Raw genomic sequence first — 65,224 nt, 5'->3', positions numbered from 1 at the left:
AGTCAGTCTCAGGTGACTTAGATGTCAAGCACCTTAGGGTCATTTGGTCAACGCCCTTCTCTTTCAAAACACAAGGGAGAGAGGCCCAGGGGAAGGGGCGTGGTCAAGGCTGTGGGCTGATGAGGTCTGTGGCCAATCTAAGACTTTGTTCTCTTGATGGCATTAAGAATTTCATTTCCGGGGACTTCCCTGGTGGCGCAGTGATTAAGAATCCGCTTGCCAATGCAGGGGACACGGGTTCGAGCTCTGGTCCGGGAAGATCCCACATGCCACGGAGCAGCTAAGCCCGTGCGTCACAACTATTGAGCCTGCGCTCTAGAGCCCAGGAGCCACAACTACTGAGCCCACGTGCTGCACCTACTGAAGCCCATGAGCTTAGAGCCCGTGCTCCTCAATAAGAGAAGCCACCGCAATGAGAAGCCCGCGCACTGCATCGAAGAGTACCTCCTGCTCGCCGCAAGTAGAGAAAGCCCACGCGAAGCAATGAAGACCCGACACAGCCGAAAAAAAAATTAAAAAATAAAGAATTTCGGCGCTGGAGTCTGGAATGAATACTGGCTCTACGGCTTTTTAGCTGTGAGCCAGTGTGCAAGTTACTAACTTCTCCATGCTATGATTTCCCATTTGCGACATGTAATTGTAAAAGACCCTGCTTCGTAGACCGTGAGGATTAGAGGAGAATGCACCTGCAAAGCCCTGAATGCCCCCCACACACTCAGGTCGCTTCTGTCCATTGTTACTGTCTTTGTTGTTGATAGGGCTCTCTGCCTTACGCTTTCTGTACTGCACAAAAATCTTCTTTGTTATGTATGGAGAACATATCGGCTGGCTTCAGATTCTGATGGACTTTGCCATGCTCCCCTTGTCCCAGGATAGACAGTTACATACCTGGTAATATTCTAGTCCTTCTTCTGAAGCTCAACACAAATCCACTTTCCTAGGTCTCCTTCTGAATTCATGTCTCGTGGCACATTGTCTGCAATTTCATTGTAATGCTTATATCTGCCTTATGTCGGCCACACTTCCATCTATGGGGTCAGACAGTAAGCTCGACTCACCCCTTTAGCCCAGCACCTTGCATAGTGCCTGGCCCCCCAGGAAGAGTTTAATGAGTATTTGTTGAGTTAAATGGACTCTTGTCCCTAGCAACCTATTCTCTAAGTTTATACTGGTGCTACTGATCGAAAAGAGAGATGTGTTCCACTTTGGAAAGAGGAACCTGCGATTAGGAGCTGCAAACATCTCACCGAGTTTCCTGGAAACTGGATACTGAAGCGATAGTGGGCTTCAGGCCCCCTCATCCCCACTGTGTACCACGTGCAGCCTCGGACAGAAGCAGCTGTTTAGGGGCAAATGAATCATCACTGGCATTGCCTATTTACTTGTCATCTTCCCTTCAAAGAGGAATTTGATTTGAGACTCACGAAGGCTTTCAATTTCATTGGATGGTCTCTTGCACCTGCCCCAGTATACATCAGCGCTCTCCTGCAGTTCTAATGTTCCCAGCTGCCCCAGATCTCTGTCTTAGGTTGTACAAACTTCCCGGATGATCACGCTGTTAAAAAACAACAACAACAAAAACCACACAGCTTATCTTTAGACTTAATATTGGATTCTCCTTGGACCTGCTCTGAAGTCTGGGCACGCACTCCCTGTTAATGTGCCCAGCTGGGCATCCCTGAGGCTTGGAGCTGGCAGGACCCTTAGAAATGACCTCATTCTCTCACGTTACATATGAGGAATGACCCAAGGCCCCAGATCTCAGCAGAGCCCAGTGGGACCATTCTCCTGGCTTCCTGGAAGCTTCTTTTTATAAAGTGTCTTCACCCTTATCATAATGTGAAACTCACAACATAATGTTCTACTGAAATGAAACTTGGCTTCTCTGAATTCCACTTCTCTCCTGTGCAAAGGTCTTGACTTACCAGTTTTTCCTTCTTCTCCAGATGACGATAAAATAACCAGCCAGGCAGATCTCATGGGGGCAGCCCCTAGCCAGCCAATGGGGACAGGCCCTCTTTGTTTCCCAAGAGCAGTAGTTTTTCCTGCCATCGACAGGATGGCAGCTCTAATCTCCAGCTTATCCCAGGGTTTTGAGGGGAAGGTGCAGGCTGGATGACTGACCAGTCTGCAGAGAAAGCTTGAAATTTTGTGCAGGCAGGGGATGGTGCAAGAGGTTCTCCCATTTGGATATATCAAATAGTATGTTTCCTTTGAGAGATCAGTGAGGTGTGGAATGGGGTAGAACACCGGGAAAAGAGGCTCAAGTGTGTTCCCAGGACATATATACCATTGGCAAGGTTTTGGCTCCAGGCTGAGCTGAAAGGGTAGGTGGGACTTCGAGACAATAACATGCAGCCTGCAGAAAGGAGCTGGTAAAAGCTTCCAGAATGGCTGTAGGCACCTGCATTCCAAGAAAGGAGCACTCAAGGACCAGGAGGACCAGGGAGCTGATGCTTACTGAGCCCCTGCCAGCAACCAGGTGCTTTACTTCACTGATAACATAATATTTGACTCTCAGTCAATTCTTGGAGGTAGGTACTTTTATTATTTCTTTTTTACAAATGGAGAAGTGGAGGCTCAGAAGGGTTACACGAGCTCTGGCCACATAGCTGGTGAAAAGCAGATCTAGGGCTCCAGCCTACATCTTGTGCACTTGATGGTCAAAGTTCTCATCGATGCATCCCATTTCTTCATGGTCATGGCACAAAAAATTAGGAGTAAGACTTCTGGACTGGCAGTGCAAGGAGCTCGGGGGACACTCTCCCTACAAACCAACTATTTAACTGGAGGAAATTAAAAGTATCAATTATTTCGAATCTCTGGAAATTGTCCTAAGGGCATGTAGCAAACAGAGAAAAATTCATTCAAGAAAATCTACTAAATCTTGGTGAGAACAGGGAGGGTATATGGCACTTGAACCACTACCCCTTCCCTTATTCCCTCTCAGCTCTATCTCTTGGAAATTATTCCAGGCACTCCACTCTGGGCAGGGATGGCTAATAACATGGGGGTTCCCTCCACCTCTAGCATTCACTTTGCATTACAGTTTTGCCCCAAGCATTTGACAAATCGAATAACCTTTCGTGATAGGATCACTCAACAATGTGGAAATAGAAAGAAACTTCCTCAGCCTTATGAGGACATCTACAAAAGCCTAGGTATCATCATATTCAATGGTGAAAGAATGCTTTCCCCAAGAATCAGGAACAAGATAAGGATATCTGCTCTTGTTCTATTCACTGTTGTACTGGTGGTGGTAGCTAGGGAAATCAGGCAAGAAAGAGAAATAAAAGGCTTCAAAGGACTCTATCAAGAAAGTGAAGAGGCAACTTATAGAATGGGAGAAAATATTTGCAAATAATGTAACTGGTAAAAGTCTAGTATCCAGAATATGTTAAAAACCCTTACAATTCAAAATAAAAGGGCAAATAAACCAATTTTTTTTAAGGGGCAAAGCATTTGAATGGACATTTCTCAAAGAAGATATATAAATGGTCAATAATTACATGAAAGGTTGCCCCAAACCATTAGTCATTAGGGAAATGCATATCAAAACCATAATTAATGAATGACTATAATAAAAAAGTCAGACAATAACAAATGTTGGTGAAGATGTGAAGAAATCAGAACCCTCATACACTGTTGATGGTAAATGGTGCAGCCCCTTCAGAAAACTGGTGGTTTCTCAAGAAGTTAAACACCGATTTACCACTTAACCGGGCAATTCAACCCCTAAGTATATATCAAGGAAATGACTATATATGTCCACCCAGAAACTTGTACATGAAAATGTTCATAGCAGCATTATTCATAATAGGCACAAAATGGAAACAACCCAAACATCCATCAACTGATGAATGGATAAACACAAGTAGTATAACCATATAATTGACTATTATACAACCATGAAAAGGAATAAAATAAAGATACATGTTACAACATGGGTGAGCCTTGAGAACTTTATGCTAAGTGAATAAAGCAAGTCACAAAAGACCACATATTACAATACAGGATTCGAATGACATGAAATGTCCAGAATAGGAAAATCTATAAAGACAGAAAGTAGCTTAGTGTTTGCTTAGGACAGGAGTGGATTGGAGTGGAGAATAATTGCTAACGGGTAACAGGCTTTTCTTAGGGGCGATGAAAATGTTGTGATCTTAGATTGTGGTGATCTCGATCATGAATATAATAAAGGACATTCAATTATACACTTTGGTGAATTTTATGGTACTTGAATTATATCTCAACCAAGTTATTTTAAAAACGAAAAAGATACTTTCAGACTGGTGGGAGAGAGATTGGAACACTGGGTGACCCCCCAGGGCGTGGCTCCTCGTGACTGGCGGTCCACTATGGCTCTCTAAGCTGGAGGGTGGCATCTACACCCTTTCCAGGCTCAAGCCCTGGAATCTGGATTTGAGACCTGCATTGGCCTTGCCCTGGAGATAAGCCTTGGTGATGTTTTCTGTTTCCTTACTTTGGGGTTTCCTCACTGAGAGGTCTCCACGGCAATAGGAACATGCACTCACACCGACTTGGGTGATTTGTAATCTGAAAAGCACTTTCCCCATCTTTCTTGGAGGACTCATTGCACCCATCCTGAGAGAAGTGCTGTTATTCCCACTTACTAGGGGAGCCTGAAACCAGAGAAGTGAAGGGGCTTGGCCCAGGTCAATCAACGTGTTAAGGGCAGATTTAACGATCCCCAGCCCAGGGTTCTACTTCCAATAGCTCTGTTCTACGTCTGCGCAACGTCTGCTCTGCCTTCTGCTGACAAAGGAAGGCGGGCTACAACAAGCTCAGCCCTTCTAGTCTGTTTCTCAGCAAGGACGGGTGTCATTACACATTTGCAGGGATAGCAGTAGCTAAGGATGTGGTTGTAGCATCTTGGGCTGAGAATCAAATGGAGACACGTGGTAGTCGCCTGCTTTTGAGGAAGGTGCCACTTTCTTGCCTGGTCCACTGACAGAGATGAGGGCTCTGGTCTCTTGAATGATCTCACCCAGACCCTTTTTTGGGGGGAGGGGGTGGGGTCAGCGATAAGAGTGTGGAAGAGCTTTACTTTGTTAACCTAGGTAAGCTCATAATCGCCTCAGCCTCTAATGCAGCATACCCAGCAGACTCCCTTAACTGATGGCAGCCACCAGGAAGCCTAGATGTGTCAGAATCACACGCATATCACCCAGAACTCCCAATGCCCGCCTCACCTCTAAGGCACATCCCAAACGCGGCTATAGCAGAGGTGTTTATTAAATGGGGTCTGAAAGCTCAGACATTATGCTTCCCAGTTTGCTTCCTGCAGCCTACTCACCTATCCAGCTCTGCTGACTCGGGCTGAGAATGGGGCAGGACCGTCGGGTTTCCCAGAGGCCTGTGCCACGAGGGTATCCTCCTCTCCACGTGACAGGTGGGGACCCTGGCTCCTCCCCACTTGGGACTCCTTCTGTGCACAGCAGGCCAGCCTGGGACACCTGGCCCATTCGGAATCAGGTGCCATCCCCGCCTACCCAGACCCATGTTCCATATTACTCATTCTCCCCCAGCTGTGACTCTCAGACCCTGAACTTCCTCCTCGGCGGCAGCTAAAGAAACAACGCCATTGCTTCCACCTCTGAAGGCTTGTGAGAACGTCTTTTCTCACTTGGTTTTTTTTTTTTTTTTTTTTTTTTAACATCTTTATTGGGGTATAATTGCTTTACAATGGTGTGTTAGTTTCTGCTTTATAACAAAGTGAATCAGCTATACATATACATATGCTCCCATGTGTCTTCCCTCTTGCGTCTCCCTCCCTCCCCCTCTCCCCATCCCACCCCTCCAGGCTGTCCCAAAGCCCCGAGCTAATATCCCTGTGCCTTGCGGCTGCTTCCCCCTAGCTATCTACCTTACTACGTTTGTTAGTGTGTATATGTCCATGACTCTCTCTCGTCCTGTCAAAACTCACCCTTCCCCCTCCCCATATCCTCAAGTCCGTTCTCCAGTAGGTCTGCGCTTCTATTCCTGTCTTACCCCTAGGTTCTTCATGACATTTTTTTTCCTTAAATTCCATATATATGTGTTAGCATACGGTATTTGTCTTTTTCTTTCTGACTTACTTCACTCTGTATGACAGACTCTAGGTCTATCCATCTCATTACAAATAACTCAATTTCGTTTCTTTTTAAGGCTGAGTAATATTCCATTGTGTATATGTGCCACATCTTCTTTATCCATTCATCCGATGATGGGCGCTTAGGTTGTTTCCATCTCCGGGCTATTGTAAATAGAGCTGCAATGAACATTTTGGTACATGACTCTTTTTGAATTTTGGTTTTCTCAGGGTATATGCCCAGTAGTGGGATTGCTGGGTCATATGGTAATTCTATTTTTAGTTTTTTAAGGAACCTCCATACTGTTCTCCATAGTGGCTGAACCAATTCACATTCCCACCAGCAGTGCAAGAGTGTCCCCTTTTCTCCACACCCTCTCCAGCATTTATTGTTTCTAGATTTTTTGATGATGGCCATTCTGACTGGTGTGAGATGATATCTCATTGTAGTTTTGATTTGCATTTCTCTAATGATTAATGATGTTGAGCATTCTTTCATGTGTTTGTTGGCATTCTTTATATCTTCTTTGGAGAAATGTCTGTTTAGGTCTTCTGCCCTCTCACTTGGTTTTACAGAAGAACTGGGTTATTGCAGGGAGGAGTCTACTTGTTTGGGATACCTGCTGCATTTAGGCACCAAACTGATAGAAGCTTCTGCTTGGCTATTTCCATACATTTGCAAAATAACTTGTAGGGAATGTTGAAAAGTGTACAAGAATGAGCACACGTTTCTAATCTAGACCTTAAAGCATGCGCTCTAAGTTTTGCTCTACAGAACCCTGGTGTTTGCTCACACGCACGAATGAAGGAGCATTGTAATTTCTCATTAATTAAGATTGCCTATGAAGAATAATGTGTCTGCTCCGCCTTGTAACGATCCCATAGACCACAGAACACTTTGTAGAAATACATATTGCACATCCTTAACTGAGTATCTGATTCATCTTTCTTTGTTCATTCTGGGTTAACTGTCACTTCCGTGGCCCCGTGGCAGAGACCTAGCCTGCTGCCTGCCCACTTTCCTGTCTTCCCTCTTTTCCCATCTCTTCCTCCCTTCTCTCCCATTTTCAACAAATATACATCTCTCACCTATCCTCCCGACAGTCACCAAGCAGGGCAGAGCGATGTCTCCGTGCTGTGTGAGTCTCCAGGGCACCGCCTCTGCGGTCCCTGCATACAGCAGGTGCCTTGTCCTGTGTGTTGGCATTCATGGCTGAGTATTGTCAGATTTCAGTCTCTTTCGGTTTACATCATCTACTTGGAATCTTGAGAGCCCATGTCGTGAGGATGTAGGGAGCCCTCAGCGATGCTTCTGGAACGAGCATTGCTCATCTGGCCTGGCCCTCCCTGCAGTGAGCACAGAGCCGCATTGTCTCATGTCGCTCTGTGACTCCTGCTGCCCGGCGCCAGCCCCAGAATTCAGCCCACTGCTCGGCGCTGCTCCCGTCCTGAGGGCTCGCAGCCTTGCTTTTTCTCCCTGCTCCCGTCCTGAACCATCTCGGTTGGAGTTCAGGACCCACAGCTGTAGTCTACACCTGCCTCTGAGACGTGAAAGCTGCCAGAGCATCCCTGGCCTTTCAGAGCTGAAATGTTACATCAGAGATGAGATGGGCCGTGAGTCCTTGCTGAGTGCTGGGTCCTGTGTCAGGAGTAAGAGAAACCCCAGGGCTTCTGGACTGATGCAGCCTTGTGTGAAGTGGGAATGATGTTCTCCTTCAGGGAAAGCACAAGGATTTCTCCACTCCATGTCTGGGAGAGAGGAACTTGTGAGGGTTCGAGGCAGTGCGAGCTTCTTTGGAGCCACCCTCAAGGTCTCCGCAGGACCTGTTGTGTCGCTCGATGGTCCCAGAGGCCCAGCTACCCTGAGGATGTCTGGTCAGCCGTTGAAGAACTGACCTGTGAAGACCCCGAGCTCCCCGCAGGGCCCCTGGACATCAGGAAATTCCAGGCAGGGCTGTCTATCTATATAGACCCCTTGCTGAGCATCCCCCAGCCTGGAACAAGCAGCTCAGAAGAGGCTGGTGCCTGCGAGGGAAGATAGGAAGAGTGGGGCCTCGGGGGGAGGGATGATGGGGGCGGTGTCAGAGGTGACCTCCTCTGGCTCGCTGTCCCAATTGTTCGGGTCTTCGGCCAGGTCCGGGATCATTCTGACTGTACTGTCCTCAAAGTGCACCTGCTTCTTCTTGGCCAGTGGGTCAGCTGGCTCCAGAGTCAGCTCCATCAGGGCATCTGAGTGCTGGAGGGCGTTGGGCTTCCTGGTCACTTTCAGGATGCTCTTCATGTGTATGAAGAGGGAGCCAGGCCCCTCCTTGAGGGCCCCATGGAAGGTGTATGTTTGCTCCGTGTCCCCAGAGCCGGTGGTGCTCACGGCGCTGCCAGAGGGGTCCGTGTACTGCTCTGGGGGGGCCAGCACCTCTGCGGCAGCTTTTCTCTTTTTCCGCTTGCTCAGCAGGAAGTAGGCCAGGCCAGTGATGATGAGCATAGAGCCTGGAAGAGATCTGGGAGGTCAGGATGCTGGACGAGTCCTGGAGAAAAGCCAGAGGCTGTCCACGCCCACCGTCCCAGAGGGCCACTGCGGCATGCCTGTGTGGCCACACTCAGGTCCCCAGTGCTGCAGCCCTCACGCCTGACTTGTCCTCACAGACCCACATCCGACCCGTGTGGCAGGCCTGATGCCTGGCCGGGGGATGTCAGTGGGGCCAGTGCTGTGCTGGGGCCCTCACCCTGACAGTTAGCCAGGAGACCCTGTGCCCCAGGCCCCCTTCTTGCTGACAGCCGATCCTGGTGCTGCCCGTCTGTCCTCCCATCACCACGCTCAGCCTCCCTCTCAGGGGTGGCTTGTTGGGGCTGGACCTGCAATGCCTTCGACACACCTGGACTCTATGTTGGATACTGGGCCCAACTGCTGAACTGGGCTTCTCTCCTTTCCCAGGAGTGGGGAGATCCTGCTTTACTGCCCGCTGCCCTATAAACATGGAGGAAATTGCAAATCCCTGTGGGTACAGCTGGCACAGTGTTGGCTCCTCTCCTGGCCCCTCGTGCAGCCTCCAGGCCAGAGGTCCCTCTGTCTCCTGCTGGCAACCCCACCCCGTCCAGAGGAAGGGGTGAAGGTAGCTGTCCCGCCTGCCAGGGCCAGGGCCTCCCATGCATCTCACGCTCTCTAAGGAGTGGGGGGCCGTGGCTCGCTGTGGCCTTGGCAGAGCTGAGTCCTGCTCAGGAGTGAAGGCTGCACGGGGTGTCCCTGAGAGGCCACGACAGGTAGGAAGGAAGAGGAGGCTCCACCTTTCCACCTCATCTCCAAGGGCGGTCTGCTTCCTGGCACTTTTAGATGGGTTGTGAGGAGGGGTGCAGTTTTCACAGCTAAGGAGGAGGGAGAAGGGTCCTAGCAGAAAAAATCATTGTCAAAGCCCAGGATGTGGAAGCATCAAGTTCTGGCTTCTGAGATCAGAGCCTGGGCTGACGAGCAGGGCGCATGGGGTGGGAGAAGGAGATGGAGTTGCAAGGGTCTTTGGGGATCCCATTTGGTGTGCCTTTCAAACCAGGCTGAGGAGTTTGGACTTGAAGGGGTAGGTGCTAAGGAGGCACAGAAGGGTTTGGATGGAGAAGTGACTATCTTGCTCCCTCTGAAAGTTCAGACCACACACAAGCATTGGAGAAAAGGTCAGTTTGCTCTTGTGGGTAGAGCCTCTGGACGCCTATAGGAAAGATGCACTTCTTGGGACTTTCCTACCACTTGATCAGTTCCTCATCCCTATGATCCATGCTAGAAAGGGCAGAGGGGTTAGTGGGGACCTGGATCCAGCATCACTGCAGGTCCATGAGCGCGGGATGCAGTCCCTTCTGCTCAGAGCCTACCTGCAGTGGGGGCTGCCTGCCTCCACTACCTCCTGGAGCTCCTACCTGGGATGGTCACGTGCCAGACCAGGACAGGGTGGAGGAAGCAGGCCACAGAGAGCAGCATGTAGGCCAGGAACCTCTGGAAGCAGCCCAGCCAGTGGGCCTTCTCCCTTGCTCTGTAGGCCAGGGACCCTGGCTGACACCTGGGGGGAGGAAGTCCAGGATTGGCAGGGAGTAGGCAGCGACCCAGGAAAGCCCCAGCAATATATAAAGCCATCAGAGTCTGGGATTGGGTCCTATTATGGCCATGTTCCCTGCAGTGGCCTCTGGTTGAACACCCCCAGGGGCTGAAGTCCTCACTGTGGGTTCCACAGTTAGGGGCCTTGCCTGAGCCTCTCCAGAGGGTCTCCAGCACTTTTTGTGAAATGCGGCCCAGACATGCCTGTTTGGCCCAGGGTGGGGGACGGTAAATGCTCTCAGGATGCTGCAAAGGCAGTGGGAAGAAGAGTAGGAGACTCAGGGGCACACTGGAAAGTCCACAGTGCAGTGCGGAAAGTGTGTAGTACAGGAGACACCTGGCTGGGACAGTTGTAAGGGTTATGCACTGCACAAAGGACCTGGCCACATGGGTGAGAGGGCTGGAATCCAGCTGCACCCTACTCAAAGGAGCCTTGGCTAGGCATGAGATGGCATTGGCCCAAGGGGGCTTCTCTGTTAACTGGCATGCAAGGACCACACGTGGGCCTGGCAGAGGCCCGATGCTGGGCAGTTTTTCTTAGGGGAGCTGTCTCCAGGCTGCAAAGGAGGAAAGTGTTTGCCTTTAGGTCCATCTCCTTCATCCTCTGAATTGGTTTGGAGCGGGACTCTGCACACCGCCTCCTGCCCAGACTGGGCTTTGGGGGAGTGGTGTGGGCTGGCGGATGACGTATTGGACCAGAGCACAGCCCTCCTCCCACATTCTGTGGCCATGGCTCATTGGTGCCCTCTGGTGTTCATTATTTTGTAACAAACCCTGGCTGGGAGTGGAGGGACTCCAGAGACGGTAAAATGCCCCTTCAGGCCCGGGGCACCTCCCTGCCCTGCCCTGAGAAATTGCAAAGGTCCTTTAGCAGTGACATTCAGCAGAAATGGGGGAGGCCTGCTGCCTCAGGGCTGGTAACCCTGGGAGGCAGCCAGTGGCCTTGCACGATGCCAGGGCAGCTGGATTTGAAGCCTGGCTTTTTAGCTGACCACCTAGAGACCCAACTGTCTAGATTCTGAGAACTGTGGCCAGGGGTCAGTCCTTGGCCACCCTGATGACAGCTTCCATGAATGGAGCATGACTGGGCAGAGGTATAGGCCTCTGTGGCCATGTGGTTTCCCAAGATTCTGCAAAATCTGCATTCCTGCCTCACAAATGGGCATGGAGGCGGGCCCTGACTTGTCCCTGGGTCCCAGCAGGAGGTAGAGTCAGTTCTAAAACCCAGCTCTGGCTGCTCCAAGCTGGCCTTCCGCGAGGTACTCGCCCCGTGGTAGATGACTCAGACAGTGGGTACAGTGACTGGTTGAGGATGGGGATGGACTCTGTCGGGGGACTCTGGGTGGGGTCAGGCCCTGAATGGATGAGTCAGTCCACTCCCTGGTTGGGAGAAGGGAAAAGGGGACCATTGAGCTCCACGAGCCTGAGCCCATGTCCAGGCTGGGGCTCGCGGCAGGGTCGGGAGGGAACCTGTCCGTGGCTGCTTCGGGAGCAGAACTTCTACCGGGTCGTGGTCTCATGGGTGGAGGCATCTGGGAGTGTCTGGGGCTGGGGGTGGGAGTGGGGCCGCTCTGGAGGCTACTTACTGGAAGCAGATGGCCAGCAGCTGAGCCACGAAGTAGGCCCCTTCACTCACGGAGACGGCGGCTCCTGTAAACCTGTGGTGGAGGCAGGTGAGGGAGGCCGGGTACCCTCTGACCCTCCCTTCACTTCCCTCGGCTGTCTTCTCACAGCGCCTTGGCTTCCTGGGCCTCTGTGTAGCCGAACAACTGACCAGGAGTTTCTTGACCTAATCTTGTCACCCAGTCAACATGAACCAGAAGCTGCCTGGACGCCAGGGCCTGTGCTGGGTTGGGCTGGGTCTCGGTGGTGGGGGGTAGGGGTGGAGGCCGGGGCCCAGAGATAGGTGAGGGAGCTGCAGGCCAGCAGGGGAGACGACATTTTCCCCTACACTGTTGCTTGAACACTGGCAGGCACATCCTTCTACCCAGTGTCGCCAGGGCTGACACCGACTGCTGGTTGTCTGAGCCTTAAAGCTGGATCCCTTGCCTTCTCATCATCCGAATAGTCACAGCAGGGGCTGACTGTGTTCCTTAGACAGCCTGAGAATCACTCCCATTCCTTTTGGTCTCACCTGTACTGCCTGAATTGGACACTGCCCCCTGAATCCTTATACCAGCTTCCCCTTTTGGCTTCCCTGACTCCCTGACCCTCACCTCCTGGCCTTCGGTTCCTCCAATCTATCACCACCAAGCTGCCCGAGGGCTCCTTCTGAATCTGATATTCCTCCACATCCAGACTGCTTCAAAGGCTCCTCTGCTTCAAGTGCAGTCTGGGGATCCTCCAGTCAGAATCTCCTGGAGATTCCCGGGCCAGCCCCAGACTGTGTATATCAGAATCTTTGGAGGGGAACTTACATTTTTTATTGGAGGATCTCACTGGCCTATAGAAATGAAATTTCTTAGCATGCCTTTGAAAGCCCTACATGAAGCTGTTAGGTGCCACATGGCCTTTGCACAGGCTAGTGCCTCTTGGGGGTCTCCCCCTCTCTTCTCTTGTCCGTTTGACAATGTTAGTTATTTCGCTCTTTCTCCCTCTGACCATTTAGTACTTAATCTCTACCTTCTCCCACTTTCTCTGTGCCTCCCAGTATCTGCCTACCTCTTGCTCCTCAGCTTTTAAATGGTAATAATGAATTTACATACTGAATACATGACATACATTTCTAAGGGCTGTACAAATACCAATTCATTTAATGATTTTTGTTAAATCACTGTGATTACCCTCAGTTTACAGCTGGGGAAACTGAGTCACAGGAAGGTCAAGTCCCTTGCTTATGGTCACATAGCTGATCAGTAGTGGGTCAAAATTCGAACCCAGCACTCAGACTGCAGAGCCTGTATGCCTACCAAGCACACCAGAGCATGTGCTTTTTTTTTTTTTTTTTTTTTGTGGTATGCGGGCCTCTCACTGTTGTGGCCTCTCCCGTTGCGGAGCACAGGCTCCGGATGCGCAGGCTCAGCGGCCATGGCTCACGGGCCCAGCCGCTCCGCGGCATGTGGGATCTTCCCGGACCAGGGCACGAACCCGTGTCCCCTGCAGCGGCAGGCGGACTCTCAACCACTGCGCCACCAGGGAAGCCCCAGAGCATGTGCTTTGATAAACAAGTGACATTGCCTTTTTCTATGTCCTGGAGCAGAGGGGGAAACTGAGGCTTTGGGAATAGAGTGGCTCATTCAGACTTCCCAACTGGTGCTACAGAGGCTGTGCGTCTTGAGGCCAGGGATGCTGGGCCACTCAGACGAGGCAGTGAATCCAAGCAGAGAGCCCTGCCCTGTAGCAACATCCTACACACGAAGGCTTCTGCCCAGGGCTCCATGCTGCCCATGTGGACCTTTCGGCCATCGTTTGTGGGTAAGTGTGAGGAAGGTGCTGAGGGGCCTCTTTGGAAGGAGGAAGACAGAAAGTAGCAGGGGTAGAGGAGAAGTGGAGAAAAGCCCAGAGAAAACCAATGACAGGTCAGCTCCTACTGGTGCCTACTCGCGGCCATGGCCCCTGCTTGGCCCTGGGGACACAGAGCAGGAAGTGACAGTCTTATGGGGAGATGCTCCAGTAGATGGAGAGAACACAGTGGCAGGACTCTGAGATCTCAGGGGTGGGGGAGATTGTGAGTATGGGAGGAGGATGAGTGGAAGAAGGAGTGAAAAGAAGAGGGAGGGACATTTGGGCCTTTGGGTGTCCCTTGCGGAGTGAGTGGGGTGTGAGTGGCAGGAGGGATGGGCCGGGTGGGCAATGGGTGCCCATCCCAAGGGGTAAGAGCAGGGCATGGGTGGAAAACATAGACTAGTTTACAGTAAGGGGCAGGGGTCTTGAGCGTGGAAGGAACATCATCTAGGACTGGACCACAGAGTGACCAGATGGGCACAGTGTCCCCTCAGGACAGAGATGGAGCAGTCAGGAAGAGGGAGGCAGGGTTCTGGGTAGAAAACAGTCTGCATTAACCAGCCGTGGATCTGGACTGTTCCGTAGGATAATACCCTCCACCTCTTACCCGAAGTGGATCGTTGTGGGTGAACTAGGCAGCCATGTGGAGAGGAGGAAGGCCCGCCCTGCTTCTGGATTGCAGGCAGACAGTGCACCGCAGCCAGGCACAGGCTCAGTAAGATGTGGAGGCCCTTCGGAGCAAGGAGAAGCCCCTTCCAGCCAGCAGGGGCTCCAGGCTCGGGGAGGCTTCCCAGGGTGAAATGCAGGGGTGAATGACAGGCTTTGGGAATGCCGGAGTGGCTGGGAAGGCACTCGTGTGCTCTACAGGATGGAGCAATGGCTTAGAGGGGAGGTGATGTGGGTGAGTTTGAGAAGAAGCCAGAAGCTCCTGGGGTGTAAGTTGAGTGACAAGAAATAAGGTGGAGGCCAGAAGATGGCAAAGGGGTGTGGGCTAGAGGCTCTGGGATCCCTTGAAGGTGGACAGAGGGACCAGGTTTCTAGGTGGCTAAGGTTGTGGCAGTGTGGAGATGGGCCAGAAGGGTGGAACGGGGTTGTGGATGGTGGGTGTGATCCATGTAGCAAACCGAAGAGGTTCCCTGAGGCAGGAGGGCTCCTTAGGACATAGACCAGGCCACCGTGATGAGGGTGGGTAAGGAGGGGAGGAGGTGGGGGGAAGAGGATGCAGCCTGGTGACCCTGCAGGCAGGCCAAGGCTCCCTTAGGATGGAGCTGCCGAGAAGCTGGGCTGTAGAGCCCGCAGGGACCCCAGGCTCTCCTCACCCCTCTGGGATACCACTGCACAGCGATCTTTTTCCCACTAGGGGGCGTCTGTAGAGGCAGCTGGCAGGGGAGAAAGGACAGAGGCTGAGACACTGAAGGGACCCAGGCGGATGAATCTGGGCCCTGCTGTTCATGGGCTTTGGTCATGTGGGCTGAGCTGCTTACTCCCTCTGAATTTTTTTTTTTTTTTATCTGCAAAACGGACTATATGCACTTCTTCTGTAGTGCTGTCAAAGGTAAAGGACATAAGGTAAATAAAACATTTAACTGTGCTTGGCATGTAGAGGAGCTCAAATAGATAGCCCTTTGAACTGATTCCCCAATCTTTAAAACAAGAGCTTGGTTATTGTTTTCTGAATAAAGACATGATTGAAGAGATGGATGGATGGATAGATGTATGGATGGATAGGTGGGTGGATGGATGGATGGGATGCTAATTGGTTGATTTACAAGATGATCTGGCTAAAGTCCTTCCCAACAAAGGGATATTCCAGAAGTCCACTCTACTCCTTTCACCTTTGGGACAGAATGGAGCTCGTGTGGGATGGGGGGATGCTGTGGGTGAGTCTCAGCAGATGGACTTGGGGTGAGCTGGAACAGAACATAGAGGCAGGGAGGGCACATACTCACAGCAGATAGAAAGCCAGGCTTTTAAACTGTCCCTGGAGGAAGGTCTCAGTGCCCACGCCGATCAACACTAAGGGGAGAAGAAGAGGAGGGAAGAGTGGGCCCAGGTGCTCCAGCCACGGCACTGCCTTGTGCAGGCTCCTTGGACGTGGAGTGAGCCCTCTCCTGGGGATTGGGGACCAGGGTAGGCTCCTCTCCATGTGACACAGGGAGCTGTGGCTGGGAAGGTGTAAGAGAGCAAGGAGGCTTCAGGATTGGTCTCTGGAAACCAGAGGGGTTTCATGCAGCACCCCAGAGGCCTTTCAATCCAGTCTTCCCAGAGCAGATGCTTGTCCTTCTCTGTCCACATTGGTCATGCTGCCACCCCTTTAGTGCCCCTGAAACAGCCCACACTGACAGGCCACCAAGCCCTGGGCTCCACCGGTGTCCTCCACGTGGAGCGGCTTCAAGGGCCCTTACCATCCTGTAGGCCCATGTGGGCTGTGTTTCTGGGCCCTAGAGCTTGGCCATGGGACCTGCCCCCATCTGTGTTCCCTTTGCCCAGATCACGGTTCTTGCTCTTTCCGTGACCTCGTTTTCACTTGCTGGCTTGGCAGCTGCATCATGCACTCCTGGCTCATCACTTTGGACCCAGGGCGGATTAAGCCTCTGGGGTTTTGCTGGGACATGAGATGCGGCTCAGCCTCATCTTTCCGCCCGTCTCTTCCTGGCAGTTGGTGTCTGTGCTCAAATACCTGACCTTGCATTTGTACGAGTAAATCCATCTTGGACCCACGTGTGTGGACTTGCTGGGTCCTGGCTGTCTCCTGACTCTCAGGGCTTCACTCAACCAGCCGCAGCCCTGACCCATCCACCCGCTGATGGAAACGCTCCACGGACAGCATGCAGATGTTCCTCCCGCCGTGGTGACCCACCCCTCAGACCTCTTTCTGGCCCTAACTGATTACAACCCACTCACCCTACATTTCTCTCTCTGGGCTCTGACGACCCACGCTGGTATTTGCCGAACAGTGACTTTAGCTCGTCTGCCTCCCAGAGAGTCAAAGATGGTGGGACTGAGCTTCTGTTCTCGGCTGCCCGTGTGTGTGGCCCTTCATCTCTGCCGCGCGGGGGGCTGCTTCCCTGGGCCTGATGCCTCCTCTTTTCCCTGGCGGATTCGCTGTGTAAGCACCCTTGCTCAGGTGACCGGAGCCCTTTGCCCAATGCTGTCTCCTGAAATGCTGGGTGGGTGCTGACTTAGGCGCCAGCACCTCGTCCCCTCCCTTCCTGGGGGGATGCGGAAGTACTTCAGGGAGAAGAGGACAGAGCTCTTCCATTGAGGAAGGGGGTGCCTATGTATTCTTAGCGATGGGGGTTCCAGCGTTCCCCGTGGTTATGGGCCAGGGCGGTGGAGGACACTGTCCTCTCCAGGTCCTAGCCACTTGCTGGCTTGTCCCAGGTGAGGAGTCAGGGATGCCACACAGCCTCACTCCCCTCTGCAGTGTTAATGTGACCTGTAGAGCACTCAGTGGCTGATACACAATGGTCACACATGTCCTGGTTCCTCACAGCAGCCCCACAGCACAGGGAGTTCTATACTCCCCGTTTCATAGGGACGGAAATGAGGCTCAGTGACCTTGTATAGTTCCCTCAAGGACACATCTAGAAAACAAAGGACCGATAGAGCAAACTTGAGCCTTCTGGCTCCGGGCGATGGGCCATTTCCTGATTTCCACTGTCGACCTGTGTGTGTGTGTGTGTGTGTGTGTGTGTGTGTGTGTGTGTGTGTGTGTTATGCAGGCAAATATTCATGTATTTAGTTTTCACTGTGTCTCCTGTCCTGTTCTCAGCACTAAGCATTTATTAACTTATGTAATCATCATAGCAGTCCTATGTGAAAGTACTGTTACCCTCACTTTACAGAAGAGGAAACTGAGGCACAGGGAGTATAAGTAAAACAAAGAAACAAACAAACCAATCATGGATGCCTAGGTCAGGTCCTGCATTTCGGTCTCCCATTTGCCAGTTAATAGCTGAGCCTATCTCTCTGAGGATTCAGTAAATTAATTAATGCCAAGCACATCACCGGTGCTCGGTGAAATCACCAATCTTTTGTACAAGAATCCAGTCCAGCCCGGGGAAGTGTCTTCCCACCCAGGGCCCGGGGAAGGGGTCTTCTGCTCAAGGCTGTTGTTTGTGATTTTTCATTTCTGGGGCGAGGCAGGACCTTCATCCACCTTGTAATCTTCGTAGATTTGCATGGGCTTCTGGAGATGACCAGCAGATGGCAAGAAGGGGTCTTGGGAACTCAGCCCCTTTTCCAGATTTGCACCCCTTTGGCATATGGAGTGCTATTTTGACGTCTTTTGATGGAAACAGAGGGTCAATAGTCAAAGGGGCATTTCAGGAACACTCTAGAGGCAGTTTGCAGTTAAAAAATGAGAATAACAATAGGGAAAAGAGAGAGCTGGGTTGAAATCCCAGTCCTGTGTGGGTAATGGTGGATAAATACTTAATTCATCTGAGCTGGGTTTACCATCTGTGGAATGGGGAGAATTCGTTGTATCTCCTAGAGTTGTTGCTTGGACTGGAGAAAAAAAACAGGTCTGAAAACCTGGGATTTGTGCTTATAGATGTCACGTGGCCCATACACACACGCTCCTTCCTCCCTCTACCTCTGGGCTGGGCAGCTTTCCCAGCCTCCAGGTAGCCCATTTTGCATCAAGGAAACTGGGGTCACTCTTCCAAAAGCTCTCAACCAACAGTAAACATGCTGGATTCTGCAAGCCCAGGGACAGAGATATGCCCTTTGGTAGGGGGAGGAGAGCAAGGGGTTGAAGTCAGAGACATGACCCCTCAGGCCAGGAGATCTGTAGGGGGTTCTCACAGGAGGCCATAAGTCCCTTTGACACTGGGGCCAAAGGGTCCCCTGCTGGATCCTCCCAGTTCTGGGGCTCATGCTCTCAGAAGCAGACCATGTGAGGCTGAGGCAATGCTTCTGTCCCCCTCATCCGTCTGTCTGCTTGTGGCCTCGACCCAGCTTCTGCCCGCAGCTGTCTGCCCAGGCTCCGTGGTGTCTCCTGACAGCTATTCCTAGACTGTGCTTCCATCTCGTCTTCTGTGGTTTCACAGGGCTCTAGCTCTGAGCAAAATGGGCCAACCTACAACAGCCACTCACCCCAACAAATGACGCTGTGGCCCTTGCCCTGAGCTGGGCCCGGGGACAGAGGAGCTGAGATTGAGAACAGAGATGGGGGACAAATGCCATACATGTCCCCAGAATCAGGGCTTCATTATAACAACTTCTCCATAAGAAAGAATTGCCCCAGAAGAGCCTTGATCCTGGGCGGCATTGTTCTTTGTGCCACAGGGGGTGCGGGTGCTGGGCGGAGCCACCTGTGCTACTTTTACACCCCCACTGAGGGGCCTTAGACTCCTTCCATCCCTCCCTGTTGACTGTCCCTTAGGATCCTGTGGCCCCTCATCCCAACCCAACAGAATCATATTACAAGCCCACCCTGGCATAGTCCGGCCCACCCCTCCATCTCACTTCCCCTCCCTGTCTCCAGGGAGACATCTTTTCTGGCGTCTGGTTAGAAACCAGCATCTGTGGACAAGCCTGTCTTCTGCATCTTATTCCCTGGCCTCTAGTTTCTTTCCCTCCTGTCTGGGCCGAGTCCAACCACAGCACAATATTTTCTTCTCCCAGAGGCCAGGGCTTTCTTCTGAGTTGCCTTCCCGAGCTGTTTGTTATAGTTCAGACTTAGCAGGGATCAGAGATTCTGGAGCTGTTGTGCAGGCCTCGGCCAGGCACACACCGGAGCATCCTTCCGGACATCCTGAGGCTCTGGTCCAGAGTGTGGGTCGATGAAGGCTATGGGCGTGCAGTGCTGTGACAGAGAACGTACGGCTTGACCAGGAAAGCAGAGTCCTGGCTGCTCAAGCAAACGATAACTCCCTTGCTCGCTTCCTATTCCAGAAAAATGGGGAGGATAAAACATGCATAACTGACTGAGCCTCAGGCTTAGTAAATTATAGAGAGCTGTGCGAATGTAGATGATGGCTAATGGAGTTATTAGGCGAGGCAGGTTGTTCCCATCAGTAGTCTCAGGGGAAGGGGAGGGTTTATTCTTATCCTTTCCTTCCATTGATAAATGTTTTTATTGTGGCTCAAGAGCTCTTCTCTATGTATTGATGTTGTTCACTGATTTTCCTGTCTCGGGTCCCTTCTTCAGGCCTGATTGATACAAGTGGCCCGAAGCCCCATCTACCGGTACATCTCACGTGTTAAGCCCCTCTGTGTAGCCTGCTAAGGGCCCGTGTGCTCCTGAGGATGGGGCCTGTCTGTGGTACTAATGGCTAGGGGGCTATCTCCAAGGCTTCTGGCCTCGTGCTCCCTTTGCCTCAGGGCCGATGTCATGGTTGGCTGTAGCTTATCTGTTCTGACTCCATCACTGGGTTGAGTTTTGACACCTGTCTTGCATTCAGTGCAGTGCCCTGGTGGCAACATAGGACACTTCACAGAGGTCACTAGAGGCCATGCTAACTGGCTTTCCATGCCAGGCAGTGGTCTTGGCCCTGGCTGCCTGGGGAGCTGGGTGAGAATGTCATATTCACTGCTGCTAAGGGCACCTCATAACTCCCCACGTCGTATTTATTGCTTTTCTTCATCCTCAGCTATGGCATATCTCCTACTGGTTTTAGTGTCTGTAGGGACATCTCAGGTAGGGACACACTGATCTGATGACAATGACTGGGGATGGTTCAAAGGGGGTCACAGCTGACTGTAGACGTGAAGGCTAGGTTTGCACCATTTCTAAGAACACAGAGATGTTGGAACTAGTTGCTAAGAATCCAATGAGACAATAAAGCAGTAGCTGCAGGTTTCTTAACTCAGGAGAAGTTGTGGCAGATGTTAAGCCTGGCAGGGAAGTTTACCAGTGTGTTGAGAACCATTCAGGGAACACCTATGAGCCAGGGTTCAGAGACACTATGAGAAAAGGCCAAGATTTTATAGAAGAAAATTCTAGATATTCAGTTAGAAGAGATTTTAGAGTATAGGGTGGCCCTCAGTGTCCTCCAAGCCACTCACAAGCCTGCTTAGGGAGGATTCCCTGAAGGTGAGAGAGTCCTCATTCTCTACTGGATTCTCTACTATCGACTATAGTAGACCATCCAAGAGGACTATTTTGTTTGGCCTTGTAGATTGGCCAAAGTGCCTGTAGTAGCTTGCAGTGATGCCCCTGCAAGCCTTCACCCCCTTGGTATCCACACCCTTTGTTATATGACTTTGCAGTCCCTTGCACTGAAGAGAAGTCTGTTTCCCCTTCCCTTGAATCTGGGCTCAGCAATGTGACGTGCTTTGGACAACAGGATGTTATCAGGTACCAGGCAAGCACAGATGGGAAACGGGCTTGTGAACCGGACCTGCTTTCTCGTGCCTCTGCCATTATCATGGGCACATGGCCAGGCCAGCCTGCTGGAGCACAAGGGACCTTATCATCCCAGCCAAGGCCAGTCTAGACAAACCAACAGCTGTCTGACCCTCAGATAGGTGAGTACACCCAGCCTACGTTAGCAGAGATACCTAACCTACTCGCCCAGATGTGTGAATGATAAAAGCTTATTACTCTATGCCACTAAGGTTTTGCAGTTGTTACACAGCATCATTCTGGCAATAGATAACTGACACATCCACTATTAAAAGCAGCTTTATTGAGGTATAATTGACATGCAACAAACCGCACATATTTAAAATGTGCAATTTGGTAAGTATTGACATATGTGTATACCAGGGAAGCCGTCACTCCAGTCAAGACAGTGAACACATTTATCACCCCAAAAGTTTCCTTGTATCCTTGTAGTCTTACCTTCCAACGCCTCCATCCATTCCCAGGGAAACACTGTATCTATTTAGATAATAATATAGCTTTTCGTTTTTAGTGTGTTAATATGGTCAATTACATAAATTGATTTTGGAATATTAAAGCAACCTTACATTTCTGGGATAAACTGTACTTGGTTATGTATATTATATTTTTATATATTTTAATATGATTTGTCAGAACTTCTAGAATTTTTACATTTATGTTGACAAGGGGTATTAGTCTATAGTTTTCTTTTCTCATCATGCCTTTTTCTAGTTTTGGTATCACCATAATGATAGTTCATAGAATGACTTGAGAAGTACTCCCTCCTTTTCAAATTTCTGGAAAGGATGTGTAGCATAGATACGATTTCTTCCTTCAAGGTTATAAAATTCAAGGTTATGAAACCATCCGGGCCAATACACCACCTTTTGCTGATGACATCGTTTACGTGGAGGGACTCTACACACCTTTGCTGACGCCATTGAGGATACTGACCCTCAGGCAGAACAGCAACCTCCTTGTAGAGACCCACAAGGGGACATTTCTTCTAGGTCTTGATTTCAGGTCACAGTATTTGGCTGAAGTATTTGATTCTTATTCTTTCTTGCATTTAAAGAGAATGCATCTGCTCACTCTTCCACATGGCGGCTTTCCCGGCACTAGAAAACAATGACCACGCCTCCAAATGTTCTCTCTCCATGCTACACATACCATGTTTCTTTCTTTCTTTTTTTTTTATTGGAGTATAGTTGCTTTACGATATCGTGTTAGTGTATACTGTACAGCAAAGTGAATCAGCTATATGTGTACATATATGCCATCTTTTTTGGATTTCCTTCCCATTTAGGTCACCACAGAGCACTGAGTAGAGTTCCCTGTGCTATACAGTAGGTTCTCATTAGCAATCTATTTTATACATAGTATCAAGAGTGTATATATGTCAATCCCAATCTTCCAATTCTTCCCACTCCCTCTCCTTTTCCCCCTTGGTATCCATACATTTGTTCTCCACGTCTGTGTCTCTATTTCTGCTTTGTAAATAAGACCATCTATACCCATTTTTTTCAGATTCCACATATATGCGTTAATATACGGTATTTGTTTTTCTCTTTCTGACTTACTTCACTCTGTATGACAGTCTCTAGGTCCATCCATGTCTCTACATGTTTCTTTATCCGACCTTTACCTAGCCTATGGCAAGCTAGGAAGGCTCAGGGGAAAGCCCCAGGAGGGCTCCATCTCCCCAGCATCAGCCATTTGTTCCTGACTACCTTCTTTTTTGATAACAGGCCTCTTCAGATGGTTGCACAGAGCTAAAGAAAAATCTTAAAAGAACTGTCAGCCCATGAAAAATAAAATGAGGCTACCATCTTTCTTCTGGTTTCATCACTGCATGTGATGCAGAAATAACTAATGCGCTGTGGGATGATCTTAATGACCCAAGTGCAAAATGTGAAGAAAAATGTTACTCAGTGTTAAGACCTTTCATAGTCTAGCCCCTTCCTCCCCTTCCAGCCTCCAGGGTCGTATGTTAGCTTGTTCCTTTCCTCTGATCTTTCTTCTTTTTCCATCCCGCAAGAAGATCTCATTACTCACCCTGTGCCATCCCTGTGTCCTGCACGTTCCTCTAAAATTAACCAGCGCTGAGTGAGAATCTAGGTGCCATGAAGTTTGCTGCTTTAGTCATTGTTTCATTGAATGCTCACGTTCCCAGAGCGTAGATGCACTTGTTATTCCCATTTCATAGATGAGAAAACTGACGTTTAAAGTGATTAGCTGACATGCCTAAGGTCACACATCTACTAAGTGGTAGAGAAGGACACAAATTCACCCTCTCAAACACTAGGCTGCAGTGTTTGGCACTGGAATATGTATTTACTAGCTTGTCTCCCTGGTCACCTCATGCGCTCCTCTAGGTTAGAGGTCACACCACCCTAATCTATGTGTCTGCATTGCACAAAGTGGGGGCTCAGCCAATGTTTGTCAGATAAATGAATCCTAGGTGGAGATCCAGATTTTTTGTTCTAAATCTAAGAAGGAGGACACAGGCACAAATAAGTAAAGAAAGAAATGCTTGAAGTAAATTATATTATCTTCCAGTGGTAAGAGGGTGGAACTAAGGTGGGGGTATTTCATTTGCCCATTGGGACAATCAGACTGGAAAACAGTCCACATCCACTTACAGGATCTGAAAACAATACGTTCTTGCCTGGTAATAAATCCACCTGTGGACGTGTTGGAGTGCCTGAAGCTTCCTTAGATGGCTGGAGGTGGTCACTGAGATATACATTTAAGAAGGCTGGAAATTAGCAAGGAAGGCCCAAGATGATTGCCTCAGAAGCATTCTTTTTTTTCTTTTGAAGGCTTTGAATAGGGCTAAAGTCAAACTATGCATTTGTTGTACTCTTTAAAAAATAATGAGAACATCTGGGTTTAAACGCTTCTTTTATCTTATACTATATTGATAAGCCAAGTCTCCATTTGAATGGAGTGTGGCATGGAATGGGGCTGTCAGGAATGTGGCTCTGTCCTTTATGTAGAGAAGAGGTTAATGGGTCAAAAACCTGGGACAAAGCAAACCTCCTAAGTGATCCCAGGTTGATCGAAAGTAATTGATTTCTGGCAAGCAGGACTTGCTTAAAATGGCTTTGTCTGAAGCCCGGCTCCTGTCCTCGTTGGCTGAGTGGTGCCCTTCTCTTGGGAGCTGTGTGCCGACAGTCCTCAGATGTTCCGCTGCTTCACTGCCCTGTGAGTGGGCCGACTGGGGCTCCAACACCAGATCTGCTGTTTACTGGCCGTGTAACTTCTCCCAAACTACCTAAACACGCTGAGCCTCAGTTTCCTCATTTGTAAAATGGGATTTAGCTCAGCACTCGACCCTCACAGGTACTGGTAGGGCTGCCGCAAGATAATGGCTTTACAGCAAGTTGTCAGTCATGTACCTCTGGACCCATACGTGGAAGGTTCTACTGCAATAATTCCTTCTGGAAATTTGTGCAGATTTGTCTGTCCCCAGATGAGGTCCAGGTGTGGGTTTGGCTGGAGATGGTCGTGGTGGTGCCAGTCAAAGCGTGCTTGGCAATCATTCACAGACAGAGAATTAGCAGTTGGATCAAATATCAGTGACTTTACAGATTTAGAGAACAAACTAGTGGTTACCAGTGGGAAGATGGAAGGGGAGAAGGGCAATATAGGAGTAGGGGGAAAGGAAAAAAAAGGGTTATTATGGGATTATATGAAATCATGTGTGTGAAACTTTTGAAAGTTGTAAAGCACTCTAGAATTTAAAGAAATTTCATTCAATAAGAAAAGATCATATAATATTGCAGATAAAAAGAATATTAGTGTCTTTAGATTTAGGAAGTGTCTGGTCAATCCTTCCTTTGCTTCAGTGTAACTATGTCCACTCTCACCATGACCTTCCCTGCCTGAGGCTGTGCATGGTCAGGACTGACCAATGGTGCGGGCACTACACTGATAGGGTGGCCTCAGCCAGCCTCTTTGGTACCCTCTGTGTGTCTTGCATTCTGCATCCCATCATTTCGCCAAGACGTAGAAAGACATGTCCTTTGGCCTGATTTAGGCGGAAGGCATGCTGATGAAGAGTAGGGTCTCAGGAGTAGATAGTCATCAATGGAAATCTTGCCTCTTTGCTTCCTGAGTGTGAGACTTTGAACCAGGTACTTCACCAGCCAGCCCTCAGTTCCCCCGCAAGTGCAATGGGGACGAGGATGAGTGTGATGGTGCTTCAAAGGGTAGTTATAAAAAAAAAAAGGTCATGAAGAACCTGAGGGTAAGATGGGAATAAAGACACAGACCTACTAGAGAATGGACTTGAGGATATAGGAGGGGGAAGGGCAAGCTGCGACAAAGTGAGAGAGTGGCATGGACATATATACACTACCAAACGTAAGGTAGATAGCTAGTGGGAAGCAGCCGCATAACACAGGGAGATCAGCTCGGTGCTTTGTGAGCACCTAGAGGGGTGGGATAGGGAGGGTGGGAGGGAGGGAGGGAGACGTAAGAGGGAGGAGATATGGGGACATATGTATATGTATAACTGATTCACTTTGTTGTAAAGCAGAAACTAACACACCATTGTAAAGCAATTATACTCCAATAAAGATGTTAAAAAATAAAGTGTAGTTATGAGGATGAAACGAAATGCTTCATTTAAAACATGTAGCACTGAGCTAGGGTCACGATAAATACTCAGGTAATAATGTTCATGAGCAGCTGTTACATCAAGAGCAGAGGCTGGAAGAGTGAAAAAACGCCCCCGAGAAGCTTGAGTGAGTTTTGCTCTGAGGAAAGTTGAGAGGCCTCCCCACACAGGGCCCAGAGACATTTCCTCAGCAGTTCCTCTTTGCAGGAAGCCCAGGCCTGTCCTTGTGCAAGGACACAGCAGTGAGGAGAGGGCTTTCTCTCCAGGGTCAAGGCCCAGGGAAATGAATCTCCTCACCTCCCTCCGCACCCCAGCCCAGATCTGGAGGGCCTTCAAGGTGTAGCATCTACCCTGACACAGGGAGCTCTTTCCACCCTCTCTCTGCAGGCTTGGGGCAGGGGCTGAGGACTGGGGAGGAAGTTCATGGAGATTCACTCTGGGGGATAAGGAGGAAAGCAGAGGTGCAAAGGGAAGCCAATCCTGCCTTCCAAGCACAGAATGGGGACCAACCTCGCTGGATAGGCCCCTTTCTAATTTTATGGAGGAAGTGCGCCCTGGGCCTCAGCGCTCCCATCTCAGTTGAAACCCATTTTCCCAGGTGCCCCCCTCCTGACAGTTAACGAGAATGAAACACAGGGTTGAGCCTCCCCTGGGGCCTGAGTCTCTGACTCGGATGTCATGACCCTGTCTTCAGGTGGACACAGTGAGAACCTGCCGGAGGGATGGGCACGTAGGGATCCGGCATGTTTACTGGCAGGTGTGCAGTGCTTCCAGTCTGTGTGCAGTTCCCCGGTTGTGTCTTTTCTTTGGGTGGCTCCTGGTGCCACATCTCAGCAACAGGGGGACACCCAATGCCTTCCATGGCCAGGCAGGGGATACAAATGAATGACACCAGCCAAGTGTAAGTCAAATAAGGAGGAGTGGGTCTGTGATGACCTGGAAAGCTTATGACTTCAAAGGGAGAGAATTGCCTCATTTTCTAATTTTCAAAACACTTCTGCCTGGGGGCAATCTGCAAGGCCTGTTTACCCTTCTTTGGCGGTGGCAATGCTCTGTCTGCGCCCACTCATGGTGTGGGCCTGGTCATGGGGGTGGGACAGCAATGACCCCTGGGACCACTGGACATCCTAATGAAGCTTCATTTAAAGGGGCTGAATGGGGAGGAAGAGGTGAGCTGTGCTTCGGCCACAGCCGCTGGGCCTTGCCATCCTGGTGCATGTCCCCAGGTCCTGGCGCCTTTAGAGCTGCTGACAGCCTCAGATCCATCTGCAGAGGGAAAGGGAAACCAGGAAGGGGCTGCTGGATCAGGAGCTGCCTGGTTCCTGCAGGTGACACTCTGGGTGACCTTGGGTCACACGCTTTTCCTAGTTTCTAGGAAACCCACACTCCTCCCCACAGGCAGACCAGGGCTACCTTAGGTCTCCCAGAGTTTCTGCAAAGTGACAGCCTATGTCTCAAGTCTGATTTCCTCTCTAGCAGCAATGCCCCTATAAATGAGGTCTGGACTTCTTAACAGAGGATTTCAACAAAAAAGAGGCTTAAGAGAATAAGGAATTTGCAAATCTTACACATTGGATATAGGCCAGCAGTTCAGTGACGCTGAAAGAAACTCGAGAGTTTCCCAAGATGACTAAAGCCCCTCTTTCTAGCTTCCCACCTGCTCCCAGCACTCTAGAAAGCCCAAACACAATTATTGGAAAGCCTGGCCATTAGAAGGCAATATAGTGGCTTATATTTAGCCTGGATCCTATATCAAAATCAAGGGAGAGGCCCGTCTTCTGCATTAACAGTGGCCCTCTGCACAGAGATAAGGGCTGTAGTTCAGAGAAGTTTGTGTGTGTAGCGTGTGTGTGTGTGTGTGTGTGTGTGTGTGTGTGTATGTGTGGCTGCAGACCCTTCCACTGGCTGGGATAAATCGGACTTTTAAACTGTCTGTAGCTAATCCATTAAAAGTTTATATACCTCTTAAAACAGCTTCCCGACAGGAGCCAGGTCTCCCCTCTGGGCAGAGCGTGGCAGGGGGAAGTGTCACTGTGATTTCTGACAGATGAAAGGGGTGCATTTTATATATTTAGAAACCAAGGCATAGAGGAGGGCAGGGTGTAGTCAAGATCAACGATGGTAGATGAGGACTCAAACCCCAGGCACAGACACAGGAACCCTACTGAGGGTTAACTTCCCGTCCCCAAGATGGGCATTTAGGGGCCTTGGAGCTCATGTAGGTGACAAGGTGGTTCTGATGGAGGCTGGACCTGGCTCCCCTACTCGTTCATTTACTCAGGGCCCTCAGCAGAGCAATTCCAGACCCGTCCTGGTGCCCACTGGATGGGGCTTCCTGCCCTGGGAAGAAGGAGCTCTTTGGGCAGAGTCCTGGCCTTTCTAAAAATCCAGCCATCAGGGCTTCCCTGGTGGTGCAGTGGTTGAGAGTCCGCCTGCCGATGCAGGGGACATGGGTTCATGCCCCGGTCCAGGAATATCCCACATGCTGCGGAGCAGCTGGGCCCGTGAGCCATGGCCCCTGAGCCTGCGCGTCCAGAGCCTGTGCTCCGCAACGGGAGAGGCCACAACAGTGAGAGGCCTGCGTACCGCAAAAAACAAAACAAAACAAAACAAAAAACAGCCATCAGAGTTCCAGGCCGGCTATCTCTCTGACCTGTAGCATGACCTTGGGCAAGGTCACTGCCCCTATTTGAACTTAGGTACTCCTTCTTGTAACAGGAGGGGTGGTATCAGACCATTGATGGCAGGTCTCCCTGTGCCAAGTCAGGACTAATTGCTAGAAGAGCCTACTGGCCAGCATAGCAGTGAAGCTGGCCCTGAACCCAGGGAATGACACAGATCCCCACTGAGCTCTGAAGTATGTCCTGGGGCTTCTCCCAAAAGGTTTACATCCTCAGTTCTACTTAGCTATGCTCAGTTCATGCATCCTCGGCTCTCCAAAACACCTGGCTAGCAGACTCAGTTATCTCTATCAGAAAGATTAGAAAGCGTGATCCCAGAGGGCCCAGGTGGCTCTCCCAGTGTCACACATCAGTGAGCAACAGGGCTGGAGTAGGAACCAGCACTGTTTGGGTCTGAGCTGGGAGCCATTTCCCATTTTCCAAGACCCATTCGTAAGATTGTGTGTAATTGTGGGCAAGGACTTGATCGGCAGTGGGTGTCTCTTCTCTGTCCCCAGGGGACAGTGGGGGCCAGAGCCACGGCTCAGAATGCTGCCTGCTCACCTCCCCAACACAGATCCTGGCTACGTGCGGGGCTCGGGCTAGGGTCCGGGTCTGAGCTGGGGAAGTGAGCAGGCAGAGCTCAGGGTCACAGCTGTGCAGGTACTACTGTAACCATCTGTCTTCCCAGCAAGTCGAGCAGCCCCCGGATCAGACTGGGTGAGGAACAGCAGTCCAGCACGGGGAACAATTTCTTCCCCCAAACCCTCGGTGTTTTAAGGGAAGCCTAGAATCTCTGTGTCCAGCTCTCTAGCTCAGCCTGCCCCGTGTGCCGGGAATTCTCTCTCCATGAAGTGGGGCTGTGGTTTGAATAAAACAAGATGCACTCCAGTGACCCTTGACTGTGCAATGAGGCAGCCGATTCTCACATTTGCCCAGCCCTTTACACCTTCACCTTCAGCTCCCACCTCCACCTCGCAACAGCCCCCAAGGAGGTGGGGCAGATTCTTTCAATTCATTTCACAGATGACAATGCTGAGGTCACAGGGACGGTGGGTTGACAAGCAGAGATTCTGTACCAGACCCCTGGATCCCATCCCCAGGCTCTCTCCACTGCACCTGCTGCAGCCTTGAAGAGCAGTGTTTCTGGGGTTTGGGGAAAGAAAGTGACGAATATGTGGCCAGGTGTTTCTTCCCATCCCTCGCTGGCCGGCTTCCACCCCTTGGACAGTCCTGTCTGCTGTGCCCAGTACACAGAGGACCGAAGCTGAGGGGTGGGGTCCTACCTGCAGCAGTGGTGATGCCCAGGAGACGACAGGTGTATTCCAGCCCCGTCCAGAACACCTGCAGTTTCATGGTGCAGGGTCCCAGAAAGGCAGGCAGCAGAAGCTCTGGCCCGAGATGTTCCAGGTGGCCTGTGTGCAGCGGGAGGCTGTGGCTACCAGCTCCGGGCTCTTGCCAAACCTGTCCAGGCCACCTCAGCCTGGCCGAGGTGTGAATAGGGCTCACTTTCCCAGCTTGCCAGATGCTCGGCTTAATCATTACCTTGGAAGAATGTCCCCACTGCTCCACGCAGCCAGGGCCTGGTCTGGAGCTGCTGCGGCCCCAGCGTGGCTGTCTGAGATCAGGCAGATTAGGGCTGGGCTAGAGGCAGCGTGGAGCTGACAATTAACTGTTTCTGGCTGGGAGGGGGGAGCCAGCCAAGGAGTCAGCCCGGGCCGTGCCCTACTGGGTAGCAGAAAGGCGCAGAGAAAGTCACATCTGGACCTGAGGCCTTCAGGCTCTGAGAGTCAGTGTCTGGAGGTCCCAGTGTACATGCAGGTTTGTGTTTGTGTGTGTATGGGAGAGAGGGATGTGTCTTTAAATCACCAGCAGAAACAACTTTTGAAATGAGTTCCAAGCCTCTATTCTGCTGTATTTAGGTGGATTAGAAAGCTTTCAAGTCTGTGGCAGATTTGGAGTCTGACCAGACATGCTTAGCTCAGGCCCGATGCCACACACGGACTTTTCTTTATCCCTGACATGCATCCATGACATGTGATGTGGGAAATTACTATAATCTTTGGGAGGTGAGTTGCTATGTCAACAATTAACTAGGTGACCTTGGGGAAACCCAAAGATATGCGTGAGCCTTAGTAACTTTTGCAGAAAACAAATGAGCAGATTTGGCTGGATTGGTGGTTCTCAAAGCACGTTCTGAGAGCTGCTCCAAGAAGCCTATCCTCTAAAATTGGACAATGGTGGGCTTTTACTAATTCTTACTTTACTAACTGACACAAGGGATTGAATTATATCAAGTTTTAGTTTTCCTCCCAGGCATTTTTCTGGAATTTTTATGCCTCTGGCCATATGGGGTAGACATTAAAAACAACCGAAGGAGGAGAAAAAAAATTCCAAACTAAATTCTAATAATAGAAAACTCAGGCATAGTCCGTTTTGCTTTTTTCTTTGTTGAGCTTGTGTAAGCCTTCATATAATAAATATTCTTTGCTGTTAAATTATTTTAATTTGATTGATTAATTTGATCAAGATTTCATAGTGTTCCATAAAGACTACTAATTTTCCTGCGTTGCATGAGTTTAAGAACTTCTGTGTTCACGTGATCTTTAAGATCAAGTTTAAAAATGTATGGTTTGACGTATGTGTTTATTTCTTTGGTCAGCTGACTGAGTTTAAGAGCAGACTATGTTCATCAACTCCAAACTTCCCAGTTTCGACAGGTCTTGACACTCTCACCTCTCTCCCAATGCTGGTACCTGAGTCTCTGTGACTTTGACAGGTCTTGACACTCTCACCTCTCTCCCAATGCTGGTACCTGAGTCTCTGTGACTTTGACAGGTCTTGACACTCTCACCTCTCTCCCAATGCTGGTACCTGAGTCTCTGTGACTTCGACAGGTCTTGACTCTCTCACCTCTCTCCAAATGCTGGTACCTGAGTCTCTGTGACTTCGACAGGTCTTGACACTCTCACCTCTCTCCCAATGCTGGTACCTGAGTCTCTGTGACTTCGACAGGTCTTGACTCTCTCACCTCTCTCCCAATGCTGGTACCTGAGTCTCTGTGACTTCGACAGGTCTTGACACTCTCACCTCTCTCCCAATGCTGGTACCTGAGTCTCTGTGACTTCGACAGGTCTTGACTCTCTCACCTCTCTCCCAATGCTGGTACCTGAGTCTCTGTGACTTCGACAGGTCTTGACTCTCTCACCTCTCTCCCAATGCTGGTACCTGAGTCTCTGTGACTTCGACAGGTCTTGACTCTCTCACCTCTCTCCCAATGCTGGTACCTGAGTCTCTGTGACTTCGACAGGTCTTGACACTCTCACCTCTCTCCCAATGCTGGTACCTGAGTCTCTGTGACTTCGACAGGTCTTGACTCTCTCACCTCTCTCCCAATGCTGGTACCTGAGTCTCTGTGACTTCGACAGGTCTTGACTCTCTCACCTCTCTCCCAATGCTGGTACCTGAGTCTCTGTGACTTCGACAGGTCTTGACACTCTCACCTCTCTCCCAATGCTGGTACCTGAGTCTCTGTGACTTCGACAGGTCTTGACTCTCTCACCTCTCTCCCAATGCTGGTACCTGAGTCTCTGTGACTTCGACAGGTCTTGACTCTCTCACCTCTCTCCAATGCTGGTACCTGAGTCTCTGTGACTTCGACAGGTCTTGACACTCTCACCTCTCTCCCAATGCTGGTACCTGAGTCTCTGTGACTTCGACAGGTCTTGACTCTCTCACCTCTCTCCCAATGCTGGTACCTGAGTCTCTGTGACTTCGACAGGTCTTGACTCTCTCACCTCTCTCCCAATGCTGGTACCTGAGTCTCTGTGACTTCGACAGGTCTTGACTCTCTCACCTCTCTCCCAATGCTGGTACCTGAGTCTCTGTGACTTCGACAGGTCTTGACTCTCTCACCTCTCTCCCAATGCTGGTACCTGAGTCTCTGTGACTTTGACAGGTCTTGACACTCTCACCTCTCTCCCAATGCTGGTACCTGAGTCTCTGTGACTTCGACAGGTCTTGACTCTCTCACCTCTCTCCCAATGCTGGTACCTGAGTCTCTGTGACTTCGACAGGTCTTGACTCTCTCACCTCTCTCCCAATGCTGGTACCTGAGTCTCTGTGACTTCGACAGGTCTTGACTCTCTCACCTCTCTCCCAATGCTGGTACCTGAGTCTCTGTGACACAGGCTGAACTGCGCAGGTAGAGGTGCTGGGGGCCGGGGCCGGCAGCCTGTGGCTCACGTCCTTCAGGCACCTGTTCTTCCTGAGCTCCGTGGGAAGCTCTGGGTGCCCCACAGCACACCTGGCTTCTTCCTTGCTGAAGCAGCTGGCCCCTCCGTGCTCAGGAGACATGGTGTCCTTCCAGGCCTTCGCTGGCGGGGTCTGTTCAGCCCGCTGGTCCTGGTTACAGCTTCTCCTTCCTAGCAACTTTGGTTTAGGAATAAGCGTGTAACCCAATTCCGGTCAAAGAGCCTGGAAGGGGCAGGTACTGCTGTGCTGCTGGGAAAGCGTCTCTGACTTTTGACGTGCGGCCCGAGGACGGGCTGCTCTCTCTCCCTTTGGATATGCCTGTGCTGGGGTGGGCCGCTATCTGGTGTTGAGGAGATGAGGTGAATGGCATAACCAGCAGTACCGGGCACCTGATGTCCTTACGGAGCTGGCTAAATTCACCTGTTCCTTGCTGGTAAGCCGGTTGACGTAGGTTCCATTTCTCTCCACAGCCTTTCTCTTGGGAAGCTCTTTTTTTGTGCACTGGGCTTAGGTTGGGAGAGACTGAGAACTACAGGGGCTGAGCATTAGGAATGTTCTTCCATCCCTGAAGGTCCCCTTGCTTCACCGGGGTTGCACCCTAAGAGGGATGGAAGAGGAGGGGGTGTAGGGCCTGTCATAAGGGTAAAATGTGGAGGAACCCCAGAGAGGGCCCTTTTTCAAGAAACTGCAAAGAAGACTCTGGCAGAGTTTATGACCCCTCTTACTACGATTCAGTGATCTGTGGAGCTCCACGGGGAAAGGAGAAATCTGGTTGGGCCCGATTAGACCTTTCAGAATTCAGAGAAAATATTGCCAGGAGCCAGGGGCCAGAGACCTTAAAATAGAAGCTGGCTGAGAAGGCAGAGAAGCTCCCAGACATCCAAGTCTGACCTTGCAGTCGCAAATGGGTCCAGAGGAAAAAGAGAAGGGGCGTTTCCTGGGGAAATTGGGGGACTGCCCAGGCAGCTTGTGAAAGGCCGAGAAGGGGACAGGACAGAAGGAAGGACTGAGCAAGGCTGAGGAACCTGCATAAAGAGTGTGGAAAAGTACTCTGAATAACAAAAAGGGAGTCTCAGATTACAGCGCCTAAGAAGCAAAGTGCTAGAGACCCCACTGCTCCAGACAGTGGTGTGACCTGGATCTCATACACAGAAAGCATTGTTTCCATTGTTATTGCATCCTGGGGAGTCCAAGCTTGCACTAGTGGCTGGAAGTTATGGGGGGAAGCTTTTAGCTCCAAGTAGGGGAAGGTGTTCTAGCCATCATTCCCCCATTGATAGGATGAACTGTTGCAGGAGATAATAAGCTCCTTGGAGCCCACGTGAATACTTGGTGGGGGGAGGAGACATGATGGGCAGTTCTCAAGCACTGATTGGATGATTCAGACCCGGAAGTCTGTGATTCTGAATGATTATGATTCCTTAAAGAATCCAGACAAGGTCTGTGAGATGTGCCAGCGATGCCACCTAGAATTCAAAGGAAGGGAGCTGGGGTTTCCTACGTTGCCTGATTCCTCTTTCGCCCACCTGCCTGTGAGCCCTGGGTGCCCAGCCAGGGAAGAGAAGCAGTGTGGTGATTGGCAGGGATGGATTCCAAACTCACTTCTGCCATTAACAGCTGTGTGGCCTGGGACGTTCCTTACTCTCTTTTAGTCTCAACTTCCTTATCTGTAAAATGGGACTACTAGCTATCTTACTGGGTCAGAAGTGCCATGTCAAAAGTACCTGTCCAGAGCAGATGCCAGTAAATGGGAGCTAATACATAAATGAACAAACTGACTGCACTGTGGCCCACCCTGTGCAGGTCTGTTAACACAGGACTCCACCCACTGAACCAACGATACCCCAAACTGGGGCACAGCCTGGCCTCAGCATCATAGAGAACCAGGGTAAAATAAGTAGCTGTTCTTTGAGATGACAGGGCTCATCCAGAGCTTTACTTACTATATTGTTTTGTTTCATGCTACAACAACCGGAGCCCCTGTGTGCAGCCATAGGAAGGTAGGTTGACTCAAGAAACTTACAATAATCCAAGCCCTGACTCCAGGGCTGTGAAAACCAGTGATGATGTCAGTGACGATTGTCATAGCTAGGTGCTGTGCTAAATGCTATATACACCACCCTATTCTTATTATTATTCGCATTTTAAGGCGAGGAAACTGAGTCATGTTTGGTTAAGTGCATTTGCTCAAGCTCACACAGAACAGAAATGAGGAGATTTTGAGTCCAGTGGTCTCAGCTTGGCCCCCTCTACTGCCCCCTCTGGTTTTACAGTTGCCTCTGTCACAGAGCTACCCCAAGAGAGGACACCATCCCAGTACCCTTGGGCAGATCATTCAGAAAGGCTTTGGGTGGAAGCTTGGTGTTGATTTCCTCACTGCTCCTGGATCCCAGGAGGCAGAGGTGGGCTTGGTGAAGCTCTCCACCTTGTTCTTCCAGTGGTGGTCCATGGGAATGAATGCTTCCAGTGGTGGACTGCAGCTTTCCCTGGGTCTTGTCTAGACCTTCTGTGTATTGCTATAAGTGGATACTTCACAGATACTCCTCACTATATGGGATAGCCATAAATTGTGCAGAATTAAAAGCAGCAAAAGAATTCCAGATGCTTGGGATGGCTCTGGGGAGCATAAGTCAGGAAAAGATGAAATGTGGGTGTATACAAATCTTCATCTGTTGGGGGTGAGGAAACTTCAGCAAAATAGTAGGAAGCTCACGGGCATAACTCAAGCAAGGGCCTGGCACTGGAAACAAATCCCAGGATCTGGTCTAAGCCTTTGACCTCTTCAGATGTCCTGTCACCTCACTCCTCATTTCAGTGTCTGCAGAAGAAACTAGACCCTCAGACCTGCACCCCCAAAACCCCTTGCATTCCTCTTAACTGCATCCTCCCCCTCACTTGTCCTTTCCTTCCGATGGAGGCAGCAGGGTTAGTCCTCACACTTGTGCTTTCAATCACTGTCCTTGTATGTCTCCTGAGCCCTTGGAACCATGTCTTCCACTTTTGTCTCCACCTTTCCCATCTACTCATCTATAGCTAAGAGCAAAGCTATGCTGTAAGACGCTGCTTTCCCCTGCAAGCCACACGCAGTCTTTCCTCCCTTCACCACCTAGACTTTTGAAAGTGCTCTAAATTTACCACTCCCTCCCATTGCTTCTTTTCCTGTTCAGTTGTTCACCTACTAAAATGTGGCTTCTACCCGGGTACACGTCACTGCAACTATGCTGGCCTGGCAGCTGCCGCCAGACCCAGGGGCCTAATTGTCGTGCTCATTCAACTCCACCTCTCGGATTTTTTTAGCATTTGACACTGTTAACTCTTCCTTCCTCCTGGACAACCCCCCTATGACATTATCCTTTGGCAATCATCCTACATGCATTAGGGCTTGCGTTCTTTCCTTTTCCTATGTGTCCTTTACTGAGCCCTCTTTCTTTGCTGGTTCCCTGGTGGCGATCTGTGGCTGGCAGCCTCCAAATGGTTCCAGTGATCTCCCCTCCTGGTATTCACACCCTCGTGTGGTGTTCTCCCGCATTGGGAGGGTTGGTCTGTGTGACTGAATACGGAAGAAGTGGCAGAATGTCAGCCTGATCTTAGGTTTTGAGAGTCGTTACCTTGGCCACTTTCTCTGTCTCAGGGGAAGCCAGTTGCCGTGTCCTGAGGAGCCCTACTGAGAAGCCACATATTGGGGAAATGAAACCTCCTGCCAACAGCAGCAACGTGAGTGAGCTTGAAAGCAGACCCCCTGCCCCAGTTGAACCTTCAGATGTCAGGCCCCGGCTGACTATAATCTTAGGAGGATCCTGAGCCAGACACCACCCCCTCCACCCCCAGCTGAGCTTGTTGTTTCAAGTTGCTAAGTTTTAGGGTAATCTGTTACTCATCGAGAGTTAACTAATACGTGCTTTGGAACCCTCTTTTCTCTCATCTGCTCTCCACTCTCTCTAATTGCCTGGCTTGAGTGTTACCAGAATGAGAATAATTCCCAGGGAGGCCCTCCGGCCCAAGCCCCCTTTCCTTAGCTGTGGAGCTAAATTTCCACCTGTAATTTGGTCAATTATACATCAAACTCACTATGTCCCAAGTTGAACTTACTATTTCCACTCCATTCTTTTCCTTTTTCCTGAGTTTTACATCCTGGATCCTAGCCTCACTGTTAGTCTAGTCACCAAAGCTAGACACATCAAAATCAGGTTCCCGCTTTCCCCAGTTCTTCTAATTCTACACTGTAATTCTCCTCGTCTGCCTCCTCTTGTCTGTTACTCTTAGTCCTCTTTGAGCTTAGCCCTCATTCTTTCTTTTTTTTTTTTTTTTTTGCGGTACGCGGGCCTCTCACCGTTGTGGCCTCTCCCGTGGCAGAGTGCGGGCTCCGGACGCGCAGGCTCAGCGGCCATGGCTCGCGGGCCCAGCCTCTCCGCGGCATGTGGGATCTTCATGGACCAGGGCACGAACTCGTGTCCCCTGCATCGGCAGGCGGACTCTCAACCACTGCGCCACCAGGGAAGCCTGTCCTCATCATTTCTTGCTCAGCTAACTGCCACAGCCTGGTCTTCCAGCCTCCATCCTACGCCTGAATTGTTGCTGGAGATCGCAGATCTTCACAAGTTACAACTTTGCTGAATACCTTCAAAGATTTCCCACTGCCTAAAGAATAAATCCTGAACTCCTCAGTCCAGGATCCCAGGCCTTCTGTAAGCTGCCCCACGCCATTTCTCCAATCTTTGCCCCCTCCCTTCTTCTCTTTCTCCAGACTGACTGGGGTCTCAGCCTCAGCCCTACCAGCCACACTCATGCTGCCTTTCCTCATGTTGTTCTCTCTGTAATATCTTGTTTCCTTGTGCAATAGTCTCTCCTCCTCATTACCATTACACTCATCACTGAAAGTCCAGGTGAGTAGCACCTCCTTGAATTGTTTTTGATCTCCGCAGTCAATTACTTCTCCTCCCAGGCCCCCAGGACCGGTCACATTGTGTTTGAATTATTCCCTAATGCTTAGTGCTGCCCTCTCCCACCAGCTGACAAGATCTGTGGACTCAGGGATGGTAGATGCTTGAATGAATGAAGGACACTTGTTCAAGGGGATCCTTTATTTATATTTTACTTCTTTAGGATCAATTTAGCCAAAAAAGCAGGAAGTACGCAAAGCCACGTACCCAGCAGTGTGAGGGTGTGCAGTTGGTACGTTTCAGGTAAACTCATCTTTGCCCCTCATCTCTCCCTCCTTCTCTGAGTTTGGTGCAATCTGTGTTTGCTCCCTTACAGTGCAGGGGGTACCCAGAATCTGTGCACAGCTTGCGTGCAGGGTTGTGTTAATGATTTTCTTGCAAGTCTTGAGCTCCCAGGGAGATAGAGCTGCCCAGGGTCCACTAGGCGTTGCCTGTGCCGGGTGGGGTGAGATATCTGCTCTGAAATGGAGTGGAGAGGGGCTACCCAAGCTGCATGGGTCTGTCCCCGCTGCAGCTCAGATAAGGGCTTTGGCAGCTGTCATTTTGACACCCTGGTTCTGGCAGAGGGATGGTAGAGTGGTCTTCAGGCCAGGTTACCTGGGGGTGAATTCCAACTTGCCTCTAAGATCAGTGTGAGCTTGGTTAGGTCATGCTTCTTGGGTGTTGGTTTTTCTGTGCTTATAATGAAGCAGTTGGACTCTTCAGATCCTTCTGAGTCACTGAGGCTGACGTCTTTATAGCCTGAAGTCCGTTTCAATGAAGACATCTTGAAAGAGAGGACTGACAGTGTGAGGGATTGCTATTCCTGGTGGGGGTTTGACACAGGCACCGCCTGCTTGTAAGCCTCATCAGACGTGGTCAGATGGCCCTGCCGGTGCAGCTTGGGCTCCTGGGACCATCTGTCAAGACACAGATTTATGGGGTGCGGCTGTGAAAGGCTTTAAACATTCCATGGGCTTGGCCTTCTCGATGACCACAGATTTCTGGAAATTGGTCTCTGACATCAGTCCTCCCAGGGGACACAGTGAGACTAAATACCAGTCCAGGTTTGTATCATTTAGGAGGTTAAATGCCCAGTGTTCCCGGGAGTGGGCCCCGATGTGCAGAGGAAACAATATTTTAGTCAAAGGCGTAGAGTCGCTTCGGACAGGGTCTCCCTCTGCTGTCGCTGTGAGGAATGGGTTTTCCTCATCAATCAGAGCCACAAGGGAGGCTCAGGAGAAAGAACACAGGCTCCTTCATGAGAGTCCAGCTTGTGCTCTCTCAGAAAACCACACCCACCCTGAAATGTAAGTGCTGGAGTGAAATTAGGAGGGGAGAGCTACAATTTCTGTTCCGTGTCAGTGCTTTTAATGATTGTGTCTCTGAATATTTTGATTTTGTGGTTTAAATTATAAAAAGATGTTCAAGGCTCTGTCAGGAAAAATGAGAATTCTGTTCGTAACTCAACCAAAGTCATTTGTAACTTCCTATAAGTGCTAAATCATGTTTTATTCATTTGTTTCTGTCCAGTCACCCAACTGGTCACATACCAAAAAAATATATTTTCTGATATAACTAAAAAAGAGTTTATTTTTGAAGACACAGGGGCTTCCAGGTGAATGCGGCTATTTGGTGGTAGACATTTGGCTCCCCTCCGCCCCCATCAAAGTGCAGCGTGAGAATTTTAAAAAGTGTTCACTCCAAGGACACAAGGTAAGAGCAGAGAGGAGGATTCAAGTGAAGGATGGAGGCATGGCAACTGAGTTTTCAGAACATGGGAAGTTTCGAGCTACTTGCCTGCAATAGGTTTTTCCTGTCAGCAGTGTGCCTTTCACCCTGCAAATCCCTGAGTGGCTCAGCACCCAGGGACACCAAGAACTAAAGAACAAGGGTGAGGCGTGGGGCTAAAAATGAGTGGAAAGTTGAAAGTCAGTAAATAGGGACTTCCCTGGTGGCGCAGTGGTTAAAAATCCACCAGCCAATGCAGGGGACATGGGTTCGAGCCCTGGTCCGGGAAGATCCCACATGCCGCAGAGCAACTAAGCCTGTGCACTGCAACTACTGAGCCTGCGCTCTAGAGCCTACGAGCCACAACTTCTGAGCCTGCGCGCCTAGAGCCCATGCTCTGCAACAAGAGAAGCTGCCTCAGTGAGAAGCCCGCACACTGCAAAGAAGAGTAGCCCCCTCTTGCCGCAACCAGAGAAAGCCCGTGCGCAGCAATGAAGACCCAATGCGCCCACATCATCTGGGGACCCCCATCCCTCCTCTCTGCCCTGTCCTTCTCCTGCTTCCCCAGCCAATGGAGACCAGAGGCTTATTCTCCAGAAGAACTGAATGGTAGAAGTGTGTCAGGCCTTGGAACGCTAGGCAAAGCAGAGGACAGAAGACAAGGATTAAAGTCAGACTTGTGCTGAATTGTGGGCTCTTCAGACTTTTTCTCCTCCCTGACTCTAGAATAGCAGCAGGCAGACCTATATCCCCAGGCAGGCAGCTGGAGGACTCTTTCTGGAGAGTATGAATAGCCCCAGGGAAGACCTGGGCCCTAACTTATGAGGAACCAAAACTCTAATGACCTTCTGGTGAAACCCACAAATCCTTGAAATCTCCACAGAACATGTCCAATTACTGTTGCAGTACCTTGTCCTAGGTATAAGGACAGCGCAGGGCCATGAGATATTTGAGGAAGGTGCCAACGTGACAGAGAGGGCCTAAAACAAACAGAAAAAGAGGGCTCAGAGAGAAGGTGCAGGCAATGTAGGAAGCATAGAAAACTTAAAACTAATAAACCCTCTTATTACCATCTTGAGAGATACGTGGGAATATGTTACATCTATAAAACAAGGACAGAACACAATGAAAGAACAACCAGAGCATAAAAATTTTGAAAAGAAAAACGAACAGAACCCAAACAAAATAAAGCAAAGAAAACAAAAATGATAGAACGGTTGGAAGCTAAAATCAAGTAGAACAAAAGACAAAGGAAGAAGGGAAAGGCTGAGGTTCATCTACTGACCTATAGGAGTTCCAGACAGACAGAGCAAGGGGAAAAAAAGTATTGAAGATGTAGCACAAGAGAGTTTCTCAGAAATGAAGAAAACAAGTATCGAGAATGATTATATTTTTGGAAGATGGGAGGAGAGGTAGTGAGGAGGATATCACAAGTTCACGCCTACAGCTGATCAGTCAAAAACTGCAACATGAATATTACCAAAAATATGAAAGTGAATATCGGAAGAATTTGCCAGAAGAGTTGACATTTGTCTTTGGGGAGTGGAACTGGGGAGAGGAATCAGAGAAACAAATAGTTGTTCGTTATTGTTGCTTTATTAAGACACTGATTATTTCTTGACATATTAAGCTTGGTTACTCTTTTATTACTTAGACAAAAATAAAAGTGTATTTTGAAACAAGAAACAAGGATAAAAATTAAGGAAGTACCTCCCTCCGGATGCTAATATATTAGAGAAAATCCTTCAAGTTATATAGTTGTGCATATATGGAAAAACATATTACCACAACAGGATTATAACATGCATGCTGCTAACTAATTGATTTTTTAGGCTAAAAATATACTGGAATTGTGCACCTGCCAACAAAAATATATAGAATGCCTATATATGGAAGGCTCACTGCTAGGTGGTACAGAGAGAATGAAGTTGTATATAGTTAAAAACTGCATGAACTTAGTGCTATGGGAGAGAAACTACAGGGCTGAGCCCATCCAGGGAGGCTCCTTAGAAGTGGCTTCCAGGAAGCACTTGAAGCCACAGATGTGGAGGCTTCAGTGATGGAGAGGACAAAGTGCTCCAGACGATGCCAGCCCCATGCCATCCACAGCTATTGAAGCACGTGTGTGAGACTTGCTGGGCCCACGTCAGTCATGGTTGTAGCCCATGTAAAGGCCAAGGGACAGGAAACTCCTTGCTTGGTTACAGGGGGCTCTGTCCCTGGCTGGGAAGGAGCGTGGGTGGAGTCAGGTCCCTTCCTCATCTCGGTGATGACATTCACCATGTGCCTCACCACACTAGACTCACATCCCTCTTTCCTTGCTGGGAAGTTTCCATCAGTTGTCACACTGTGAGCTGCGTAATGGTGAACCGAGCTGTCTTTAGCACGGCGAGGTCTCATCACTGGAGGCTTCCAGGGAGAGGCTGCATTAGGGCAGTAGGGATGCCAACATAATCTTCCACTTGGGATCAAGTCCCACATTCTGACCACTTCCTTTGTCAGCTCCTTACCTATATGTTCTCAAGTTTAAAAGCTAGCCTCACTTTTCCTCTGTTTGCTTTTCCTGTGATACCTCACCCCTCTGTTCCTTCCACCTACAGTTTCTACCTGTATAATTCCCACCTGTTTTATCTGGTCCAAAAGACTACCTTGGAATGGGGTTCTGGAAACTTTGAGACAGAGGAGACTGCACCAGGGCACACACACAGGACAGAAGCAGCACACAGGGATGTAAAACCACAAAGTTCTGAGGCTTCAATGGGAGCCCAATTATTGAGTACATGTGGGGAACCCAGGTACATGGTTCTCCTTACTGAACCCAGTGGGAGCCATTGTGATAACTAAATCACATGTGGTAAGTGTTAGTTCCAGTTATTGTTTCCACCCCTTCTGTAAAAATTTCCTATTGCCATTGTAATAAATCCCCACACATTTAGTGTCTTAAAACGACACAAATTTATTACCTCATAGTATTGGAGGTCAGAAGCCCCATACAGGTCTCACTGGGCTAAAATCAAAGTGTTGTCAGGGCTGGGTTCCTTTCTGGGGGCTCTGTGGGAAGATCTGTTTCCTTGCTCATTCAGGTTGTTGGCGGAGCTCAGTTCCTTGTGGCTGTAGGACTGACGGCCCCATTTCCTTGTTGGCTGTCAGCTGAGGGCTGTTCCCAGCTTCTAGAAGGCACTCACATTCCTTAGTTTGTGGCCCCCTTTCTCCATCTTCGAAGCCGTCAAATGTGGTCCAGTCCCTCTCACCTTTGAATCTCTTCTTCTTTTGTCTCATTTCTCTCCCAGATGGGAAAATGGCTCCACTGCTATTGCACTGGGTGTACCTGGATAGCTCTGGCTAGTATCCTTAACTTAAGGTCAGCTCATTAGCAACTAAATTCCATCTGCAACCTTACTTCCCTTTTTCTGTGTAACATAACCCTCACAGGTCCCAGGGATTAGGACATGGGCATTGTGGGGGACCATTACTCTGTCTGCTACACTGTCCATCCTTCCACTGCATACTCTGACTTCTACAGAAGATTGGGGAGGGGAACCAAAGCACAAGAAATTGGGGTATTTTATTTAGCCTTTCAGGGAGTCCTTAGAGGAAAAGTGCAATTGCGAGAAAGGTAGAAAGCAGCAGTCTGTGGACCAGTGTTTCTCAAAGGATGCTCTCTGGACCAGCAGCAGCAGAATCACCTGTTAGAGATGCAAATCCTGCCCCCCACCACCCCAACCCGGGCACCCGACTGAATTAGAAACTCTAGGGGTGGGGCCCAGCAATCTGGGGTTTAACAAGCCCTGTGGGTGACTCTGATGAGACCCCCGGCTCCAGATCAGCCGTCCTTCCCTGCCTCACGGTGCTCTTGGGCTGGACCGTCTCTGCGTTGTGCTTACGTTTCTTAGGCTGCCAGCGCTTCCCAGTCACTGGGGCCTCCCTGGAAGATTGGGAACTTGATTGACTCAGAAGTCAGGCTGCTAATGCCTTGCAAAGGTAACATAACCCAAAAAATCTACCAGAAGGAACTGAAAGGCCTCTGGCAGGGTCTTCTGGGAAGCCGGCTGGGCTCACAGCTCACACAGGGCTGAGGGAAGTCAGGATGCAGAAGAGCCTCAGAGGCGGTTCCAGTGCAGGACACAGGCCAACCCGACCTCTGTAGCACCGACTGCAGGTTTCTCTGCGTGGGAGGGTGTTTGAGGAGCAGGTGAAACCAGAGATTTTGACCCTGGAGAATGAGGTGGGCAGAACCCTATGGGGTTAAGCACCCAGAGGATGGGGTCCTTGGACTTTTCTGAGAAATCCAGACTCTCTTTCCCGAAGCGTCACCTAAGACGTTGGGTGCACAGAGGAATCAACTTGGGGAGTTTTATACATCCTAATGCCCGGGCCGCACCTCAGGCCAATTCAATCAGAACGTCGGTGGGGGGATGGGGGTGATGGGGGGGTGGACTCAGGCTCAGTACCCTTTTTTAAAGCTCCTCAGGTGACTTTTGAGAACCGCTGGTCCAACAGTGGCTCTCAATCCTGACGGCACATCAGGATCAACTGGAAAACAGCAACAACATAGAGCAGGCAGCCTCAGTGCCCTAAACCAGCTCCTGAGATCAGCCTGGGCCTTGTAGGTGTTAGAACTCAGGCAGGGTTGGAGGTCAGGGTCTAATGGGCACGGAGGTGTTTTTGCTGGCAGTGTATGGTCTGAGGTTCAGCTCCACCCTCCATCTGTGGGGTGGGGGTGGGGGTCTCACCTTTTAGTTTCAAGGCGTGAAGCTCCCTCCCGGCCCAGCCTGGGTACGTGGCAGTGCTCAGTGAATATTCTTTTGTCTCTGTTAAACTGGCTCTTATTTTTGTCCAGCAAGGAAACATGCAGCAGAAGAAAGACCCTCCAATATGAGATCTGGAAGGGATCCCTGAACACAGGGGACTCATGGAGCAGAGGTGTAGCTGCTACTCAGGACAGCTGTGGGCCTCCCCAGTGGGGTCACTCCATCTCTCTGGTCCCACGAGCTTGGGGGGTGTGTGTGTGCTTCCAGGAAGCTGGCCCTGTCTTCTTCCAAGAAGTTTCTCCTGCCTCACAGGAGGAGTTTCAGTTTCTAGTCGCTTTATGATCAGTGTTTGGCTTTTCCCCTTTTGAGCCTGCCATATGAAATACATCATTATGAAATACATAATTCATAATGATGTATTTCATATTTGCACTGAGGGGGGTCTCATGTCTGAACCCACCCATTGGCATGTCAACGTTTTGTTCTTGCTGAAAGAATCAGCTGGGACTCAAATGTCAGTTTAAAAAACAAAACAAAACCGATGTGTCAACAATGCTCTCAAAGTCTCCCATTTGAGGAAGGATAGGTGCCGCCCTTCATAGATGTTGGTGGGCGTGTTGGGGTCAAGGGGCTGGCCTGGGAGTGACAGGCTTGGGGCAGCTTACTGCATGGAAACCCTGGGCCTCGATGATCTCATCTGTGTGATGAGGTGAGAAGTCCAAGGATCATCAACATCCCTGTGGCTCTGATACCCTGAGACTGTGAAACGAGGTGAAAACTTGCTGAGTGGGAAGACGACCTGTAGCCAAGGACACGGATGTCTTTCCCCCAGTCTCTGCCTCGCTTTCGCTGAAGTGCCGGGAAGTGCTCCTCCCTGGGAGTTCAAGACCTCGCTTTGTGGAACTCTTACCCAGGAAAGCACCTTCTTGCTTTTTTTTTTCAGACCATGGAACGTCAGCGTATGAATGAGCTGGGATTTACATCTGTAGGCCTGGCTGCTCTTTGGATCTTGCTTGGATTTTGAGATATAAATTACACCTGCGAGTTTGTCCTGCTCCAGGACCTGTGTTATTTATTGTTTGAGCTTGAGGGTCACAGAGGATCAGATCTGGGGGACCAGGTGAGTCTGGCCAGGGACTGTTTAAAGGCTCTATATTTCCCCTGTTCTGTACCCACTCACATTGGTTCCAATTGTTTAGAAAAAGAGCAATGGCTCATAAATATGAGTGTGAAGCCTGGGTGAGTTGCCCTTGGCCTTGCCTTCCTCCTGGGCACAGGGTTTAGCATGGACAGGAGTGGCAGGGTGATGGGGGAGGAGAGGGCTAGGACTGGCTTTTAACATCCTAGGTCTGAAAGTGACACAATACCAAGCTCTCTATAGAGGCTGCCCGTCCCCTGACACTTCTGTTTCCATGGAAAGAAGCATAGAGACAGTTATACATTTGGGAAGACCTTTGACAATGCCTTAAATTGCCCATAAGGTACAGAGTGCAGAGGCTGGTGTATACAACCCTGGACAAAAAATGTGTACTATAAATGAATAGAGCACAGAGCAATGCAGGCATGTCACGAACATATATGCAGGAAACATTCTGACAATAATTATGGTGATTATATAAAAGAGAGCAAAAGACTGCTTCACACCCTCTTGAATGGCTATTACTAAAAAAAATGGAGAATAATAGGTGTGGCCAGGATGTGGGGAAATTGGAACCCTTGTGCACTGCTGGTGGGAGTCATTTTGGAAAACAGCAGTCCCTCAAAAAGCTAAACACAGAATTACCGTAAGATCCAGTGATTCCTCTTGTAGGTGAAGCTAAGTGAAATGTTAGACACGAAAGGACGAATTCTGTATGATTCCACCTTTATGAGGTCCTAGAACAGGCAAATTCACAGGGACAGAGAGTAAGATAGACGTTGCCAGGGGCTGGGGGCAGGAGAAGTGTGGCGTTATTGTTTAGTGGGTATAGTTTCTGTTGGGAAGATGAGAAAGCTCTGGGGATGGACTGGATGGCGGTGATGGTTGCATAACCTTGTGAATGCACTAAAAGCCACTTAAAAATGTTTAAAATGGTAAATTTTATGTATATTGACCACAGTAAAAAGGGCAAAAGCGCCAGTGGTTGAATTTGCCCCAGTCACCCTCCCTCCAGGGTTGGGGTGGACTCCATCACGTCCCACCTGTGCTTCACCACGGTCCTGTGGGGGGGACATCAGTCCCATTTTATGGGTGAGTAAACAGGGTGCGAGGAATCTGTCCAGGGTCTGTTATTCTCCTTTAGTTTCTCCCTAACACATACATACGTATTCTCATTTGTATGCCTGCTTACTGTTTGTCTCCCCTCCACTAGCATATGCATTCTCTCAGGGCAGGGACTTTGTGGGGTCCCTCACCCTAGTATTCCTAGTGCCTGGAACAGTGCGTGGCACACAGGAGACATTTATAACAAATGAAGACGCAAACTATTCTCTTTGAGCTGGCGGGGGGCCGACACAGGACATGTGCCTCTCTTCCTTCTGGCTCTGCCACCCTGTATTCGGCCTGGATGGGTGAGTGGGGACCCCACAAATCGGAAGCCTTTCATGCTCCAAACCAGGATAAATGGCCTCAGGAGAGCCGCCCCCTGAGCACCGGCACTCTTTTGGTGGCTGCAGAGCCTCCCCCTTGGAGTCACCCGTTTTGAAGTGGCTGGATTCTTCTAGCCTGCTGCCTCGCCCTGCCTTGACCCTGCCCCAGCACACCTCGGTACCTGGACAGATGTGGCCTCTTCTCTTACTTTGCTCCCGCTGGACCCAGACTCTTCTGCCTCTCAGTCCTGGGCCCGAGTGGAAGCTCGCCCTGTCCCTCTCAGGGTGGCTGAGAGCCAAAGCCTGGGCACATTTGGGCAGGAGGTGAGAGCTGGCTCCAGGCTAATCTTCAGGCCCCTTGCAGTGGCTTTCTTCTCCCTTTGGTGCTTCCTCCCTGCCCTTGGAGCTCCCTGGGAATGACATTTTACCTTCACTTTCACCCCTGTGTCCAGCACAAGGGCCTGTCCTGTTGAAGTCGATGGCAGATCAAGTTGCCCCCTGCTGACAGGGCACGTCCTGCCGCTAACAGACCCCTGTCCCAGCCCTGGGTTTGGGGTGTGTCAGGGTTTTGGAACTGGCCTGGGAGTGACAGGTTTGGGGTCTGCTTATCTCCTAATGATCTCATCTGCTCAGTGAGGTGAGAGGGTCTGAGGGTCACAAACATTCTTCCAGCTCTGATGCTCAGATCATAAAACAAGGTGAAAACATGCTGAGCAGGGGAGATGATCTGTTAGCGAAGGACACGGACACCTTTCCTCCAATCTCTGCTTGGCTGACACCCTATGTTCAGGGTCAGGGGGTACCACCCATTACTTTGATTTCAAAACAGCTCAAAGAGACTCATCTTTTCTCAATCCTGGTCCCCAGTATAATCTCTTTCTGTGACATCACTATCTACCCATCACTCAGATTCACAACCTCAGAGCAGACTTTGCTTCTAGTTTTCCTTCAGCTCTTCCCAGGTCAGCAGAAGCCCTGCTGTTCCCACTTCCTGGCGTTGCCCTCATCTGCCTCCTCTTTATCACCCCTGTGTCTGTGGCCAACCCCAGGGCTGTCTGCTTATCCTCTGATGTGTGCCATCGACAGCCAGCTGACCTCCCCACCTCTCACCCCTCCACCTGCCACTCCAGATGCCACACTACAGCCAGGGGGTCGTTCAGAGATATGGACTAAACCATACCACTTTCCAGTGTAAAGGTCAACAGTTCCTGCAGGTACACAGGGTTCTGGGATAATAGCATGCTGGCTGGTAAATGTTTAACAACAGCCGTGCAGGACGAGAGCCCTTATTTGTAGCAAAATTCAATGTATGTACACCAGGTAGGTGAATGTCACGGGAGTGTGGTTAATAGGTACTCCAAACTGCTGAGCTCAACTTCAATATTAGATTTGTAAATGGTGCTTACGTACATCTGCATAACCCCTGTGGGTGGTATGACCTCTTACTTCCTAATTAAAATGATCCCTTTATCACTCCTCTCTCAGGGCTAACTCTGTCTTTTTAAATACAGTTCACTCTATACCAGCAATTTTCATTATTTCCCAGAGGTGGAGATGTTTCCATGGTGATGCTGGGAATGGTGCAGGTACCCTCAACTCTGACCTACCTTAGGGACTTGCTGGTAGGAGACTTTATCCTGGGATCAATGGGTCGGAAGCAGGAGTTGTAACCTCTACTTCTATCTCTTCCCCACACTTCAGTGCAAAAGAAAGTTGCAGAAAGCAGAAGTGAGGTGAGTGGAGAAGGACCTCACGTGGCTTTTTACCCCCTAATAAATCACTTCACCAAATGCTTATATGATTATTCTGATCAGCATGGCAGCACGCCAGAAGTTCTCAGAGAGAGAGAGAGAGAGAGAGAGAGAGGGAGAGAGAGAGAGAGAGAGAGAGAGAGAGAGAGAGAGAGAGAACAACAACATCAATGCTCCATCTCTCTGCTTCCCTTAGAACACAGCTTCTGAGTGAGGGGCTGCATTTGTTGTCTCTTTGGTGTATGGCATGAGGAGAAAGCTATCCCACCCCTACCACTGTTGATTGGTAGAAATTGTATAGTTATATGGTTAACATAGTCAATGCATGTTGACAAACTGGATACTTTGGTGCCAAAGACTGGCTTTTCTGAGTCATCCATAGCTGCTGACCTTGGTATTTAGCAATTTAGTATAGTTAAGAATTTATAGAGCGCCTGTGGTGTGCCTGCCCCCAGCCAGGTACTGGGGATGCAGAGATGAATGACATTCCTTGTTATGTCCCAGGAGTTTCTGGTGTGGGAGCTCAGCATTGGGGGAGGCAGGCAAGAATCCTGATTCAGGGAATGCATTTCATAGACACTGCCTCTGTAGGCAAGTTTAGATGTCCACAACTGCATGGGAACCCTTCCTTAGCAAGTCCCTGGCAATGAATTGAGGGTTGGGTTGTAGAATTAGACATGGACCCCACTTTGTCTTTTATAGCCCTCTTCCCACCGAGAGACAGATCTCCATTCAGTGCCTAGGTCCATGATCCTCATGGAGAGAGCTTTAAAAGATTAAAAAAAATTGAGACACAACCAATATACAGTACCATGGAAGATTTTAATCTTTCAGTTTGGAGAATTTTGATAATCATATATATCTATGTAACTACCACTCAAAACAAAGGCTAGAACATTTTCAATCTCCAAGCGAGCTCCCTGTACCCCCTCCAATCAACCACCCAACCACTGTGTTCTTACTTTTGTGTGTTAGAGATTAGTTTTGACTATTCTAGATTTAATCTAAATGGAATCATAAGGTATGTATCCTTTGTGTCTGGCTTCTTAAAAATTTAAGATTCTTCCATTTGGGTTTTTATATCTGTTTTTATTATACCATAATTCATTTACCCATTCGCCTGTTATTTCCAGGTTTTTACTGACTATTATGAAGAATGTTGCTACGAACATTCAAGTACAGTTCTCTTTTGTAGACACAGGTATTTATTTCTTGTGGTAAATACCTGTGAGTGGAATTGCTGAGTCATAGGGTAGATGTATGTTTACCTTTATAGAAACTAACAAACAATTCTCTTCAGTGGGTGTGGCAATCTACACTTAGGGTTATGGTGGAGAACTCTGACTGGGTCTGATTTTAGCCAGATGTGAAACAGAACGTCATCATGGAGAGTTTTAACTCACACTTGTTTGGCATTTTCACACTATCCTCCCGATGCTCACAGCCCACCCTACCTTTAGGTTTGAGGATATCTTGTTTACAGACCAGGAACCCAATGCTCACAGAGAGTGAGTACCTTGCCCAGTCAGCCAGGTGACACCTGGCACCTCTGACATTCCAGCCCGGCTCTGGCTGTGTGTTATAATCAAAAATAGGATTTTTTTCTTCTTTTTTTGCGGTACGCGGGCTTCTCACTGTTGTGGCCTCTCCCGTGGCAGAGCACAGGCTCCGGACACGCAGGCTCAGCGGCCACGGCTCACGAGCCCAGCCGCTCCGCGGCATGTGGAATCTTCCCGGACCGGGGCACGAACCCATGTCCCCTGCATGGGCAGGCGGACTCTCAACCACTGCGCCACTAGGGAAGCCCCCAAAATAGGATTTTGATCTTTGTCCCTGGTTCCTGACACAGAGCTCCTAAAACCTGAGGAATTTCCTGAGCGCTTTTTATTATTCATAGCAAGCCCCTTTCGAACACACCAGAATTTATGCTAATGAGTTGATTCTGGCAGCTCCTACAGAGCTTCAGGATGGGGGTTGGTTGCCAGAGGAACCAGCCACCTGATTAGAAGGTTACAACTTTCAGCTTCACCTCCTGACCTTTGCATAGGGTAGAGGGTCTGCGGATTGACTTCAATCACCAACGGCCATGATTTCCAGCATACATCATAAAATTGTACTTGTAAGTAGAGTTGACTCCTTCTAGCAAATTATAAACCTGAGGGGGTCATGGGAACCCTGAATTTGTAGTCAGCCAAGCAGAAGGGCAGGTCTGGGGACTTTGTTTGCAGCTGGTATGTAAAGTGGGGACAGTCTTGTGGGACTGAGCCCTTAACCTGTGGGATCTGCATCGGCTCCGGGTACTTAGTGTCAGAATTGAATTGAACTGTTGGACCCTCAGTTGGTATCAATGAATCAGAGACCTGGTGTTGGAATGATGTATGTGACCTCAGTGAAAACCACGCAGGCTGACTCTTAGCTGCCCCCTCCCACTGCCCCTCTGTTTTCTTTGGGCGCATAGTACTAGGTTGCCCTTTAAACAGTGGGACCTGCGGGTGTTAGAACTGAAGAGTGACGAGAGCCCTCCTCTGAGCCACGTGAATGCACTGATGCTTGTTAAAACAGCAGAATCATGACGTGAGCAGACATCTCAAGGGATTTTCCAGATACAATTTATCCATCTTCTCAGGACAGACACTTACCAAGACTGAATTCCAGAATTCAGTGTCACAGAGATAAGGAGGGGAAGCAGACAACATAAATGCCAACTGTGAGTTGACATGGAGAAGAAGTCTTATAAGAATACTTTAAAGGAAATAGAAATGTCATCAGTGAACAAGACTAAATGGCAATGGAGTAGTATTTAGGGACATTTTATGAGTTTTATTAAGTTTTGTGCATTTAAAAATACTAATAACGGGAAAAGAGGGATACGATTTTTGTCTCTCATGATTATTTATACATAATAAAAATATCCATTAATGTTGTTGGGACTATTTGCTAGTTTTTTTCTTTTTCAGAAGTGATGTTTTCCCAGAGTGTCTAAGACTTCTTCTCTCATACTGAGTTGTTGAACCTGGAGCACATTGCAGTTTAGACTCCGAAGCTGACTTTATCACGAGGATATCTGGGTACTGACACTAAGCTGTGAAGGCAACCCTTCCCATTACCTGTGCATGAAAGCCGCTGGGGAACTCCTGATGCCTTGAGACTACACAGCTGCGCGAGCACATACTGTGGAGAACCATGCAGTGCAGAACTTTCAGTTCCATGCGTTTTTGCAGGAAGTGGCCCCCGTACATCATCCCTTTTCACCACTCGTTAGGAGAGGAGAAGCTCAGTTCTGGAGAGGTGAAACACTTGCTTAAGTCCAGCTGGTCACTGGCAGGGGTGGGAGGAGAATGCCATCTCCTTGGACTCCTTGCTGCTGTGCGGGATGCAGGTTGTGGGGCAATGCCTCGCCTTTAGAGAGAAAGGAAAGAAAGAGAGATTGATGTCTTAGGAAAGTAAAAGCTCCAATCTATTGAGCATTTACCATGTGTCAGGACTCTGTCAATGCTTTACGCATCCACAACGCTAAGGAGAGACCGAGCCTGGGAAAGGCGAAGTGAGCTCTCCAAGGTCAGAGGTCAAGCGAATGGTCATCTGCCATGTGATCTGTCTGTACAGCAGCCCAGTGTTGTAAATGCTGCCCTCCCCCTGGTTCAGAGTCTCACTTACCCTCATTGTCCAGACGCTGACATGATTTGGGTCTTCCCGGCCTCAGTATTCCAGCATCCCTTGTCAGCTCGTTTTTAGGTTGGTCCCTGATCACCCGAGGACCACTTCCCAGGTGTCCTGGTGGAGGAGGCTGAGGCTCACCCTGAATCACGCACCTTTATTTTCTCGGGTTTTTGCTGTAGCTCTGAAAAGGGGATGGGACACACGGAACACTACTGTTCCAGGGTGACTGTGTTCAAGCCCACCTTTTACGCACCTCCAGCGTCGGCAGCTTCCTCTTGGTCTGTCCATGGCTCTGTTTTCCAGTGGCTGAAGGAACACATGCCGTCTGTTTTGACACGTTCTGTGTCTTCCCAGAGACCCCGTGCCACGCGCGGGCCTGGGAACTGCGTAGTCCCCCAGACACAGAGAAGTCTTCCAGCCGCAGGCAGACAGCCTAGGAGGGGAACATCCCTGGCCTATCAATGAGCCCTTCTAGTTCCTGGACCCAGGAATCAGAGCAAACCTGCCTTTAACAAGGCTTTCCTGGCCTTGGCTTTACATCTGCAATCTGGGGAGAAAAAGAGTTGGATCCACAAGGACTTGGAGGCCAGAGCAAGTATTTGGTGAGGCTTTCACATTTCACACATGCTACCTTTGCAGGAGCCCCACCTTCCATCTAACACCCTGACCAGGAGCCTGGGGGTGGGCTCATCTTCCACACCCAATGCTTTCCTTGCCTTCTTAATAGCCCTTTGATCATCTCCTTCTCAGCACACTCACTGCTCCTGCCTCAGTAAGCACTAATCATTTCTCACCTCGATGACTGAAATGGCCTCAGCTAGGGTCCCCTGTGGCCTGTATTCCCTGCTCCCTCTTGTCCTGGGTGTCTTGCCCTCTTCACTCATGCAGCGAGAGTTCTTTGGTTGGAAGCAACAAGGACCTATTCTAGTAACTTAAACAGAAGAGGATACATTGGAAGGATGCAAATTTGTCCAGGGGTTGGAAGGGACGGCTGGTAGACCAGGCCTGGAGCAGGCAGATGTCCAGGGTCTCGCTGGAGAGAATAAACCCACCTCCCCTGACTTCACTTTTGCAAATCAAATGTCCACTACAGTTGCCAACTTTCAGATAGTGTCTGGGGGAGGGAGCAGAGCCTGGCTGAGGACTTGACTTCCCAGGGCCCTGAGTGAAGGATTTGGGAGTAAGGGAATGAGGTGATGGGCAGTGTCTTTGAGAGTAAAATGAAATCAAAGCTCAGAGGGCCATGCAAACCATTCATCAACTGGAAGGAGTGAGGCAGGGAGAGAGAGGGAGGGAGGAAGGAAGGGGAGGAAGGAGGGAGAGAGAGGAGACAAAGAAGGCAAACAGATTAATGCGAAAGGAAGGAAAGAAGGGAGTAGAGTGGAGAAAAGAGGAGCTCTGAAATTTGAGACAGTGGCTAGAACCCAGGAAGCCCGGCCAGGCATCAGGAGGTTTGAAGCAGAGGGTGGGAGGTGTCCCCAGGGGAAATTCTTTGAGCTGCAGGGAGGGGCCGCTGGAGCATTGGATGGGGGATTCGAGGCCTCGGGTGTGGATAAGAAGAGATTCTTCAAGGACACCCGCCCAGAGCCACGCTGGGCCTAAGGGGAGTAGAGCAGTGAGTCACAGACCTGTCCTCGGCGCCCACAGGTGGCAGGGACCCCGAGGCCAGCTGAGAGATTCGAGAACAACCAAGGACAGGAGAGGATGCAAAGAGCTAAGTCTGTTGAGCTACATTGTTCTCCGTCCTCGGCAAGGTGGGTATCCCCGAACCTCCTTACAGATGAGGACGATCAGACCCAGAGAGCTCGAGAGCCTTCCTCAACACCCACAGCTCGACAGTAGCACCACTGGGGGCTGGGTGCAGGGGCGTCTGCTCCCGCAAGCACGTGTGCTTTCCTCCGCACTACGCGTGCAGCCTCTGAACGCTGCTGATCGGATCTGAGGCTCGGGGTGGGGGGCGGGGTAGGTGGAGAGCGCAGCTTCTCAGTTAAGGGGGTGTTTGTGCTGGGCAGGGGTGCACTGCATCGAGGCAGCCGTCCCCTCCCCGGCCCAGGTGCGCCCAGCTCCTTCTCAGAAACCCCTTCTCTGTAGGTGGGTGTGCAGCAAGGAAGTGGTGGACGCATCCTTACCTCCCCCAAGCTGGCCTTTCAGTGTCACCAGGCTGCTCCCTCCCAGGTTTCAGCACATTGCCCAGCCGTTGATAGCTCCAGGGCCTGCAGGAATGGGTCCCATGACCTGACTGTTTTCTCAACCCAGAGCGGTCACAAGGGGTTGTTTTGTTTTCCGCTGCCGCTATTAACTCAAACCGTGCTGTATGGCATCTCATTTTGGCTTTCAAGCACCTGTTTTATCCCACCCCCAGGCTTGCCTCCATTGTCATACCTTTCAATATGCCATCTGGAAGTCCTATAACCATTCTGAAAGGCAAGGGACCTTGTTCTTTGGAATTCTCTGCTCCTTTCCTAATTAGGAGTCAGTGGATTGAACATAAGCGAGCTCTTAGATCCATCGGAAATGCCAAGTTCAGAAGATTCTGAATTTTCATTTAGATATTTTCTCGTTCTTGGCCCAGCCCTACAAATAAATAAGCATTTGAACGTTACCCAGTTACTTTGTTTGATATGGTTGGATAGAAGTCCTGTCTCTCACAATTGATAATTCAGGCCTCAGTGTGGCTTCGGTGAATTCTTTGATTTGACTATTGCTCTGATTAATCAGAGAATTGTATGCTGTCTTCCTTTTGGAAAGATCCTTTCCAAGGCACAACTTTACATGTGTGAATGTAAAAATGAAACTGGACTTGGTGACACAGAGCATCGTCACTCCCACAGCTGGTGAGGGACATTTCTCCCGGGGTCTCCGCTCCACGCAAGAAGGAAAGCTGCAGCTCTGGGGACTAGAGCCAGGAGTAGTGACCGTCATGGTCATACACTCACTGGGGTGGCAATTTGAGCAAAGGCTTTGCACTCGGAAGATGACCATGAACTGCAGTGGGTGGAGCTAGGACCCCACACTGGTGGGGTGGGGGGCACAGAGGGACCCTGCAGGCCTGGGGGCTGGACGTTGTCTCTGACCCTGCGGGGCTGTGTGTTCCACCAGCCCGTACTGTGGCAGCATCGCCACAGACACAGAGGTCATCGCTTGTATTTTATGATCCCTCACATTTTGTCCATGGGTCCCCCCAGTATGTGGAGTAAGTTCTGTCTGGTTGATTCTCGTGCTCTTGTTTCTTATATCTGCTTACTTTAAGGGAGTGAGAAGAACTGGCCGCAAACAGTGGGTGCGTTTCAAGCGCCATCCTGGCTGGGCGGGAGGACAGGCCACTTTCACACAGGTGAGATTTTAAGTTTCATTCCTAGGCCAAGGCCTTGGCCCGTCCTCCACTGCTTCTGGTCTCCTTCTTCCTGGCTCCTCAGCAGGGACCGAGACTTTCCTCCACATTTTAAAAGTCCACACCCTGCAGCTTCACCCCATCTCACGCCCCAAATCTTTTCTTCTCTCTTCTTCCTGTAACTATATTGTTTTTACAAACCCCGGCACCAGTGCTGTGCTCACTCAAGGTACATTGAGGAACTAAAGGGCCACCTGTAGACAAATTGGGCTGATGTGGATGGAGCTGGGCCTAGAGCTGAGATCTGGATGCATCATACATAAGCATGTATGGGAAAGTGGAAAAGCACCTTTAAGTTTTATCGAAGTATAGTCAATTTACAATGTTGTGTTAATTTCTGCTATACAGTAAAGAGGTTCAGTTATATATATATGTTCTTTTTCATATTCTTTTCCAGTATGGTTTATCACAGGAGACTGAATATAATTCTCTGTGCCATACAGTAGGACCTTGCCGTTTATCCATCTTATATATAATAGTTTGCATCTGCTAATCCCAAACTCCCAATCCATCCCTCCTTCACCCCCCCTCCCCCTTGGCAACCACAAGTCTGTTCTCTAGGACATGGAATTCTTACAGTTTACTCCCCTTAGGAAAAGTGACTTATGTGTACCACATACAGCTCTGAGGGAGGAACAAAGTCTCTGCTTTGCAGAACACGTAGAATGCATTGTATCCAACATATAAGAATGTTTTGGAAAAGATAGATATGAGAAATGTCAGAAATTATTATTATTATTATGTCTACAGATACGTATATAGGGACCCTAGCTTTCATCCTAAAATACATTGACTTTTAAGTACGTATAACCAAATATTATCTGGGCCTGCTTGCCTTGTGAAGGTCCAGTCTTAGCACTGTGATGAATCAAAAGAAATGCAGTTTCAACTCCAAAAGCATTTCAGAGTAACAGAAGACTTGAAGCCTTTTGGAGGGCTAGCATATGGGAAACACAAAACACAGCATAAGGTCTCACAAAATCTTTCGGGGTGTTTCATTGCAGTCCTTGCCGTCACGGTTTCTCCCTCACCCCCTCTCACAAACCACAGTCCCTCTTCTGGTCTCTCCTAAAATCTCTGGCCCACCCCCCTTTCACAACCACTTTCCACCTCTACAGCTACCGTGCTGGTCCCCTGGCTGAACACATAAACGACTCAGGATCCTGCTTCCATTCACACTGCCAATGAAAGTGAAATACAGGAAAGGTTATGAACACTTTAGGCCATATTTTTACCTTTGTGACATATATTGTAAAACCCAGGCAAGGTGGGTCCAAAACTTTCTTTGGATCACATGTGAGGAGTTGCGTCTTAATAACCCCTTGCAAAGACCTTCTGTGGGGCCTACAGGGACAGGAATTTCAGCCCTATTTACCCATGAGGAAACAAAGGTTCAGAGGGGTGATTTGACTTGTCCAAATCACAGAGTCCTCCAAGGGCGGAGCCCGGTCTTAAACTCAGGTCTTCTGGCTCCAAGTTAAAGGCTGTGTCCACTAATTCTCAGAAAGCAGGTCTTAGAGTTGATCGCTGGGCCATGCGTGGTACAACGGAAATCACAGCTGCACGGGGAATCCATGTGGCTTTGTTTTACTGCGCAAGCTGGTGGTGTTTCTAGCAGTAACACTGGCTGAGGGATGAGCTGGGCCAGGTTGAGAGGGAGGGTAGGGAGCTACCTTTGGGATTCAGGCTAGTGATCCTTATCTCACTCGTGCTGCATAAGCCCACCAAGAGGAGCACTACCTTCTAGCCACCCTAGTCAGGCCCCACTAAGACTACCGGTTCCTTAGCACCCAAAGCAGCTTTTCTTGATGGAATGCAAACAATTCCCTGCCTGGGGCCCTGCCAGACCTTAGCAGAATTAAATGTGACATTCAGTTCCAGATTAATGCAAGTTGGAACGGTTTTGCTGAAGGCGTAGACTTTTGTTTGTTTGTTTCTTCATTAACTTACTGAGACCCTGAATCTGCTTTAACGACCTGGTTTTGGATTTCTGCATGAAAGAGGCATAAGCACAGTTTGTGTGATTTTTCTAAGGGCTATCCATAATAATTATATTAACTCTGGTACCTTCTTCTATTTCTTTAAAGTTTGTTTCTTCCTTTTAAGCTTCATCCCAGGAATTTGGGCTGGAATTCAGGGATTCATAGAACTTCACAGTGTGAGAGGAGAGGAAGTGTCCTAGCTGCTCCCTGAATCCTCTCTATGAAATTCCCACCAGGGGTCCTCCAGCCTGAATCTCCCCCTGTTCACGGGGAACTTCCTACCTTATAGAGCAGTTCATTTCCCCTCCAACAGCACTGTTTGAATGTCTGTCTCGAACTGATTCAAGATATGTCAAACCTGGGTGGAAGAGTTACTGGGTCTGTGTTTTCACCAGTCCTCCAGGGGATTCCCAAACTTTAGCATGTTTTTCTGCTAAACTACAGAGCACTGTCTTTCTGACCTATGGCTGTGTGATAGTTACTTTTATGTGTCAACTTGGCTGAGCCATGGTGCTTAGTTGTTTGGTCAAAAACTAGTCTAGATGTTGCTGTGCAGGTCCTTTTTAGAATTAAATCAGTAGACTTTGGGTAAATCAGACTACTCTATAATGCGGGTGGGCCTCATCCAATCAGTTGAGGGGTTTACGAGAAAAGACTGAGGTCCCCTGGGGAGAAATGAATTCTGCCTCTGGACTGCCCTGGAACTCAACACTGCAGTATCAGCTCCTGCCAGAATTTTTCTGCCAGCCTGCCCTGTGAATTTCAAACTTGACGACACCCACAATCATGTGAACCAATTCCTTAACAATCTCTTCTCCCTTCCCCTCCTCTTCCCTCCCCTTCCCCTTTTCCTTCCCTCCTCTCCCTATGTCTCTTTTGCTCTGTTTCTCTGTCCCTCTATTGGCTCTATTTCTCTGGAGAATTCCAACAAATACAAACAACGTTAGAATCCAGTCTGCAATCTTTCTCACTTAGCCCAAACTTGGCTGTGCAATCTTCGTCGGTACAAGACTCCAGACAGCTATTTTATTAGGCAGGAGTTAGTACAGGCATGAAATTTAATGGCGATCCAGGATTTAAAATATTAACTAGGGGCTTAAACTTTTGTAGGTAGATTTGGCAGAAACCATTTGATTTGGGTCATTCCTTGGAAGCTTCTTTATGGAAAAAAATTCTAGCTTTCTGTGAGCAGTTTAAAACCAGATGGATCTGAATTGGAATCCCCACTGTCACTTAACATGTGTGAGTAACATTTTCCTCATCAGTGGAACACGGTTACTAAGTTTTTTTTCCTTTTGTGGCGTTAATAATGCTTGTAGGTAGCATATCCAAAGCGCTAATTTATGTCAGGCTTAAGGTAGGCATTCAGTGAGTGGGAGCTATTATTATTTCAGCTGTTACTTCTAACAGTGGAGGTAAACTAGAAAGATATTACTGTCAACTGGGAGTTCTAGGTAACTGTTCTCTGGTTAATCCTGGATTTATTGTAATGTGATGCCTTTTTCTGCCTTTCATTTCTTTCCCTTGCCCTGTTGGATTTACTAGAACCTCCAGAAGAATGTTGAGTAGAAGTTGTAAGAATGGACATCCTTGTTTTGATCTTGATCTTAGGGGGAAACATTTAGCCTTCTACCACTAATTGTAATATGAACAGTAAGTTTATCATAGAGGTCCTCTACCAGATTGAGGAAATTCCTTCTATTTCTGGTTTTCTTAGAGTTATTATGAGGAATGGAAGTTGGAGTTTTGAAAATTTTTTACTATGTCTACTGTGATGCTTATATGGTTTTTCTTGATTAAATTTATAAATATGGTGAATTACATTGATTGATTTTTCAAATCATAAACTAACCTTGCATTCCTGGAATATACCTCACTTGGTCATGATGGATTATATTTTTATGTTGTTAGATATCAGTTGCTAAAGTTTTGTTTGGCTTAAAAAATTATTTTTTCTTTTGTGTTTATAGGGATATCATCGGTCTGTAGTTTTCTTGTAATATGTCTGTGTCTGGGTTTGTTATCTGGATAATGCTGGCTTCTTAGAATGGGTTGAGAAGTATTTCCTCCTTGACAATTTTCTGGAAGAGTTTGTTTAGAATTGGTATTAGTTTTTTCCTCAAATATTTGGAAATAAAGCCATCTGGACCTGGAGTTTTCTTTGTGAGAAGATTTTGAAGTAAAAATTCAATTAAAAAAATAGATACAAGGCTCTTTCAGGTTAGCTCTTTACTCCTGGGTGAGCATGGATAATGTCTTTCAAGGAATTCGTTCATTTGATCTAACTTGTTGAATAGATGGGCCTCAGGATTTTCACAATATTCCCTTATTTTATTTTTAGCATCTGTTGAGTCTACAATTATGTCATAACTCCCATTCCTGATATTAGTAATTTGGATCTTTTCTCTTTTTTTGGTCATCAATCTGACTAGAGGTTTATCAATTTTATGATTTTCAAAAAAAAAAACAAACACAAAAAAACCCAACAAACAACAACAGCAAAAAACCCCAAAAACAACCCCTACAGCTTTTAATTTCATTGATATTTTTCTCTTGTTTTCTGTTTTCTATTCCACTGATTTATGCCCTGATCTTTATTTTTTCCTTTCATCTGCTTACTTTGAGTTCAATTTGCTCTTCTTTTCTATTTTTTTTTTAAAGGTGGAAGCTGAGATCCTAGATTTGAGATTTTCTTCTTTTCTAACCTATTTTAGTGCATTAAATTTCCCTCCAAGTATTTCTTTGTCCACAACCCATCAATTTTGATATGTTATGTTTTAGCACTCAATCCACCGATAGAGTTTTCTTCCCAGTATGAGTCATTTTCTCTGCCTCTTTTCATGTGTGATCATTTTTTACTGGATGCCAGACATTGTTACTTTTTTTTTGTTGTGTGCAAGATATTTTTGTTCTCCTGTATGCATTTTTGAACTTTGTCTGGGACACAGTTGAGTTATTTAGAAACAGTTAGATCCTGTCTAGTCACATGCCTTTAAACTTTCTTAGGGGGAATTGGAGCTGCGTTTACTGTGGGGGTACTTGTTTCCCACTCCTGAACCTAATGCCTCATGGTCTGTGAGGTTTCCAGCCTGGCTGGTGGGAAGATACACTATTCTGGTTCTTTGTGGATGCTGGATCTTCTCTCTGACCCTGTCAGGCGGTTCTTTCCCAGGCTCTGGTACACTCGTGCCGGTCCACACTCTGCTGGATACTTTGCAGTTGTTTGGAGTTGTCTCTCTGTGCAGCTCCCTCTTCCCTCAGGAACTCTGTATCTGTCTTGGTTTCTTTGGATTCTCAGCTTTGTCTTCTCAATGCATGGAGTCTGTGAGCTGTTCAGGGTCCCCTCTCTGTGCTGTGGCCTGGAAACCCTCTGGGCAGTGAGGTGGGCAATGATAGGGATCATCTGTTTGCCGACTGTCAGGGATCACTGTCCTTCCAGTCTATGGGCCATGTCTTAAAAACTAAGTTGCAGATTGGAGGATAAATCTGGTCCCTTTTACCCCATCTTGGGCCTTTAAACCTCTTAACAATCTTACAGGTAAGGCCTATTATACCCCTACTTTACAGATGAGAAAACTTCTGCAGGGCTTTTTTTTTTTTTTAACATCTTTATTGGAGTATAATTGCCTTACAATGGTGTGTTAGTTTCTGCTTTATAACAAAGTGAATCAGTTATACATATACATATGTTCCCATATCTCTTCCCTCTTGCATCTCCTTCCCTCCCACCCTCCCTATCCCACCCCTCTAGGTGGTCACAAAGCACCGAGCTGATCTCCCTGTGCTATGAGGTTGCTTCCCACTAGCTGTCTATTTTACGTTTGGTCGTGTATATATGCCCATGTCACTCTCTCACTTTGTCACAGCTTACCCTTCCCCCTCCCCATATCTTCAAGTCCATTCTCTAGTAGGTCTGTGTCTTTATTCCCATCTTACCTAGGTCCATCCACCTCACTACAAATATCGCAATTTCGTTTCTTTTTATGGCTGAGTAATATTCCATTGTATATATGTGCCACATCTTCTTTATCCATTCATCCGATGATGGACACTTAGGTTGCTTCCATGTCCTGGCTATTGTAAATAGAGCTGCAATGAACATGTTGGTACATGACTCTTTTTGAATTATGGTTTTCTCAGGGTATGTGCCCATTAGTGGGATTGCTGGGTCATATGGTAATTCTATTTTTAGTTTTTTAAGGAACCTCCATACTGTTCTCCATAGTGGCTGTATCAATTTACATTCCCACCAACAGTGCAAGAGTGTTCCCTTTTCTCCACACCCTCTCCAGCATTTATTGTTTCCAGATTTTTTGATGATGGCCATTCTGACCGGTGTGAGATGATATCTCATTGTAGTTTCTAATGATTAATGATGTTGAGCATTCTTTCATGTGTTTGTTGGCAATCTGTATATCTTCTTTGGAGAAATGTCTATTTAGGTCTTCTGCCCATTTTTGGATTGGGTGGTTTGTTTTTTTGTTATTGAGCTGCATGAGCTGCTTGTAAATCTTGGAGATTAATCCTTTGTCAGTTGCTTCATTTTCAAATATTTTCTCCTAAATGTAAGGCCAGACACTATCAAACTCTTAGAGGAAAACCTAGGCAGAACACTCTATGACATAAATCACTGCAAGATCCTTTTTTGACCCACCTCCTAGAGAAATAAAAACAAAAATAAACAAATGGGACCTAATGAAACTTAAACGTTTTTGCACAGCAAAGGAAACCATAAACAAGACCAAAAGACAACCCTCAGAATGCAGGGCAGTTTTAAGTGACTTCCCAAGGTCACCAACTAGAAAGCGGCGGTGTCTGAGTGGAGTCCAGCTTCAGGCGGCTGTCAGCTTCTGGGATCCCCCAGCAGAGGTTGTGGTATGGCCAGTGTCCACTAGAGGGTAGCAGAGGTCCAGTATGGTTTGGAGAAACACAGTGGCTTTGTTTCCCCTGTGGCTTCCACTTTTTCTTGGCTCCTATCCTCTCACTGCTTTTGTGTCCTCTCCTGGTGATTTCTTAACTTTAAGCTTTATTGCCTCATGACTTTGCTTCTTGGATGGTAGGCTGAGACGAAGCCCCAGAACCACTGCCCTTAGGGCAGCAGGTTACAGACCCTGGGCAACGGGGTCTGAGCTGAGAGGCTGCTGCATGAGGCAAGCCACAGAGGACACATGGTGTGGAAAAGCTGGATTTCCCTTCACTCTCCAGAGTAACTTCTACAAAATGGTATGGGTTTTAAAAACGTGTTTACAGGCTTTCACGAGCTAAAGTCTGGTTACAGCTTCAAGTGGGTGTGGCTGACTAGTGGTTCCCCGGCTCCGTGCTCTCCACTCTCACAGTGATGACAAGGTGGGATAGATACTGTCCTTATTTTAAAAAAGGTTTGCTTTACTAGACCTTGATGAAATATATAAAAATGGTTAAGTGCCATAAACTCATTCTTTATGTAGACTGTTCAAGGAACTGATATCAATCAGTTCCTCTTGTTGAAAGCTCTGGAACTTAAGCCCTCTGCTGAATGCAGAGGTAGCCTTCCTGACACCTGGGGGTGGACACCTTCCTGTCACTGCCTTTTCTCCAGGCACACATGCAGACCCTAGAGGGACCAAGGGAAGCAGACGTCACTAGAAACCTTAGAATGCAGACTCCCATACACGCATGTTCACCCCTCCTGGATCTGGGCTCCTGCTGGGTTCACCTTTTACCCCCTGGAGCTCACCCAGCTCAGAGCCAGTGCCAATACGCATTCTTAATAAAACAACATATTTGAGAGACATTATAGTCTCTTTCCTCATACCCACAGCAACATGACCTCAAAGACTTTCAACGTTTATTTATTTATTCATTAATGCAAATGTATTTATAGACCCCATGCTGGTACGGTGGTGTGCAAAACAGACACCGTCGCTGTGTTTATAGAGCTTGACATCAAGCAGGAGGATGGATGCAAAGGGTGCAAGGGGCATGGAGCCAGGAGGCCTTCCTGGGTCCTGGGATCAGGAAAGACTTGCTGGAGAAATGAGCTCTAAGCCTGCAGGTGGGACGCGCAGGGTCGGGGCAAGGGAGGAGCCTGGGGTGAGCAGATGTTTGCTGCAGAGGGTGTGCCGGGAGGAGCCGTGGACGGCCTCTCCAGCCAGCAGTGCCTGGGACCCTGCGAGCTTCTGCTGGGGGCTTTTGCTCAGGGTTTTCCAGGGAAGCAAAATCACTCTAGCTATTTTGAGTAGAGAGAGATTTACTATGGGTAACTGGGGGCTTTTTAAACCATGGGAGAGACTGGGGGAGTGAAGGTCGGGAAGACTTCCTTAGGGCCTCCAGAACAGATAGGGAGGGGACCCTGGGGTCTGCAGTCCCAAAGCAGGTGTTGTCAGGACACGTGCAAACCTGAGAGCTGCCTGCCTGTGGGGGTCACCTACCTGTGGCACCCGGAGGACAATTCTCAGGAGAAGCCCTGGGAGGCAGAGAGATCACCACCCATGAGCAGCCGCAGGACGAGTTTTCTCCACTTCCACACCAGATCCCAGTGCCCGTGCTTAGCAGCTGAATCTAAACTGGACCCAGTGGGACAGTGATTCTGTGGCTCCAGGTGTATCCCTGAGAAGCAGAGGACAGTGTAGCAGAGACAAGGGATGCTGCTGACAATTGACAATTCAGAAAAATCAGTTTTGGAGGAGGAACTGGGCTCATGTCCCCTGTCACTAACTGGCTGTGTACCTCTCTCCAGACCTCAGCTTCCTCCTCTGGAAAGTGGGGTGACAATACTACCTGCTTAACGTGTGTCATCGAACATCAGACAAGGTGACATAAGTAAGGTTCTTCGCACAGTGCTGGGCATGTAGGTTTCAATGATTTCTGGTTATTATTATTAGTAATGTTTATGTTATTATATATTGAAAAAAAAGTTGAAAACGATTAATGGATTTTAAAAGCAGAACAGAAATAGGCTCAGAAATAGGCAGTAGTTTTAGACTGTCACTGGGAATGACAACCACACGTGCCGAGCTGACTAGCTCTGTGGCCAGGACCACCAGGGTGAGGCCCAGAGCACATCCTGCGGGGCCATTCAACTCCCACAGCCTATCAAGTTCTTGTGAGTCTTCAACACGTTCAGATGGGCCACGTGCATGAGGCACGTGGAGTGGGCAGGATTATTTCCCCCCTTTTGGCCCAGTGAGAATTTGCCTTTCTCCATGGGCCACTGTTTCTAAAACTCTGTCCATAGAGTTCAAATGGTGCAGTTTGCTTAGTTCCTGAACTGTTTCAGGAGGTTGCTCTGACTTACTTCTTTTTGCATCTGGGGGGTGGCATGGGGCCACAGGAGCCTCTGAACGGGATTTGTACTCCTAGTTTGGGGCATGGTAGCAATGCAATTCTGGGAGTATCTGTCTTGGAGAAACAGCCCCTGAACAAGGGTGGGGATGGGACGGACCCCTGAACAGGGCAGATGTGGAGTCATGGCTGAGCCAGATGGGCAGGGGTCCAAAGGCAATGTTCACAGGTCCAACAGGGAGGTTTCACTCAAAAAACTAAAAAGGAGCCAGCTCCCAGGGGTACAACTACACGGAAACTAAAGGCCCAGACAACTAAAGGCTCCAGACTCCATCTGGAGTGTGGCTGTTGGTGGGAAGGAAGATCTACACCCTCCGCTGGCTTGGAGGTCCTGGGGGTCTGAGCCTGCAGGAGGAAGGTCTGGAGTTGCTGTGGGAAAGATGCTGTTCTGAACCCTGTTCTGTTAGGCCCATTTAACCCCCACACCAACTCTAGGAAGCAGGTGCTGTTATTATCTGCAGTGACGAAGAAGCTGAGGTTTAGAGAGGCTAAGGCACCCACCTCAGGTCACACAGCTGGTGAGTCGGATGGCTGGTGCCCCAGTAACCTGGCTCTGGAGAATGAGTCGGGCACCATGCTCCCCCGCAGATGCATCTGTGCACTTTCTCATCCGCATGCTCTAGAGTCATCTTGAGGGCAGTGCTCTTCAAAGGCCCATCGGCAG

The 65,224-nt window shown here is 49.0% G+C and overlaps 1 protein-coding gene across 1 annotated transcript; it reads right to left on the bottom strand.

Annotated features, from left to right (window-relative positions):
• Positions 1 to 8,099: 8,099 nt before the first annotated feature.
• Positions 8,100 to 29,586, bottom strand: TMEM72 (transmembrane protein 72). The gene is made up of 5 exons (XM_065894936.1): positions 29,517 to 29,586; positions 15,560 to 15,626; positions 11,753 to 11,824; positions 9,992 to 10,131; positions 8,100 to 8,578 (listed from the first exon to the last, which is right to left on the bottom strand). Exons 1-5 carry the CDS (start codon positions 29,584 to 29,586, stop codon positions 8,100 to 8,102), a joined length of 828 nt encoding a protein of 275 aa, XP_065751008.1.
• Between the last annotated feature and the right edge of the window lie 35,638 nt (positions 29,587 to 65,224).

This window comes from Phocoena phocoena, chromosome 16 (genome assembly GCF_963924675.1).
Source record: "Phocoena phocoena chromosome 16, mPhoPho1.1, whole genome shotgun sequence".
NCBI lineage: Eukaryota > Metazoa > Chordata > Mammalia > Artiodactyla > Phocoenidae > Phocoena > Phocoena phocoena.
Note: the sequence above shows the minus strand (reverse complement) of the source record. Positions and strands in the feature narration are given on the sequence as shown.

What these genes read in the sequence shown, in the direction of transcription:
- TMEM72 (XM_065894936.1), bottom strand. Translation starts at nt 29,586, where the DNA reads ATGAAACTGCAGGTGTTCTGGACGGGGCTGGAATACACCTGTCGTCTC. An exon ending in GGGCATCACCACTGCTGCAG is followed by an intron (nt 15,627 to 29,516) that starts GTAGGACCCCAC and finishes TTCTCCCCTTAG; the next exon opens with TGTTGATCGGCGTGGGCACT. An exon ending in CTGGCACGTGACCATCCCAG is followed by an intron (nt 8,579 to 9,991) that starts GTAGGAGCTCCA and finishes GATCTCTTCCAG; the next exon opens with GCTCTATGCTCATCATCACT.